General features: G+C 38.9%; 2 protein-coding genes, 1 long non-coding RNA gene and 1 other non-coding gene across 4 annotated transcripts; 3 read left to right on the top strand and 1 right to left on the bottom strand.

The window, feature by feature from the left end:
* The first annotated feature begins 17,260 nt into the window (after positions 1-17,260).
* On the top strand, positions 17,261-17,367 carry LOC118483528. Its single transcript, XR_004870818.1, has one exon. It is a non-coding gene; the product is annotated as a small nucleolar RNA R71 (small nucleolar RNA).
* Positions 17,368-32,061: 14,694 nt separating this feature from the next.
* Positions 32,062-34,651, top strand: LOC110881717. Its single transcript, XR_002559868.1, has 2 exons — positions 32,062-32,210; positions 34,207-34,651. It is a non-coding gene; the product is annotated as an uncharacterized LOC110881717 (long non-coding RNA).
* Positions 34,652-44,346: 9,695 nt separating this feature from the next.
* Positions 44,347-48,535, top strand: LOC110884987 (endoglucanase 25). The gene is made up of 6 exons (XM_022132666.2): positions 44,347-45,022; positions 46,128-46,441; positions 46,533-46,994; positions 47,066-47,201; positions 47,299-47,471; positions 47,726-48,535. The coding sequence occupies exons 1-6, from the start codon at positions 44,644-44,646 to the stop codon at positions 48,125-48,127; spliced, it is 1,866 nt and encodes a 621-aa protein (XP_021988358.1). The 5' UTR covers positions 44,347-44,643; the 3' UTR covers positions 48,128-48,535.
* Positions 48,536-49,974: 1,439 nt separating this feature from the next.
* On the bottom strand, positions 49,975-55,026 carry LOC110884986 (DEAD-box ATP-dependent RNA helicase 3, chloroplastic). The gene is made up of 10 exons (XM_022132665.2): positions 54,506-55,026; positions 53,835-53,971; positions 53,300-53,714; positions 53,122-53,220; positions 52,783-53,007; positions 52,283-52,660; positions 51,021-51,164; positions 50,835-50,930; positions 50,431-50,750; positions 49,975-50,340 (listed from the first exon to the last, which is right to left on the bottom strand). The coding sequence occupies exons 1-10, from the start codon at positions 54,932-54,934 to the stop codon at positions 50,262-50,264; spliced, it is 2,322 nt and encodes a 773-aa protein (XP_021988357.1). The 5' UTR covers positions 54,935-55,026; the 3' UTR covers positions 49,975-50,261.
* Between the last annotated feature and the right edge of the window lie 17,063 nt (positions 55,027-72,089).

Here is a 72,089-nt window from a genome sequence, read left to right as displayed (position 1 = left end):
GTGGGATCTGCAAATTGGGGGAACATACAACGTTGGACTGCGGGGACATGGGGAATGCAGTCTGCTTCGGCTGTAATGAGAAGGGCCACATCAAGACCACGTGCCCTAAATATGTCAAAGGAAATGCGGCTAAAGAAGAAAAGCCTAAGAATGAAAGCGCCTAAATACCTGAGCTAGTTCATAAATAATGGCCTCAGGTACTTTCCCTATCTTTTTATCAGAAATTTAAATGCTAAGAGTTTTATTTTGGATTGGATACCAATAAACCTTTCATAAACCATAAGCTTAGCAAACTTTTATATTATTTGCAAGGTATAACTTACCAAGGAAACCAAATTAACCGATTCTTCTAGTATCGGCAAGGAATCCTTCCGAAAAATCTGGGAGTACTCTTTCTTCGCATAGAGTACGACAACATATGTTATTTTAACTATTTTCTCATTGTTTTTCTATCGCCTGGGAATGCCAAACTGTGTTTGATAAACGTACCGTATGAGGATTGGCGTATCCTAGTATGTCCCATAGATTATTTCCATGCCTGATCAGTATGGAGGTTTAATACATGGAACCCCTGAGATATCCCAATGGTCATATTGTACTAATGTCGACTAGTAGTATTCAAAGAAGATATCCAGAAGGGAATTGTTCAAATAAAGGATCCCGATTAAGGAATTCGTGTACTTATAACATAAATGTGTCACTTAATCGACACGAGCAATGGTGGATGAACTAGAGCCTGAATTATGGAAAATCTCTGTAACTCCTTACATCTTGATTATTTCCACATAAATTTCCCTGCTTACCTCCTGGGAGGCAAGTGTAATTAAGATTTAGCATCCCGCTGTGGGCGGGAGTATTGTGAAAACTCCATATTGATTATGGAAAAATCGAAACCTTGATTAAGTAGGTTTTAAGACATAGGCTCATATAGCCTGACTCAATCTTCTGAAGGTTTTATATTATTAAATAAGAAAGACGGTTCATATTGCTTATATAGTAATTGCCGCAACCCTAATTAGGCAACGATTAAGAATTTGCCATCAGCTACCCAGGATCTAAAGGCGAATTATTGGTGGATAAGCTTGAAAAAGTCTATAGCCACCTATGTAGCTAAATGCTTGACATGTGCGTAAGTCAAAGCCGAGCATCAGAAACCGTCAGGTTTGCTACGACAGCCTGAACTTCCCGAATGGAAGTGGGAATGTGTAACTATGGATTTTATTACCAAGTTACCCAAGACGAGTAAAGGAAATGACACGATATGGGTTATAGCCGATAGACTGACTAAGTCAGCTCATTTCTTACCCATCAAGGAGACTTATAGCTCCGACATGTTAGCCTAGTTATACGTTGATAAGATTGTAGCCTTGCATGGTATACCTGTGTCTATTATCTCTGATCGGGATACTAGATACACGTCGCCTTTTCTGGAAGAGTTTTCCAGCAATCTTTGGGCACACGTTTGAAATTTAGTACGGATTACCATCCTCAGACAGGACGTCAGAGTAAGCGTACTATTCAAACGTTAGAAGACATGCTACGTGCATGTGCTATCGATTTGAGTGGTAGTTGGGATAAGAACCTACCACTAATCGAATTCTCCTACAACAATAGCTACCATACCAGCATTAAGGCTGCGCCTTTCGAGGCATTATACGGTAGAAAGTGTAGATCGCCTGTTTGTTGGGTGGAAGTTAGAAATGTCCAATTGTCTGGACCAGAGATAGTCTTCGAAACAACGGACAAGATTGTCCAGATTCGAGACCGTCTCAAAGCTGCCCGAGATTGGCAGAAGAGTTACGCGGATCCCAAGGCGTAAAGATTTTCACTTCGAAGTAAGTGAAAAAGTGTTACTTAAAGTGTCACCCTGGAAGGGGGTGATGCGTTTCGGTAAGAAAGGCAAACTAAGCCCGAGATACCTAGGACCTTTCGAGGTTATCGAACGGGTCAGGATCAGTTGCCTATAAGCTAAACTTACCGGAAGAGCTCAATGGAATTCACAATGTGTTCCACATCTGCAATCTAAAGAAGTGCTTCGCCGATGAATCATTGGTGATCCCACACACAGATGTGCATATAGATGAGAGCTTAAAATTTGTGGAGAAGCCTTTGTCGATTGAAGATCGACAGGTAAAGAAGCTTCGAAGGAAGCATGTACCTATAGTAAAGGTCAAGTGGGATGCCCGTAGAGGTCCCGAATTCACGTGGGAGGTTGAAGCCACGATGAAAGAAAATACCCTTATTTGTTTAAGAAAATCTCGGGTCGAGATTTATTTTAAGGGGGTGAGGATGTAACACCTCGAAATTTTGGTGTCCAATAATGTGTTAACACGTGTCACGGGCTTACACGTGGCATTAGATATTAAATAAAGGACTAAAGTTGGCAAACCATGAAAGTAAGTAAATTCGAGGGTTATAAATGTCAACAAAGGGTAAATATACTGTATAGTAACCCTAAGTGATGCTCGTACCTTCAAACGAATAAATCATGGATCGTACGGAAGCGAAACGCGGAAGAAAGTGAGAGATTACAAGCTGCAGGGGTTAAGTGTGTCAACATGTTTAATTATACCTCTGAGTGACCCTTTGACGAACCCGAGGTTTTGTAACAGTAAAATACGCTCACTAGAATGTACTATATAAATTTCGCGAAGTTCCGTTTTAAAACGAGAAAATTATGATCAAATTCGCACGAGAGGGGTTAAAAGCGTCAACAATGAGAGTTAAGGCTTTCCGGATAATTAACAAACTAACCGGGGACTTAACAATGCGGTAAAAGGCATGAGGCCCTTAATTGTAATTAACCGAGGGCCATATCGCAAAGTTACCCCTTCAAGCCCGAAAGGTCAGGTTATTAATTACCGAAGATTTCATTAATCATTACAAAAGATTTAGAAATCTTGAAAAATAGACCTAAGGCGGGCCGCGTAAACGTTTAGAGTAAGTTAGCGCGGGCCGCGAGCCTTCTACAAATATACGTTCTGACATGAAGATCCAGGCGGCCCGCGTACAAGCCTGCCTGATCTTTCATGCGGGCCGCGTGAAGGTCCCAGGTGTAGAAAAATGCTTAACTTGGCTGTTCAGCCTTCTAAACGCCATGAGATGCATTTAAATCCTTCCAATTGACCCCTAAACAACCCCTAAGCATTAGGAACACATGTTGGAAGGTTGTGGTCAGTTGGTAGACTTGTGTGTCAAGGAGTTGTGGTGAAATTTTCACTATAAAAGGCCATTCTTAGTTCACAAATGAAACACACTCAAAACCTGCATTCTAAACCATCTCAGGAGCTCTCAAGCACTTTTCTATCATTCTAAATTGTGCACCAAGCTTCTGTAAGTATGCCAACCCTTTTATGGCTTAGTTTTTGCTTAGTTTAGCCTAAAAGTCAATCCGTCGTAATTAACGATTGACTTTGCGATAAATCACGAATGGTCCAGTGGTTTGTCGAATCAAAGATAGTTATAGGATGGTAATCATGTGGGCATTAAACCCCTAAAAGGGCACCCTCTGATTCCCACTCTAACTAGATCAAATATCGAGTCAAACGTGCTTAGAAAAAGTTAACAGAAATGTCATTTTGCGATTTCTTGCGTAATCTGTAATGTAGATGATATGTAACCTGTTTGAACACTCATAAAACATGATAATAAGTATATAAACTAGTCTAAGCTTGTTTGATCCGACCATTTGTTGTTTCGACCCGGTTCGGAGCCGAAAGTCGCAAAAGTTTGACTTTTGCTTTGACTTCAGTTCTGACCCGTTAAAGTTTGATTTAGATATGTCTTAGGACTCTCTTAGGACCAGGTTACATGATGGTATAACCCTCTGTGACCGGTTCGTTGTTGGTCCGAGTCTTTTACACAATTCCGTTAAATGCTTAAAAGTTGACCGTAACGCCCTTTATAAATTAAAACGAGAATTTCGGACACATGAAAGGATCATGACCTTGGTTACTGATCTCTAAGCATGTCCCTAAAATTTCACGTCAATCCAGGGTCCAGAATATGAGTTATGCTAATTAGCGCGAATTGCGAAACTTTAAGTAATTAAATGGCGCAATTAGCATAACGCCTATCTAAACCCGGATTTCGACACCAAAACTTTTACTCACTGTTGTAAAATAATATTTTGAGATTTTTAAAGATTTTTAATTATTTTTAACCTGCTCATAACCTGCGGTTATGGCAACGGTTCGGTAATACCGAATATACCCTTTTCGGCCATAACTTGAGTTCTACAAGGTCTTTTGACCCGATTCCAGTTGCTACTGATTTTAAGTAATAAATAAAGTATTTTGGACTTTATAAACTGTTCGGGAAACTCAGATTTCCTGTAGAACTCAGAAACCCTTTTTATAATCTTTAAAAAGACCGAAATACCCCTACAGGGCATATTATTAACTTAAATTCGTTACGGGCATTATGGAAGGTATCCTACTGATACCACAACCTCTTTAAAGTATATTGACTTAGGAAAACAGTGTAGGACTCTAACGGATACCCGTTGCGTCTTTTGCACGCACGGTTCGGCTTATGTAACTAGTTTACATAATTTAGCCGAAACGGGTCAAACTATATTGTTTTAACCCCAAAATCCAGAGTATGATTGTTATACCCATATGAAACAAGTCTTCAAACTTGTTGGGTCAAAATCACACTCCATTCACGGTTTTCGCCTTTCACGCGTTTAAACCGTAACAATTCTTTAAGGGTAACCGGTCTAAGCTTAGGCTTAATTAAAGACCCGCTAGCATTCTAATTGGTTATTTATACCATCGTTCCAGACTAGAGCCTTCCGGTAAATTGTACCTATGCTTACTTAAGTGAATACGGCTGAGTTATTATTCTTGCTATTTAAGACAGGAGCTAGCTCAGGTAAATACTCTTAACTTATTTTCCCTATACGGGCTTGGGATACAGTATAATGATACCGCTTGGTCGGGTATTGAATATTTAATCGGATTGTGATTAAATTATTGAGGTAACCCGGTTTGATCTGTATTGTTTGAAATAAAAGCCTTTAGGGGTTAATGACCATGTCCCGGATATCCTCGACATCATTGTATTATAAAATGGTCACGTCTTATGCACGGGGTGTAGGCATACACCTGACAGTTGGATAAGGGAAACGGTATCTCACGCTCAGTGGGCCTATACTTGTGACGTGTCTGTTAATCTTGACTCGGTTTCTACATCGGACCCTGAACGTACAACGAACATGTAAATCTGTATACAAGATCATAATTATGATTGTCTCAAGTTATAAAAGATTAATTTTGCCTCTGTTCATTTTAATCAAAGTATCAAAATAATTTGTGCCTGGTGCATCTAAATCAATTTTCCTAAACTCTTTTCAAATGAGTCAGTTGAGTGTATTTACCAGTGAAAACTGACGTATTTTCAAAAGTCTAAGTGACAGGTACAAGTACGTAATAGGCTGGACGCTGCTCAGGACATTAATAAGGAATCTTGCAAGTTCTAGGCGTCTAAAGTCTGTAGAACAATGTTTATAGATCTGCCTGTGGATCCCTTACTTTCCGTTGTAATACTTGGATATTACTTTAATTCGGAATATAATATATTTATCTTTTGCTTCCGCTGTGCATTCATATATATTGTGTGGTTTGACTATATTGTTGCCAACTACGTCACGGTAATCCCCCACCGGGCCCACCGGTGAGACACGTGGAAATCGGGGTGTGACAACGACATTCTCTTTTGAAATGCCCTTTTTGTTTACACCTGAAGCACGTGACTTTTTATTTGTCAAAGCCAAGTTTTGTAAACGGCCCACCGATAGAATGTCTACCAGTAATCTCCATGAATCGTTGTGCTCGTCGGACTACACTAGCCATACACCACCTGATGTCGATCAACTCCATCTCTTCAGGATCGATCTGATCATAATCCTCCTTGGTGAGGTTAGTGTTTCCAATCTTGCCTGCCACAAGGCTCTCATATGACTCTAGCACAGAAGCCTTTGCGGATTCTTCACTGAAATTTTGAGCATTCTTTAAATCCACAGCAATGCTAAATTGAAACAAGTTCTTTGAAGCTGATTGGCTTGAAGTTGACGAAGAACCACTATGAAAACCACTGCTCAAACTCTCTTTACTTGATGTGTTAGAATTTTCAGCAGAGAAAGCTGTCTTCGGAGACACATTCTTGGGAATCATAATTTTTGGATAGTACAGCTCCACATTCTGCTGATATGAGGAATGATTTACTTTATTTGATTTCTTTATCTCTAGCTCATGAATTTCCAGTCTTTCAATCAACAGATCAACTGTCAGATTCTCCGACTTGATTGTATTCTTCAACATCAAAGCAAAGTATTGCCAATCCATCTCATCCGGCAACGAGTCAAACAATTTGTCAACTAATTCTTCTCGAGAATATACAACCCCGTGTCTTGCCAGCTCCAACTTCAAGTGTCCGAATCTCCCAATCATCTTAGAAACAGATTCATTTTTTAAACAACCAAATAAATCAAACTCTTTTCTTAACAGTTTCTTTTTGTTTTTTACTATCTCAGCACTACCCACACATTTCACTCTTAATTTTTTCCCAAAGATCTGAAGCATTTGTGTACTCAATCAAAGATATTATGTCGTCTCTGACAAACTGATGAAGCAATGCAATGCACTTTTGTTCAGCAACAAAATTTTCTATATCTTCAGTTTGTGTCAGATTTTCACCATCTTGTCCTCCATTATTGAATCCATTCATTAAACTTTTCCAGCTTGGATATGCAAACGCTTTCAACCACTCTTCAAATCTTTTGGCCCACCTCTTGTACTCTTCAATCGCCATCAACTTTGGAGGTTTATTGTATGTGCCGTATGCACTCTCCACACTTAAAGCATTGGACAAAGTTTTCTTTGCACTCGGAGTGTTCTCATTTGTGTTGTTTGAAGTATCATCTCCGGTGTTTCCCGCAAAGGCAAACATGTCACTGAAAGGATTCATAAACTCATCCATCTTTCAAATACCTGAAACAGTCAACAAACACTTAGAAAAACTTTTTGGAATTTTGAAAATCTCAGTTTCAAACGAAATCAGTTCAAACGGAATAGCTTCAAACGAAATTCCTACTCAAACGGAATTAAGCTTTTCAAACGAAATTACCAGTCAATATCTAATTCCGTGCGGAATTAGCCTAATCTCAAACGAAATTAAGCCAATAGAAGTGGAATTAGGTACTTTGAAGTGGAATTAGTAATTCTGTTTTAACTCTTCAAACGGAATTTGATTCCGTGTGAGATCAACAATACTCTTCAAGCGAAATTAAGAACAATATGGCTAATTTCGTACGGAATTAGGATCTGGTTCAAACGGAATTATGATGACGTCATTATATGCGATCAGTTTTTCAAGCGGAATTAAGAGTTTTATCAGTTTTAAGTCGAATTTTAGTCCAATTCTTTCAAGGATTAGATAAAACTATATTTCGCTTGATATATGTGAGTTTTAAGCCATTTCAACCGTTAAATCTTGTTCAAATCAGAAAAGAATGAGTAGAAATGAAAGAATCCGATGAAATCAAGCTGAATTGGTATGAATTCCTCCTCCTGAGCTCTGATACCACTTGTTGGATCGACGTGTGACCCTAACGAGTCAATATTAAGAGTTCAACATCAAAAACAAAGGCGGAATCAGTGAATTTGACGTAACATAGCTTGTTTTCCTTCTAATTATCTTCTATTATTGATTTCCAGAGCTTTACAATTCAGATAACAATCCGGCAGCACCTCGGCTCTGAAACACAACTTCTAATTCCATTTTGAATGACACATGCACATCAGTATTTATAGGCGACTTAATTCCGCTTGAAACTGTTCACGCGGAATTACGAGTTCAAACGGAATTAGTTAATTCCGTGCGGAATTACCTAATCTCGCTTGAAACCTTAATTCCGTTTGAAATGATATATTTCCATTTCAAGCAGAATTACCCATAAACATTGTTTTCTCGATTTCCGTGCCCTGAACTATCTAATACAATACAAGACTCAATAAAGACGAAGTTAACAGACATCAGTGCATCAACAGAGCATGGCCCCGTGTTCAGGTTCTATATCTGGGCGTTTTAATAAATGTGACTGGTTTTGTGCAGCACGAGGGCGTGTTCAGCAAACACGACCCCGTGTTCAGACTCTGTATATGGATGTTTTAAAAAAATGTAGCACGGCCCCGTGTTCTGTGAACACGGCCCCATATTCAGGCTATTGTAATGCAAAAACTAACTAAAAATGAAAAACATACGTGTCGTTTTAACAAGGTTTTTGAAAAACTGATTAGGCCAGCTTTCTTAAAATCCTTGTGTCCCCGTCAACAGTGCCAAAAACTTGATGTGCGTTAGGTGTGATATCTTTTTATGTATATTTTAAGCCCTTTTTAACACTTTAATCAAGTTTTAGATTTATAAAACACGATATTCTACTAACACTAAACACACATATGGGCAAGTGCACCCATCGTGAGCGTAGTATAGCGTTGGTCAGATACCAAGGTCGTCCAAGGACACAAGAGCTTTTAATATCGGTTTATCCTCAACGTCTAATCAAATCAAAAGTTTAGAAAAGGTTTCAAACATGAAAATTAAAAACTAAAAATGCTGGAAATAAAAATAAAAATACAACAAATAGACAAGATGAATCTCTTGGATCCGACTCGCCTTTAGTTTAACCTTTGATAATTTCCGCACTTAAGCACTTTTTAAGAGATTATCTTAGTTATAGTAGTAGGTCCCTCTTTTGAAGGTGACGTTACCCTCAACCCAGTGGTTTGAGTCAGCAAGGATACAATCCCAAAGGGTCGGAATATTGAAAGATAATTAATTAAGTTATTAAGGCGTAATGTGGTAGGCCCCTCTTTTGAAGGTGACGTTACCCTCGGCTAAGTGGTTTGAGTCAGGAGGGATACAATCCCAAGTAGCCGGGTTAATGTATTAATAGTAGTTCACATATGAGGGGATCAAGCCATTCGCACCCCCACCATCCAATACCAGTGGGTATTGAAGGAGGTCCTAGTAAGCTTGACCCAGGTCCTTGCAGGATTTATACACTGAACAAGGCAAGAACCTTACCAAACCATTCCCTTAACCCCCGACCAGGTAGCCAACATATCTCTATATAGACCGTAGAGATATGAATGGTGAAAATCTTTTATTTTATATAGACAGTAAAATAATGCCAAGACACCACGGACAAATGATAAAGAAGATTCACCAACAACATAAGAAACTAGTTATTAAAGTCAGTAATACAAAACTAAATAAAAAGTGCGAAAAGATTAAAAATCAAAAGTATTACACTAAATGCTTGTCTTCACCAAGTGATGTAAGAGACTTAGGCAAACATGGCCTTTGATTGTTAAGAACTCTTGTTATCCATCTTGGGTCCCGAGACTACTACACACACTCTAAGATGGATGATGGATGATGGTGGTGGATGTGGGTTGTAGTGGTGGTGGAGTGTGGTTGAAGTGAGAGAGAGGTGGTTTGCCAAGGGATGCCTTTGAAGTGAACCAAGCACCCCTATTTATAGCCTGCACAGAAGTTGGGCATGGCCCCGTGTCCATTGGGCACGGCCCCGTGTCCATTGGGCACGGCCCCGTGTCCATTGGGCACGGCCCCGTGTCCATCCTTATTCTCTTTCTTCATTAATTGGAATTTGTCTTTATTAGCTCCACACGCCCCCCGTGTTCACTGGGCGCAGCCCCGTGTGCAGAAGCGAATCTGTACTATAAAGATTTGCAAGATTTTGCGAATCTTAGAGTTTGCCACGGCCCGTGTTGAGCTGGGCACGCCCCCATGCTGGGAATAGAAGCTTCTATGATTTTGTCTTTTCTGCAGGTGCCTGGTCACGCCCCCGTGTCCGCTGGGCACGGGGTCGTGGTCAGCCTTCTGTTCCTTTGTTTTTGCTTAGGAAGATGCTGTCGAGCGGTCGGGCATGCCACGTTTATTTCTTTTCTTGTATTTATGTTAGATTTGGCTGCATATTTGTTCCTTTTGTTCAATTACACTCATTTAGTCCTGAAAATACAAAAGGAAGACAAAAGCACACTTTTTCCAACATTAATACTAAAAAGGGTTAGTTTTATGCCTCATTTGAGGTAATTTATATGTTGCATTTTACACACATCACTAATCGATATGGTGTTTTGGCAATCGGTGTCGTCCCTGGTATCAGGTGAATTCTAAATTCAACCTTGCAGGATCTATATACTGAACAAGGCAAGAACCTTACCAAACCATTCCCATAACCCCCGACCAGTTAGCCAACATATCTCTATATAGACCGTAGAGATTATAATGGTGAAAATCGTTTATTTTATATAGACAGTAAAATAACGCCTAGACACCACGGACAAATGATAAAGAAGTTTCACCAACAACATAAGAAACTAGTTATTAAAGTCATTAATACAAAACCAAATAAAAAGTGCGAAAATATTAAAAATCAAAAGTATTACACTAAATGCTTGTCTTCACCAAGTGATGTAAGAGACTTAGGCAAACATGGCCTTTGATTGTCAAGAACTCTTATTATCAATCTTAGATCCCGAGACTACTACACACACTCTAAGATGGATGATGGATGATGGTGGTGGATGTGGGTTGTAGTTGTGGTGGAGTTTGGGTGAAGTGAGAGAGAGGTGGTTTCCCAAGGGATGCCTTTGAAGTGAACCAAGCACCCCTATTTATAGCCTGCACAGAAGTCCGGACACGGCCCCGTGTCCATTGGGCACGGCCCCGTGTCCATCCTTATTCTCTTTCTTCATTAATTGCAATTTGTCTTTATTAGCTCCACACGCTCCCCGTGTGCAGAAGCGAATCTGTACTATCATGATTTGCAAGATTTTGCGAATATTAGAGTTTACCACGGCCCGTGTTGAGCTGGGCACGCCCCCTTCCTGGGAATAGAAGCTTCTATGATTTTGTCTTTTCTGCAGGTGCCTGGTCACGCCCCCGTGTCCGCTGGGCACAGGGTCGTGGTCAGCCTTCTGTTCCTTTGTTTTTGCTTGGGAAGATGCTGTCGAGCGGTCGGGCATGCCACGTTTATTCCTTTTCTTGTATTTATGTTAGATTTGGCTGCATATTTGTTCCTTTTGTTCAATTACGCTCATTTAGTCCTGAAAATACAAAAGGAAGACAAAAGCACACTTTTTCCAACATTAATACTAAAAAATGGTTAGTTTTATGCCTCATTTGAGGTAATTTATATGTTGCATTTTACACACATCGCTAATCGATATGGTGCTTTGGCAATCGGTGTCGTCCCTGGTATCAGGTGAATTCTAACTTCAACCTTTCAACCTTTCTATATGGTGCTTTGGCAACCGGTGTCATCCCTGGTGTCAACCGGTTAATGATTTTAATATTATAATAATATATAGTTTTTTTAATACTTTTATTATTTTAATATTATAATAATAGTTATTTTCTTTGCTTTTTAACTTTAATCCTTTTTTTAATATCAGGGGTTGGGATAAGCTTGGTGTCAACCGGTATCGAACCAGTACTTGTATCGAAAATAACGGGGCGGTCCTGTTCGGTATCAGTACATGAAGGTAAACCGGCACTAATATAGAAAACGCCAAAATTTGGTGCCGAATTGATATTGGAAATCTTTTGCTTCGGGAAATTCAGTGCTGCTACCCGGTACCATTTGCTCATCCCTGATCACGGTTACCGTACGAACAACGGTATTGTACAACTTTTTTTTGTTAATTTTCTTCAACTTTTATTTTTTTCTATTTTTAGTTTTAGGGGTAGGGATGAGCTCGGTGCCAACCGATACAGAATCGATACTGATACCGAAAATACTGGTTATGGTACCGGTATATGAAGGTAAAAAAGGTTGTGAACCGGTACCAGGAACGCCAAAAGTCGGTATCGAATTGGTACTTAAGATCTTTCGGTTCGGCAAATTTAGTACCAGTACCCAGAACAATTTGCTCATCTCTGACCACGGGTTTCATACGAACAACATCGTTACCATACAATTTTTTTGGTTGATTTTCTTTCGATTATCTTTTAGTGTTTTTTTTTTCTACATTTTCTTTTCATTCTTGTCAGCAGTTCTGTTCGCAACACGCTCGTAGTGATTTCAAAACACACGTAAACACAGACTAAATAACAAAAGAAATTCGCCGCAACGCGGCGAACTTCTTTAAACCTAGTTGTTATAAATAAACAATTTTATTTATAGATTCATAAACTTTAAATGTTATAAAATCAAAGATTTATTTATTTTAAGTTTTAATTAATAAACTATAATTTTTACTATAAAGTATAAACTATAACTTTTAAATTTAAAACTTAAGAGTAAACTGCCATTTTGGTCCCTGGGTTTTGGTCACTTTTGCCACTTTAGTCCAAAATTCAAACGTTTTGCATTTGGGTCCCTGTGGTTTCAGTTTATTGCCATTTTGGTCCAAAAGTGAAGTCAGGTCATATTTGTCTTATAAAATCCTACAATTTTGTCCTTTTCCTCAGGGGCAAAATGGTCATTTTGATCATTATTTTTTCTCCAACATCACTTTCAGGTCTATTTGGTCTCCTGCTTCCTCCCTCCTTCCTTCCCTACACCGCCGCCTCATCATCATCACCAGCCCCCACACCAAATCCTTCACTTTTCATAAACCGCTGATGCGTGTGTAGCGTGATATGTTTTTAGTTATATTTTAAGCCTTTTTTAACACTTTAGTCAAGTATTAAATTTATAAAACACGATATTTTAGTAACACTAAACACACATATGGGTAAGTGCACCCATCTTGAGCGTAGTATAGCGTTGGTAAGATACCGAGGTCGTCCAAGGACACAAGAGCTTTCAATACTGGTTTATCCTCAACGTCTAATCAAATAAAAAGTTTAGAAAAAGTTTTAAACAAGAAAATAAAAACTAAAAATGCTGAAAAATAAAATAAAAATAAAAACAGATAGACAAGATGAATCACTTGGATTCGACTCACCTTTAGTGTAACCTTTGATGATTTCCGCACTTTTGCACTTTTTAAGAGATTATCTTAGTTATAGTAGTAGGCCCCTCTTTTGAAGGTGACGTTACCCTTAACCCAGTAGTTTGAGTCAGCAAGGATACAATCCTAAAGGGTCGGAATATTGAAAGATAATTAATTAAGTTATTAATGCGTAATGTGGCAGGCCCCTCTTTTGAAGGTGACGTTACCCTCGGCTAAGTGGTTTGAGTCAGCAGGGATACAATCCCAAGTAGCCGGGTTAATGTATTAATAGTAGTTTACATATGAAGGGATCAAGCCATTCACACCCCCGCCACCAGTGGGTATTGAAGGAGGTCCTAGTAAGCTTGACCCAGGGCCTTGCAGGATCTATACACTGAAAATGGTAAGAACCTTACCAAACCATTCCCTTAACCCCCGACCAGGTATCCAACATATCTCTATATAGACTGTAGAAATATGAATGGTGTAAATCTTTTATTTTATATAGACAGTAAAATAACGCCAAGACACCACGGACAAATGATAAGGAAGTTTCACCTTCAACATAAGAAACTAGTTATTAAAGTCATTAATATAAAACCAAATAAAAAATGCGAAAAGATAAAAAAACAAAAGTATTATACTAAATGCTTGTCTTCACCAAGTGATGTAAGAGACTTAGGCGAACATGGCCTTTGATTGTCAAGAACTCTTACTATCAATCTTGGATCCCGAGACTGCTACACACACTCTATGATAGATGGTGATGGATGTGGGTTCTAGTGGTGGTGGAGTGTGGGTGAAGTGGGAGAGAGGTGGTTTGCCAAAGGATGCCATTGAAGTGAACCAAGCACCTCTATTTATAGCCTGCACAGAAGCCTGGACACGGCCACGTGTCCATTGGGCACGGCCCCGTGTCCATCCACTTTCTCTTTCTTTATTAATTGCAATTTGTCTGCATTATCTCCACACGCCCCCATGTCCGCTGGGCACGGCCCCGTGTGTAGAAGCGTATCTGTACTATCAAGATTTGCTTGGATACTGTGAATCTTAGCGTTGACCACGGTCGTGTTGAGTTGGGCACGCCCCCGTGTCGGGAAATAGAAGCTTCTATAGCTTTGTCCTTTTTGCAGACACCTGACCACGGCCCTGTGTCCGCTGGGCATGGGGCCGTGGTCAGCCTTCTGTTCACTTGTTTTTTCTTGGGAAGATGCTGTCGAGGGGTCGGGCATGCCACGTTTATTCCTTTTCTTGTAATAATGTTAGATTTTGCTGCATATTTGCTCCTTTTGTTCATTTACGCTCATTTAATCCTGAAAATACAAAAGGAAGACAAAAGCACACTTTTTCCAACATTAGTACTAAAAAGCGTTAGTTTTATGCCTTATTTGATGTAATTTATATGTTGCATTTTACACACATCAAATACTCCCACACTTGAATCTTTGCTTGTCCTCAAGCAAAACTCTTTATAATGTGGCTTACACTCCCAAATGGAATAGGTAGAAGAGAAGTTTTGGGCTTGTCTTGAGTGTCGGGAGTCCAAGATCCTTATTAGGCTTTATTTTATGTTATTTACAATACTATTCGTTATGATTTATTTAGAACATTTCATAAGAGAAATTACTTATTTGGGCATAACATGCCTTTTTAAAATTCCATTTATATACAAGTTCACATACCTCACGGGAGATCACTCAACACTTGGCCGAAGATGTATTTTTGTGAAACACTCGAGACCGGTATGGAACTTACTTCTACCATATGCTTGCCAAGCAATCAATCCTCCTCCTTTTTAACTATACACCTTTGTAAATATCAACAGGACTTGGGGAAGGGTTAGGCTTGGGTTAAAGGTAGGTGGTTTTGGGTTAGTGGTTAGCAAAAGGGTGAAAAGCGTAAAAAGCGTTGGTCGTCCTAAAACTTTTTGTTTTTATGACTTTTATTCAAACAAAGCATTTTCAAACAAAGTTTCTTTGAGGAACTTGTTTGTTTATTGCTAGATTTCTTTTTTTTTCAACATAAGGAATGTCACATGAAGACCGAGCTTTTTACTAAAATAAAGGGTTTAAAAATAAAAAGGTTTTGGTGAGTAAAGGGTGTTTGTTTTGTGGGTTTAGAAATGAAAAGGTTTAGGCTCAAAGGGGTTAACTAGAGGGATTTTGGGTAGGTGGTAAAAAAATTGAAAAAAAATGGTGTTGAAAAGAAAAATGGCTAGTCCTAATGCCTCCATCATTTACTTACTTGGGTTTAAGTTGGTAAGGACCGGGAATGTATCGTCATGGCAAGTTCTAGAGTCGTAAGAAACCAAGCGGCTATTCACACAAGAAACGAAAAGTGAGCATTTAATCTAAAGATGTGTATTTATGTGCTCAATAAAGGCTCAAAACTCACTTTTTGTGGGAATGAGTTTATAATGTGATCAAGTATATATAATCAAATTTTAACTAGATTTGTCATGTCGTTTCATAATTTTCTTATGTTGGTTCTTTTTATCATGACGCTATCGGTTGTAAATTTGTAAAAATATAACCTTTTTGGAATTTGTTATTCCCAAATTAAACCAAGACAAGTAAAAAAAATGAAAAGTTTTTTGAAAAAATTTGAGGTGATTAGCGGTTCCAATAGAGTTTTGTGTAAGGCTTGTTATTAGGACTTGCAAAATTCAAGGTTTTAGCATCCCCCCCCCCCCACTTAATTACACATTGTCCTCAATGTGTCCCAAAAATAAGTTTTTAGGTTGATTGAATGTGTAAAAATGTGTTAAAAGCAAAATTTTATGTTACTTGGCGTCTGGACACGGGCCCGTGTTGACCCGGGCACGACCCCGTGTTCAGATTGCCAGTATCATAGTTTACATAAGGCTGGACACGGGGGCGTGTTCAGTGAACACGGCCCCATGTCCAGTCACCTGAACTGGGCATTTTCTGCAGATCGTTGGGCACGGGGCGTGTTGGCTGAGCACGGCCCCGTGCTGAACTTCCTGTAATGAAGAAAAATTGTCGGCTGGCTCTGTTTTGTGCATGGGGTGTGGGTTCAAGTTTCCCTTAGTAACCTCTATCATCCTGAGTGTGTTTTATTCCTGAAAATTAAAACTAAACTAGAAAGCATAAAAGTTAATCTAAACTAAAACTAAGGATAGTTCCGCGGAATGCCTCCGTGGTGCGCCACGTTTATAAGGGTCCTTGGCTAGACCCAAAGTCAGTCATATGTTACCCAAGTGGGTTGTTTTGCATCCCATGTTGCACTGTTAGAGAGCATCATCCAAACTTCGACAAATGGAATATTAACATGCAATTGTTTTAGTAAATTTACGAATTTTGTGAATTGCTCATCGATCTTTAGCGAAGTAACCGACCGGGGTATGGTACTGGGGGATTCTTGGTAGGCTCCTGATTTGGTGGAGGAGTCGTCTCTTGTTAGGGCGTTGGTGAAGTTGCGGTTTGGTTAGACGGACTCTTTTCAGTTGGAGGTAGCAGAGCCTCCTCGAGACCTATGGTACGGTTTCTCAATGTGATGAGATGTACTTGCGCCTTTGGGTTGGTTTCGGTATTGCTGGGTAATGCGCCTTGTGGTCTCTAGGAAAAATTTTGAGCTAGTTGATTTAGTTGTTTTTCAATATTTTGAATACTAGCTTGTTGGTTTCTAAAGTTTGATTCCATTTGTTGAAATCGATCCGAGTTTTTCTTTTCGGTGTCGGAGATGAGGCGAGAGATAGTATTTTCAAGCCTCTCTCGTCCCCCTTGTTGTTGTTGAGAGAAATTTTGTGACTCGTTTGTTGGTTGTTGAAAGTTTGTTCGTTGGTTTTGATTTTGTTGGTTACTACTATTGTCGGGTTCTCTCCAACCAAGGTTAGGGTGGTTACGCCATCCTTGGTTGTAGGTACCCGTTGGCGGACCTGACGACCTAGGTCTATTATCAATGTAGTTTACCGTTTCCGTTTGATTATCCATTTCTTTCATACAACTCCAATTTTCATGTGGTCCACCACACCCTTCACAAGCCATAACCGAGGCCGTTTTTGCCATTTCTAACTTTTTGATTTTTTAAGAGATGGCCTCGATTTGGGCTTGCAAAGAGGTGCTTTCGTCAACCTTATGGTGCCCGGGGCAATAGATTTTGTGCCTCGGAGAGTGTGCCACTGAAAATTGGTTTGAGCAATTTCCTCAATTTGATTATAAATTTCATTTGGGCGACGATTACCTAAAAGTCCCCCGGAGCTAGAGTCAAGTGTTTGTCTTGTGTGTGGCAACAACCCATTATAGAAAGTGGATACTCGTTGCCATACCGCAAGACCATGATGAGGACACTTTCTTAGTAGCTCCATGAACTTTTCCCAAGTTTCATATAAGGATTCCCCGTCCTCTTGTAAGTATGTATTAATTTCAGTCATTAATTTAGCCGTTTTAGCAGGAGGGAAATACTTATACAAAAACTTTTGAGCTAGTTCATCCCAGGTGTTTACTGAACCAACTAGGAGGGCGTTAAGCCAAGCCTTAGCTCGGTCTTTTAGTGAAAGTGGAAACATTCGGAGGCGGATGGTGTCATTTGATGCTCCGTTGATCCGACAAGTATCACATATTTCCAAAAAGTTGGTAATATGTAAATGGAGATCTTCGTCCGCAAGCCCGTGGAAAGTTGCGGAGTTTTGGAGCATTTAGATCAAATGCGGCCGAAGTTCGAAGTTGTTGGCATCGACACTTGGCGCATTGATAGCGGCGCCACCTACAGTGGGTCGTAGGTGATCCATAAGGGTACGTTGATCCGCCATTGGAAGTGGATCCCACGAAACTTTCTCTTGGTTTTTAGCTTTAAGACTTTTTCTTAGAAAGCGTTCGGGTTCGTCTAGAGGTTCTTTTATGTCTTTACTGGAACTGGAGCTCATACATTGCGTAGAAAGTTCAGGCGCGGCGCCTGGGTTCCAAGCCCTATGATAAAAACAAAAAGAATGTCGGTCAGAAGTTTCACCACGGCCCCGTGGTCAGAGTTACAATGATTGTCTTCCGGATCCCTGTTACTGTAGAGTTCAACGCGGCCCCGTGCTGCACCGACACGGCCCGTGCTCAACTCTTTGTAACTCGGAAAATAAAAACTGCCAGTAACAATGCTGGGCACGGCCAGTGTCCGACCAGGCACGGCCCCATGCTGAGCTCTGCAGAAACTGAAAATTTAAGAAAAGTCCTAAAAAAACAGAAAAATAAGAAAAACGATTAGGCCACTGATTCCTAACTTTCTTAAAATCCTTGTGTCCCCAGCAACGGCGCCAAAAACTTGATGCGTGTGTAGCGTGATATGTTTTTAGTTATATTTTAAGCCCCTTTTAACACTTTAGTCAAGTTTTAAATTTATAAAACACAGTATTTTACTAACACTAAACACACATATGGGAAAGTTCACCCATCGTGAGCGTAGTATAGCGTTGGTAAGATACCGAGGTCGTCCAAGGACACAAGAGCTTTCAATACTGGTTTATCCTCAACGTCTAATCAAATCAAAAGTTTAGAAAAAGTTTTAAACATGAAAATAAAAACTAAAAATGCTGAAAAATAAAATAAAAATAAAAACAGATAGACAAGATGAATCACTTTGATCCGACTCGCCTTTAGTGTAACCTTTGATGATTTCCGCACTTTTGCATTTTTTAAGAGATTATCTTAGTTATAGTAGTAGGCCCCTCTTTTGAAGGTGACGTTACCCTGAACCCAGTAGTTTGAGTCAGCAAGGATACAATCCTAAAGGATCGGAATATTGAAAGATAATTAATTAAGTTATTAATGTGTAATGTGGCAGGCCCCTCTTTTGAAGGTGACGTTACCCTCGGGTAAGTGGTTTGAGTCAGCAGGGATACAATCCCAAGTAGCCGGTTTAATGTATTAATAGTAGTTTACATATGAAGGGATCAAGCCATTCGCACCCCCGCCACCAGTGGGTATTAAAGGAGGTCCTAGTAAGCTTGACCCAGGTCATTGTAGGATCTATACACTGAACAAGGCAAGAACCTTACCAAACTATTTCCTTAACCCCCGACCAGGTAGCCAACATATCTCTATATAGACCGTAGAGATATGAATTGTAACATCCCGAAAATATAAAACTTTATAATAATACATATAGTTTAAATAAATGAGGAATTACCCATCTAGAAGTGTAGTAACTTGGTTAGCTAACATGTCTAGCATTAGCCTACAATGAGGTTAAAACAACACAATTTGTTATGTTAAATAAATGGAGGCACCAATCTTGTAAAAATCAGAACTTGAATTACTAAAATAGTAAAAACCAACCAAACACCCCATTCAAGAGGTGTCTGGTCGATCAACAAGCAGGGGCGACAAGGGGTTTCTTCACCGAAACCCTAACTTGCAAGAAAAATCACAAATTGAAGCCTCAAATCAGTTAGAAATCGAAATCCAAGCACAGAATTGTGATCACCTTGTCAAAGGGATCCTAAGGTATGTTGAATTAGGTCATTTTCATTCGATCCAAAGTTCATGTATGTGATCAAAAATCGAATGTAGAGCTTGATTATGTGTAGTAAACATGAAATTGGAAGTAATGTAAGGTTTAGGACAAACCCTAGATAATTTCTTATCAAATTCTTGCATGATAATTGTATAGATCAAAATCACCATAGTGGGTGATTAGCATGTTAGTAAAACTTGATGAACACTAGGATTAAAACTCTTGTTCTAGTGTAAACTGAAATTATGAGGAAAACTCTAAATTGTTAATGTTAACATATAGACATGTAGTCAAATTGAAGTTAATTTTGGTGATAAACTCGAGTCATGAACTTGGTTTAGATCATATAAAAATCTGACCCGTTAGGTGTTTGATAAAATGCCTAAAAGAGGGTAAAATGCTAAAAGTCGGGCAAAACGCAGATTTGAATACATTAAGAAATAATGCGTTAAAGCTTACGAAAGGGGTTCTAATTTTTGTTATAAATTGAACTCTTTAGGCAAGGAATCCGGAACGTCAAGTGGACACGCCGGAAGTGATACCCGCGGAAAAGGTGTGCTTTAAAGGTACGTGAATTTAGTCTCGTCAAATTATGCTTAAATGCTTTAGTTTGATATGTAATTGATGTTGTAGTGTAAAGGATGCGTTTGATGTGTCGTTTAAGTGACGAAGTACACTCGACTATCAAACAGGTCAAAATAAGGACTTGGTATTTAGTTTGGTCAGTCAATGAAGTGATGGTTTTCACCAATTAGCAAAAACGGGTCAAAATGATGTTTTCAAAAGAATCACGAGAGCAGAGACTTGAAGGTCTTATACCTTGTTAAATGATAAATTGTACCATACTAACGATTTGGTGATATTAATCTAAGTATAAGAACCCGGGATATGGGTCAAACAATAATGTTAAAGGAAAAAGGGTTGTTTGAAACGGAATGCTTGAATTCCGAATAATCAAGTATTAGCCCTAGAGGAATTGCAAAGCCATGGAATTGGCGTGAAAACACCAAGTATGTGAGCCCGGGTAATTGGGTAAATATGTTTAAAAGGGCTTTAAGAATGAAAAGAGGTGCTATGCACTCACACTAATGGGTTGAATAATGGAAATAAGGAAATTGTGAACCAATTGTGGGTATCTCGGTTTCCGCAATGTAAAATTTACATGGTTAAATCCGAAGTCTTATTACGGACTCATAGGAAGAAGAATCGGTTAAATCGGATCAATGGGTAAAAAGTTATGATCTTCTAAAGTTGAAAAATAGTCAAAGGGCAAATGTGCAGAACCCACCGTAAATTACGGTCCCACCGTAATTTACGGTGGACATCAAAGGTGTTACGGTATGTCGCCCCTGTTTTACGGCAGAACCATAAACATTCCAGGTCCACCGTAACTTACGGTGATACCGTAATTTACGGTGGAACCCAAAACAAAAAAATTATATTTTGTTATTACCTTGTGTTGCTAGAACCTGTTTATACATAATGTATTAAGGTCAAAACTAATGGTTTAAGTGTTTGACTCTAGGTATGGATAAATTTCTCCCGGATGGTGATCAACCACTTTGTCAAGAACCGAACACGCATTTTGGAGCTTCCGCACTGAATATAATCTTGTCTAAACTTTAAACATGCCATAAATACTTTTGTTAATAGTGTTTTGAATCCTTTAAACTAGTTGTTAGTTGACTAGTAGGGGTTGACTTTAAATGAATTATGCATTATCTTGGATATGTTTGGTATTTTCACTAGTGTGTATGGTTTAAAAAAAACGAAATGCTTTTGAAATTCTGATTTTTATAAAGTTGTATGAAATATTTAGTTAAATTCTGTCAATATATTTAGGGTGTTACAAGTTGGTAATCAGAGCTTAAGGTTGTCAACAAAAAGTTCGGTTCAAGCTTGATCGATCGTCCGGTAAGAATTAACTTATTATGTTAACAAATCATGTCTTATATATGAATGAGAATGAAATTAAAGTGCATGGGAAGAGTGTGTTAACACACTTAAACCCGGGAAGTGCACCAAATTTAAACGGTTAAAGCAAGTTGAGAACTTGACTAAACCAAAACAAAAGAAGCAATGTTATAAACGAAATGTTTAACGTTTACATGTAAACATTTCAGTTTCAAAGATGACGGATAAGGGAAATGACGAAGCGGTGCCAAGAGTCACCGAACAAATGAGAGAAGTGATTGCTGAAGAGGTAGGAAAAGCAATCGAGAACAGCTTGTCGGGTTTCATCGATAAAATCCAAAACACGGTGTTAGCAGTGGTGGATGAAAGAATAAAGAAATTGGAGGATAATGCAAATTTAGCTAAGGAGAAGTTGGGAGAGCGTAAGGGTTGCTCGTACAAGGAATTTATGGCATGTAAACCACCACTCTATCACGGAGAAGTGGATCCGATAGTGTGCCAAAGATGGTTGAGTGATCTTGAAGGGGTGTTCGAGAGAACCCACTGTGATACAAGTGACTTCGTAGCCTATGGCACGGGTCAACTGAGGGGCCAAGCAAAAGACTGGTGGGATAATAAGAAAAAGGAAATGGGTAGCGAAGAAGCGAAGGCGATGACATGGGACGAGTTTAAGGTACCCTTCCTTAAACATCACAGTCCCAAAGCGGTCATCAATCGAATCAAAGAAGAATTTATCCAGCTTAGGCAGAAGGGCGAATCTATTGATAAGATCACGGGAACCTTTCTTGACAAATTAAGGTTTTGTGATGAATTGGTGACGACCGAAGAACAGAAGGTGTATTATTATTATAATATGCTAAGCGCAGAGTATCGGGAGTTTATGACTCCCTCAAAATACGAAACCCTCACCGAAATCATCAATGCCGCTCGGGAAAGAGAGATAGAGTTGAAGAAACAAATAGAGAGGGGTGAAAGAAGGACGCAAGTGGTTAATCCAAGTCCTACGAAAAAGGCACACGTAAATGACTCATCAAAGAAACAAGAAGGAAAAAGTAGCTCGCCAAGCTGTAAAGTGTGCGGAAAGGGACACAAGGGTGAGTGTCGATTTAAGGACAAGCCATGTCCTATTTGTGGGAAGACAGGGCACACGGCTGCATTGTGCCTGGGGAAGGTGTCGGTATGCTACAAATGTTATCAGCCGGGTCACAAGAAATCAGAGTGCCCGGAATTGTCCGGAAAGAGGGAAGACAAGAGTGCGCACACCGAAGCACCGAAAGCAAAAGCTAGATCTTTCCAGTTAACGGCAGTGGAGGCGAAAACGGAGCCCGATGTGGTCTCAGGTATATTTGCCATAAATTCAATCCCTGCACATGTGTTATTTGATACGGGTGCGAACAAGTCCTTTATTTCACATGGGCTTATTCGACATCCTTCCTTTGTACTAACAAAATTACCTATGCCATTAGAGGTAGAAATAGGTGACAACAAAAACTTCCTTGTATGTGATATATGTCGAGGTTGTAAGATAAGCATAGATGATGAGGAATACCCGATAGATTTAATTCCTATGTCCATGGGAGAGTTCCAAGTAGTGGTCGGAATGGATTGGCTATCCCGACATAATGCGAAAGTCATGTGTTTCCGCAAGGAGATAAAACTAACATCTCCAAGTGGGAAATCGATTATCATACGTGGCGAGAAGGAAGGAAAACCTGTTATGTGCTCAATGATAAAAGCTTACAAGCTCATGAAGCACGGATGTAGAGCATTCATGATATACGCAAATGAACCAAACAAAGGGTCACTAAAGATTGAAGACGTGCCGGTAGTACGCGAATACGCCGATGTGTTCCCGGAAGACCAACCGGGAATACCGCCGGAACGGGAGGTAGAGTTCGGGATCGAGTTGATTCCGGGCGCGAAACCCGTGGCCAAGGCGCCGTATCGGCTTGCACCCTCAGAATTGCAAGAGTTAATGTCTCAAATTCAAGATCTCCTCGACAAAGGCTTTATTCGCCCAAGTGTGTCACCGTGGGGCGCACCGGTGTTGTTTGTAAAGAAAAAGGATGGGAGTATGCGTATGTGCATCGATTACCGCGAGTTGAACAAACTCACGGTGAAAAATCGATATCCACTTCCAAGAATTGACGACTTATTCGATCAATTGCAAGGTGCTAAATGGTTCTCCAAGATCGACCTTAGATCGGGGTACCACCAGTTGAGAGTCAAGGAGGAAGATATACCGAAGACGGCTTTCCGTACGCGGTACGGACATTACGAATTCCTGGTGATGTCCTTTGGGTTAACAAATGCGCCCGCGGCCTTCATGGACCTCATGAACCGGGTCTGCAAGTCTATGTTAGATAAGTCGGTAATAGTGTTTTTTGACGACATTTTAATATACTCAAAGGACGAAGCGGAACACGCAAGACATTTGTACGAAGTCTTGGAGAAGCTCAGAAAGGAAAAGTTGTATGCAAAATTTTCAAAATGTGCCTTCTGGTTACGAGAGGTGCAATTTCTCGGGCACGTCATTAATGCAAACGGGGTGTTAGTAGACCCGTCAAAAATAGAAGCCGTGGCGAAATGGAATCCACCGAAGAATCCTTCGGAAATCAGAAGCTTTTTGGGCTTGCGGGTTATTATCGGAGGTTCATACAAGATTTCTCCAAAATTGCCATGCCACTGACCAAACTAACCCGCAAGGAGGAGAAGTTTATGTGGGGCGAGGACCAAGAAAAGGCGTTTCAAACGCTTAAGGAAAAATTTACACAAGCACCGGTATTGTCATTACCGGATGGGACGGATGATATGATAGTTTACTCGGATGCCTCGCATTCGGGGCTTGGTTGCGTTCTGATGCAACGAGGCAAGGTTATAGCCTATGCCTCAAGGCAGCTGAAAACTCATGAAAAGAGATATCCTACTCATGACCTCGAGCTAGCGGCGGTGGTGTTCGCCTTGAAAATATGGAGGCATTATCTGTACGGGGTAAAGTTCACTATTTTTACCGACCACAAAAGCTTAAAGTATTTCTTCGATCAGAAGGAATTAAATATGAGGCAAAGGCGGTGGTTGGAGACGGTCAAGGACTTTGATTGTGATATACATTACCATCCCGGGAAGGCTAATGTAGTAGCGGACGCGTTAAGCCGAAAGACAGATTATGCGCCTATTCGAGTCCGATCGATGCAACTAATAGTGACATCAGGATTGCTCGACCAAATTCGGAAATCTCAAAGTGAAGCAATAAAAGAAGAGAATGTGAAAAAGGAAAGAATAGTAGGGCAGTTAAAAGACTTGGAGGACGGCAACCAAGGATTAAAAACTCGATTTGGGAGAATTTGGGTTCCCAATACATGTGGAGCCAAAGCACTTTTACTTGACGAGGCCCATAAATCTCGTTATTCGATACATCCGGGGGCGACTAAGATGTATAATGATTTAAAACAAAATTATTGGTGGCCCGGAATGAAAAGAGATATCGTGAAGTACGTGGAGAAGTGTTTGACTTGTTTACAAGTCAAAGCAGAGCATCAAAACCATACGGTAAGCTGCAACCATTAGACATTCCAGTTTGGAAGTGGGAACAAATTACGGTGGACCTGCTGACCAAACTGCCAAAAACCAGCCGTGGTTTTGACGCCATATGGATAGTTGTGGATCGATTGACAAAAAGTGCACATTTCATTCCGATTCGTGAGACTTATACATCAGAGAAGATGTCAGAAGTGTATACCAATGAGATTGTGGCGCGTCACGGAGTACCGATATCCATAGTGTCCGACAGAGATACCCGGTTTACTTCGGATTTTTGGCGTGGTTTCCAAGAGCAAATGGGAACCAAGTTGTTCATTAGCACTGCTTACCATCCCTAAACGGATGGGCAAAGTGAGAGAACAATACAAACGTTGGAAGATATGTTGCGTGCTTGCATTATCGACTTTGGGGGCAGTTGGGATGTCCACTTACCCTTAGTCGAATTCTCATATAACAACAGCTATCACGCGAGTATTAAAATGGCTCCATACGAGATGTTATATGGTAGAAAGTGCCGAACCCCAGTTTGTTGGGGAGAAGTTGGTCCGCGGGGGTTAGCTCAGACTGATATAATCCGAGCTACAAATTGTAAGATCGACTTGATCCGCACTCACTTAAAAGCAGCTCAGGATCGACAAAAATCGTATGCGGATAAACGAATGAGGCCAATAGAATTTCAAGTGGGCGATAAGGTAATGTTGAAAGTATCGTCGTGGAAGGGGATAATTCGATTTAGAAAAAGAGAAAAGTTGAGCACAAGATTTATTGGGCCATTCGAAATCGTGGAACGGGTTGGAAAGGTAGCATACCGTCTCGAGCTACCTGAGGAGTTGAGTGGAGTACACAGCACATTCCACGTGTCACATCTCCGTAAATGTTTAGCGGACGAAACTGATCGTGTCCACTACAACGATATCGAGGTGGATGACAGCCTCAACTACGCGGTAAAGCCAATTGCAATTCTAGATCGTAAAGTGAAGAGTTTGAGAAACAAAAGGATCAACCAAGTGAAGGTTAAATGGGAACACCGGAAGGGTGCGGATACTACGTGGGAGTCCGAAGAAGAAATGCAACGGCTCTACCTACGTTATTCGGTACGTAATTCGGTTTCGGGGACGAAACCCTCTTTAAGGGGGGTGGACTTGTAACATCCCGAAAATATAAAACTTTATAATAATACATATAGTTTAAATAAATGAGGAATTACCCATCTAGAAGTGTAGTAACTTGGTTAGCTAACATGTCTAGCATTAGCCTACAATGAGGTTAAAACAACACAATTTGTTATGTTAAATAAATGGAGGGACCAATCTTGTAAAAATCAGAACTTGAATTACTAAAATAGTAAAAACCAACCAAACACCCCATTCAAGAGGTGTCTGGTCGATCAACAAGCAGGGGCGACAAGGGGTTTCTTCACCCAAACCCTAACTTGCAAGAAAAATCACAAATTGAAGCCTCAAATCAGTTAGAAATCGAAATCCAAGCACAGAATTATGATCACCTTGTCAAAGGGATCCTAAGGTATGTTGAATTAGGTCATTTTCATTCGATTCAAAGTTCATGTATGTGATCAAAAATCAAATGTAGAGCTTGATTATGTGTAGTAAACATGAAATTGGAAGTAATGTAAGGTTTAGGGACAAACCCTAGATAATTTCTTGTCAAATTCTTGCATGATAATTGTATAGATCAAAATCACCATAGTGGGTGATTAGCATGTTAGTAAAACTTGATGAACACTAGGATTAAAACTCTTGTTCTAGTGTAAACTGAAATTATGAGGAAAACTCTAAATTGTTAATGTTAACATATAGACATGTAGTCAAATTGAAGTTAATTTTGGTGATAAACTCGAGTCATGAACTTGGTTTAGATCATATAAAAATCTGACCCGTTAGGTGTTTGATAAAATGCCTAAAAGAGGGTAAAATGCTAAAAGTCGGGCAAAACGCAGATTTGAATACATTAAGAAATAATGCGTTAAAGCTTACAAAAGGGGTTCTAATTTTTGTTATAAATTGAACTCTTTAGGCAAGGAATCCGGAACGTCAAGTGGACACGCCGGAAGTGATACCCGCGGAAAAGGTGTGCTTTAAAGGTACGTGAATTTAGTCTCGTCAAATTATGCTTAAATGCTTTAGTTTGATATGTAATTGATGTTGTAGTGTAAAGGATGCGTTTGATGTGTCATTTAAGTGACGAAGTACACTCGACTATCAAACAGGTCAAAATAAGGACTTGGTATTTAGTTTGGTCAGTCAATGAAGTGATGGTTTTCACCAATTAGCAAAAACGGGTCAAAATGATGTTTTCAAAAGAATCACGAGAGCAGAGACTTGAAGGTCTTATACCTTGTTAAATGATAAATTGTACCATAGTAACGATTTGGTGATATTAATCTAAGTATAAGAACCCGGGATATGGGTCAAACAATAATGTTAAAGGAAAAAGGGTTGTTTGAAACGGAATGCTTGAATTCCGAATAATCAAGTATTAGCCCTAGAGGAATTGCAAAGCCATGGAATTGGCGTGAAAACACCAAGTATGTGAGCCCGGGTAATTGGGTAAATATGTTTAAAAGGGCTTTAAGAATGAAAAGAGGTGCTATGCACTCACACTAATGGGTTGAATAATGGAAATAAGGAAATTGTGAACCAATTGTGGGTATCTCGGTTTCCGCAATGTAAAATTTACATGGTTAAATCCGAAGTCTTATTACGGACTCATAGGAAGAAGAATCGGTTAAATCGGATCAATGGGTAAAAAGTTATGATCTTCTAAAGTTGAAAAATAGTCAAAGGGCAAATGTGCAGAACCCACCGTAAATTACGGTCCCACCGTAATTTACGGTGGACATCAAAGGTGTTACGGTATGTCGCCCCTGTTTTACGGCAGAACCATAAACATTCCAGGTCCACCGTAACTTACGGTGATACCGTAATTTACGGTGGAACCCAAAACAAAAAAAATTATATTTTTTTATTACCTTGTGTTGCTAGAACCTATTTATACATAATGTATTAAGGTCAAAACTAATGGTTTTAGTGTTTGACTCTAGGTATGGATAAATTTCTCCCGGATGGTGATCAAGCACTTTGTCAAGAACCGAACACGCATTTTGGAGCTTCCGCACTGAATATAATCTTGTCTAAACTTTAAACATGCCGTAAATACTTTTGTTAATAGTGTTTTGAATCCTTTAAACTAGTTGTTAGTTGACTAGTAGGGGTTGACTTTAAATGAATTATGCATTATCTTGGATATGTTTGGTATTTTCACTAGTGTGTATGGTTTAAAAAAAACGAAATGCTTTTGAAATTCTGATGTTTATATAGTTGTATGAAATATTTAGTTAAATTCTGTCAAGATATTTAGGGTGTTACATGAATGGTGTAAATCTTTTATTTTATATAGACAATAAAATAATGCCAAGACACCACGGACAAATGATAAAGAAGTTTCACATTCAACGTAAGAAACTAGTTATTAAAGTCATTAATACAAAATCAAATAAAAAGTGCGAAAAGATAAAAAAACAAAAGTATTACACTAAATGCTTGTCTTCACCAAGTGATGTACGAGACTTAGGCAAACATGGCCTTTGATTGTCAAGAACTCTTACGATCAATCTTGGATCCCGAGACTACTACACACACTCTATAATGGATGGTGGATGATGGTGGTGGATGTGGGTTGTAGTGGTGGTGGAGTGTGGGTGATGTGGGAGAGAGGTGGTTTGCCAAGGGATGCCTTTGAAGTGAACCAAGCACCTCTATTTATAGCCTGCACAGAAGCCCGAACACGGCCCCGTGTCCATTGGGCACGGCCCCGTGTCCATCCACTTTCTCTTTCTTCATTAATTGCAATTTGTCTGCATTAGCTACACACGCCCCCGTGTCCGCTGGGCACGGCCCTGTGTGCAGAAGCGTATCTTTACTATCAAGATTTGCTTGGATTCTGTGAATCTTAGCGTTGACCATGGTCGTGTTGAGTTGGGCACGCCCCCGTGTCGGGAAATAGAAGCTTCTATAGCTTTGTCCTTTCTGCAGACACCTGACCACGCCCCCATGTCCGCTGGGCATGGGGCCGTGGTCAGCCTTCTATTCACATGTTTTTGCTTGGGAAAATGCTGTCGAGGGGTCGGGCATGCCACGTTTATTCCTTTTCTTGTAATTATGTTAGATTTTGCTGCATATTTGCTCCTTTTGTTCATTTACGCTCATTTAATCCTGAAAATACAAAAGGAAGACAAAAGCACATTTTTTCCAACATTAGTACTAAAAAAAGAGTTAGTTTTATGCCTTTTTTGATGTAATTTATGTGTTGCATTTTACACACATCAACCGTGTTTCCCCTTAATCTCCACAACTACAAAAACAAATCTCAATTTAACCATATCATCACACACACACATCTTCCGCGTTTCATGCCCTAAATATCTCCAAACCACCACTTCACAATCATGTCTGAAAACCCGTAAGAAAAGCTCATCGCCGTCGCCCGTCACATCGCCAAAACCCTAGGTCACACCGATAACACCATCACCGACATCATCTAAATCTTCTCCAATTTCGACAACAGATTCAGAGAAAAACTCACCGAAACTATTTCCGTCACCGAAACACTTGACCAGACACTAAAAACCAAAAACCGTTGAATTTGAATATTCTGATGATGTCGCCGGAGGAGACAGCGGCGGTTGTGTAGATTCAGATTCCGATGAAGATAACAGACCTCTTTAGTGCTCTTAGCAGCCACCGTCGCACCACTATCAGCCACTACCGCTAACAAACTGAAATGAACCCTAATCTGACGTCGTCGCACCGGATTGTAGCTCTGTTAATGATTCTGTTACGAAATTGATGTTGAAATCGAGTGAGTGTGACGTTGATGTTAGGTTTAGGGTTTCGGATTTGATTGCTAAAATGGCGACGGTGTCTATATACATAGGATAGAACATCGAGATCGAGGTGGTTGATGGTGGTTGCGATTTAGAAAGAGTGAGGCAGAGGTGTTACAGGTGGTGTGGGAGAGATGGTTGTGGTGGTGGGTGGTGGCAGACTAGCAGATTTATAGAGAGAGAGATGGATGGTTGAGAGGTCTGGTATTTATTTATAAAAAATGACCATTTTGCCCCTGAGGAGAAGGACAAAATAACAGGATTTTATAAGACAAATATGACCTAATTTCATTGTTGGACCAAAATGGCAAAAAAAAAGGAAACCACAGAAACCCAGATGCAAAAGATTTGAGATTTGGACTAAAGTGGCAAAACTGCCCAAACCTTAAGGACCAAAATAACAGTAATAACAGTTTACTCAAAATTTAAACTTTGAAAATGCCAATTTTCAACGTCTTAAATTTTAAATTTTGAAATTCACTTGAATTTATTTTCAAAATTCATATTTTCACCTGAATATATTTTCAAAATTTATATTAAAACCGTAAGTTTTTAGGACCTGTGAGTTACGGTGGGACTATTAAACCAATCAAAAGGACCTGTGCGTTACGACGGGACTATTAAACCAATTAAAAAAATGTTAAATCATGCACGTACGTCGTGGCGTGTTAAGTCACCAAGTTTAACCCAAAACATAAAACATTGTCATATAAAAAACCGAAATGGTACGTCAAACAACATGAAGCGCATGAGCGTTGATATTATCCAAAAGTTTATATAAAAAAACAAAATTTTATTAAAGTTTAAGGGCTGTATGATAACTTTATTAAAAAAAACTACCTTTATTAAATCCTTGATTAAAGTGTTGGAGGTACAAATGAAAACTTATGAAGTTTTGTGGCTAAAACCAACCTAAGTAAAGAAATTTTTTTTCTTCAAAAATACCACTCAACTTTCATCGTTTAAATCTTAATTAAATCAAGTGAACATATATGAATTTTAGTTACTAAATGATTATTTTTTTCTAGTTCGAGGACACTTTGTTATTATTTAGTAAAAGAATTTTGTCACTATTACCTCCTTTTCAAGTTCATTTAAAAATCATTAAATAACATCCAAAATTCATATCTGTTTTATTTAGGTCACGTGATCTCAATTATTGATATTAAAATAAAAATTAAACAAGATTATAATATGTGAGAAAGTTGAGGGAGTGTAAGAAACAACTCAACAAGCAAAGGCTTTGAAAAACTTTAGTGTAACACTCAGAAATTTGGTTGTTAGTGACGGAAGATTTCCTTAAAAAATAAATGTAAAAGATAGTGATAATGTCACAATATTTTGAGTTTCGTTATTGTTTGGTTTTTCATGTTTGGAATAATAGATGGGAGATAATGTATCTTTCTCATCCTTCCCATCCCTAAGCTCCCCTTTTTCCATATCTTCTCATCCTTCCCATTCTTAAGCTCCCCTTTTTCGACGTCAATGATACATGAAAACTCAGGGGCCGTTTGTTTTTGCTTAACATGTCTTCAAGGAGCTTATGTCTGCAGGCGGGCAGACATAAGGGCTTAAAGACCGTTTGTTTTTTTTTAAAAAGAAGATTCGAAAGGAGCTTTTATTAGCTTAAAAAAAGCAAATATCTAACCTCTTCACAAATCATCAGATCTTCTTCACATATACGCTCCCAGACACGCTCCCCAGACACGCTCCCCAGACGACTCCACTTCTCCTCCCGCCGCCACAGATCGCCGCCTCCCACCATCTTCTTCCACAAGTTCGTCTTATCATCTATCTAATCGTTTATTGTTCCGATTGTTTGCGGTTTTCTAGGGTTAGGGTTTCGGTTTGAATCGTTTTCTAGGGTTAGGGTTTCGGTTTGAATCGTTTTTGTACAGTACATACTTGTTTCCCTTATTTCTACATGTTCCGATTGGTGCTGTATGTTCACCATTCAAACTTCCTTTTCCTTGTACATGTATAAGATTATAAATAGTATCATTTGAAGAAAATGGAGTATCAAACAATACATGCTTGAATCAGACTTCCTTTTCCTTGTGCAACCATAATTATAAATAGTATCATTACATCCAGCTTATGATAGAACCAGGTTATTATAGAACCAAATAAAAGGCATAGCATAGCTCTTTTGTGTTGACTTGCTTGACTGAATTACGGCTGCGTTTTTTGTTAGTTATGGCTGCGTTTTTTTTTTTTTTGTAATTATGGCTGTGTTTTTTTTGTAATTTATGGCTGCGTTTATGGCTGCGTTTTTTATGGCTGCGATTATAAGTTGTTTGTGATTGAATTTTAGATGGAAACTAATGATGGTCGACAACAATGGACGCATGAGGCTATCAAATGCATGTTAGAAACATGTCTTGAAGAAATAGGGAGAGTAGGTAGAAATGGACAAAGCTTACGTAGAGAGTCTTGGGGTAGGGTAGGAGCGAAACTTAAGGAAGAGTTTGGATTTGATTTGAATCAAAAGTAAATTAGAAATGCTTTTGATACCATGAAATCAAAATATGTAGGATGGTGCTATTTGAGAAACAAGACTGGAAATCTCTACAACCCACAAACAAATATGTTCGCTTTAACGCCTCAAGAATGGGATGACTTTAAGAAGGTGTGATTTTTAAAAATTCAATATCTTGTTTTATATTAATATTAATAAGAATAATGAGAATAGAAAAGTATTTATTATAGTCCTTATTAATTTAGCGCCAGGGTCACCCAGGGGCAATGTCATTGAGAACACGACCATTGTCTCATCCTGACCTTTTCATAGCTGTGTTTGAAGGCCTTAGTGCAACTGGTGGCAATCAATGGACATCCACCCAAACATCTGGGGTTTCATCATCCCCACAAGTCCAAACACTTCAGATAGAAGGGTGATGAAGATCCTATCAATAATGAGGGATCTAGTGTTCGACCCAATGATGATTCAGAAGTTAGGCCCAAGAAAAAGGCTAAAACATCTAAAATCCATTACCCTAGATGACTTGGCTAGTGATATGCGTGATGCACTTAAGCATATGGTGAAAAACATGGAAGGACCATCCATTGATGAATGTTATGAGAAGTTGAAATCAGTTGGGTTAGAGCCTATAGATCCCTTGTTTTTAGGAGCATTTAACATCTTTGGTCAGTCAACATACATGAGACAAGCATGGATGACATTGCCATCAGACCCTGAGGTGTTGAAAGGGTGGATTAAGATGACTGGGACGACACTGGGGATGTTCAAGTAGGGAGGGATATGGGTATTTGTTTTTGGTTGTTTTGATATGACATTATGTGTGTTTGGTGTAATTTGAACCATTATGTGTTTTGTTTTTGGTTGTTTTGGAATGACATTGTAATTTGAACCATTATGTGTTAAGTAAAATGGTAGTTTTTGAGTTTTTTTTGCTTGTTTTTTGACAGGTTTCTCATGGATTATAATCAAAGGTTATTGCTCCTCATTGTGATGTTCTTTTAGATACTTTTGGCCGAGACATCTTAAAAGAAAAATAGATAATAATTCGGTTATGTCTGGGCACCATTTTACTTTAGAGTTGTTGCAAGGGAATGATACGCAATGCATTGAACTCCTACGTATGTCACGTGATTCTTTTGTTCGACTTTGCACACATTTTAGACTAAAAGGTTGGCTAAAAGATAGTAAATATGTATCCCTTGAAGAAAAAATAGCTATGTTTTTTATGATGCTTGGTCACAATCAACGTTTTTCGGTTGTTAAGCGTAGATTTCAACACTCGAAACAAACAATTCATAAGTATTTTCATGAAGTATTGTCAAGAATGATGGAGTTTGCTAAAGAGATTATTATACCAACATCTTTTAATCCTAATCCAAATATTCCGGGGCATCATAAGAGATTACGAAAAGTTTTTAAGGTACGTTATACAAATACTTTTGTGATTTCCTTCCACGTATATTAGTAACTATTAAATTCTACATAGGGAGCGATTGGCGCACTTGATGGTACTTTGATACATGCTATTGTCCCTGTTGAGAAACAACATTTATATAGGGGAAGAGGAAAAGGCGATTGCTATCAAAATGTTTTGGCCATATGTGACTTCAACATGATGTTTACGTTTCTCGTGGCCGGATGGGAAGGAGTGGCACATGATTCTAGGATATTGTCTGAATCTTTAACAAATGCAAATGCACCATTTCCATTTCCTCCTCCGGGTATATATCTATGATTCCAACTTTATTTTTTATATTATATAGTTTGAAGATTGAATTGTTTTTTTCAGATAAATATTATCTATGTGATGCTGCTTATGCACACACTCGAGGCTTTATAGCACCATAAAGAAATGTGAGGTATTGGCTTGGAGATTTCCGTCGAAATCGTGCATTAAACGACAAGGAAAAATTCAACCATGCACATGCAAAGCTTAGAAATGTTATTGAACGTGCGTATGGTGTATTAAAAGCACGTTTTCCAATATTAAAGAAAATGGCTCCCTTTTCGTTGGTTACGCAACGAAATATTACCGTTGCATGTTTTGTGCTTCATAATTTTATACGGAAAGGGGGTTTAAGCGATGACCTTTTTGATGAATATGATCACCCAAATGTACACCTTCAAGATGGAGATGAACATGTACAAGATGGTGGTGAAAATAGAGAAGAAGAAGTACCACGACATGGAAGTTCAGCGGACCGTGAATTTATGAGTCAACTTCGAGATCAAATAGCACAAGAATTAATGCAAAACAATGTACTTTGAGTTTATTTTACTATTTTTTAGGTTATTGATACTTGGTGCTATTATGGTTTTTTTTTATGTAACTTGAATGTTAAATGACTTTTATCAACTATGATAAGTATGATAGTTAAATAATTTTCAGCTTATACAGACAATATCCAGGTTATAAAACAAACAGTATTATATTTTCAGCTTGCAGACCATATCTTCAGTTGCAGACATAAAATCAGCTGAAATCATATTGCAGACAGTTTTTGTCTGCAAAAACAAACAGCTCCTTATTGTATCCATTTTCTTATCATTTCCATTCAAGTACAAGTCAAGAAGAGAGTATAATGTACAAATCAAAAGAGAACAAAACCAGTGGAATGGTTTCAGGAGGTAGTCACCGCTTGGTATGAGTTTTGGGCAGTACCGCGACACTTGGGGTGGTGTTTTCGCCGATACCTGTTACAATCCCACAACATATTGTAACCATTTCTTATGACCTTGTTGTGCATAATCTGACATCTTTTGTAACTCTTTAATCACAAGTTTTCCTTAGTCCCAAAACACAATTCCACATGTTCCCCTAATATTTTCGATTTTCCTCGCATGCCTAATTATATAGCCTAGCTAGTTCTATACCCGTCTGGTAGACGGGCATATTAATGGTATAATGACATAAATATTTTGTTATTTGTATTTTAAACAAAAACATTATATGTTAAGAAGTTACCTATGCCTCGGCTTTCTGACGATAAATCCTGTTATTCTGAATATCGAACTTCAAACCAATTAAAAAGTGTGACATTATATGTTCTCTCACTCCTTTCGCTTCATCAGTATCGAAATTACTCAAATGACCAGAATCAATTGGCACTTGTTTCACCAAATTCAAATTAGTGCTTGAATTCGGGATAATTGAGTTCTGTCTTCTGGGAAGCAACAATTGGATTTAAATATAAGGGATGTACATGGAACGCATTGAACCTGGTTGATGATGGTGCGGTCACCGCCCCCTTTAATTGACAAATATTGATGATAATCTGTTTGAAGCTTCAATTGACCTTAGCCTCTCGATTACACCTTAAATTCTCATATAAGTATGATGGATTCTATGGATGAGTAGACCACGATAAGATGAATTGATGATTTTTTTCTTTTGGAACGCAAGATGAATTGCAGATGGGAAGTGTTTCTATTAAAGGGGGCTCTAGTGGTTGAAGAACGTAGGTGGAATTAGAATTGAGGAGAAAACATAAACCGTGGGCAACTGCATCCTATAACCTCTCTCAACTGCTCCTTCTAGAAGAAAGATATGAATTTAAATGGTCAAGATTAAAAGTTAGGGAGTTTGAATGGTCAAGATTAACGCAAAAAAACAGTTGAAATTAATGAGAACATAAGAAGATATAATTGCGTACTTCACTCACAAACACTTCTCTCTACCACTCATGTTCTCTCTCAAAACAGGTTGTGTCACAACATGCTCCGCATAGTTCTCGGTCACAACCATTACTCATTTTTTGTCACCTTCTGGAGCAAAAGCTATGCTCGTTATATCTGATAATATTAACCTCCTTTTCTTTCTGGTTAGAAGGTTAATCTTATTCTCTTTCCAGTTGAACAAAAGGCAAGAAGAATTACAATTCAAGATTAAGGGGTGAATGAAGGTTAATCTTGAATATTAGTAAAGTTAAAAGGGTTTATTTTGATATATTTTTTTAAAGTTTGGTTTATTTTAGGTAATTGGTATTGTAATAGATTTAGGAAAGATTAATGTCTTGGAAAGGAAGTTTAGTGGAGTTATAAATAGGGGTCTAGATTAATGTTTTTATTTGTCCCTTTTCTTTGTAAGTTCGTTTTATTGAATAGAAAGAGTCGTGAGTTTGTCTCTCCAAATATCTCGTGTTCGTGTCCGATCTAATTGTTTGCATCGTCTAGGCCAACATGGCTTGCTATCAAGCATTTCTATCCTTTTAAGGCTTTCCCAAGTTAGGAAGGCCTGACATTTAAAGCTTTATACTTAAGGAGAATCTCAAACTTTTTTAGAGGATTTCATGCATAACCATGATCTATTATGTCTATATAACATGTTACATTTTAACGTATACAAAATTTTGGTAAGATATAAGCTAAAGTGTGTGACATCAAAGATCTATTACTCTTTATTGAACTTATCATATGAAGAAAATCCTAAAAATTGGCATGACCTTTGTCAAGAAGATGGAGGTTTTCTTTTCAATAGTCCGATTTCATATTATGGTTATGTGGCCTTGAGTCTCTTGAGTCTCCTTAGTCTGTCTAATTTATTTAAAATTTGGTGCTTAGTCAAATAATAAGATAATTGAGAAATACAAAGTAAAAAAATTAATGCGTAATTTGTATATACACACTTACTGTAATTATGAATAATTCTGCTTTTACCCTAGAAAGCAAAGTATCTCTTTTGAAGGATTACAAAGAAAAATTACCCTAGAAAGCAAAGTATCTCCTTTGAAGGATTATAAAGAAAAAGGAGGCTGGTTGGATACATAATGTTGGCAAAGGATAATGGCATGGGAATCCTTTAAGCAAAAGTTACCCACCTCACCACATAAAATATTCACATGTATTCCTTGATTTATTAATTTTTTCTGATGACCCCTTATGCATAGCATAAATATGTAATTTAGAAAGATCAAGTTATTAAGGGAGGAGGTGTAGAGAAAAATACTTTGCGGAGGCGTTTATGCTTGATAATTAGAAAACACATTGATAAATTAAACAAAAGATGTAAATATTATAAGTTTAAATACAATTCTTAAGGCTGGAGGGTGTGGTATAAAGCCCCTAGGGCTTTATAATGTCACGTCAGATCCACCTAGGCGTCACGTCATATGAGAGCTTTAAAGTCACTTCCTTTAACTTGTATGATGTGGTATAAAGCCCCATTTTAAAGAAAATTAAAAAAAAATATTAGTTGAAAAGAGGGGCCCCACCTGCACACCCTTTTTGGCACGTTATCACCGTGGCAGACAAGGGGTAGCGCCCCCTTTTAACAAGCAGAGGATGATTGATGGCGCCCCGGGACGCTATAGATATTGATTGGCGGGGTAGCGCTAAGCCACACCCCGTTTTTTAATAACAAAACAATGAATTAATGCATATTTTGGTTCTACGTTTTGGGAAAACAAATAGATAATATGTTCATTTAACTTTTTGATAAATGTTTTAGTTTGTCTTACATTTTTTTCAGTTGTTTTTTCGCTTCATTTTAATGCTAGTTTTCGTTGTATGTTATTGATAAAAACATATGTAGAATATTTTATAAGTAGATACCCAGTTAACTAAGGTCATGTTTCACATTATTTAATATTAAAGGATTTTTCATTTCATTAGTAAACATAAACTTGATACGTATTAGGGGACCCGGGGTGGTTCACTAGTGATGGGTTCTAGTGATGGGAGCACCCAATCAAATCATGCCATGTCAGCACCCAATATTCTAGTGATAGTGATAGAAATGTAGTGGGGGTGGTATCACTAGTGATGGGGATTCCAATATACAAGTATTAATGCACAATGTACAAGTCATACCCTATCAAACCTCAAACTTCAACGCGTTGTGTGGTTAACGCGTTAGAAAGATAACGCGTTTTGAAGTCAGCGGCGGCGGTGTGCTTTTCGACCCATCACGCGTGCTCAAGCCCATCACGGGACCGCCCCGTCTCCTCTTATATGGCTTCGGATGCGCGATAATAAAGTGGATAGTCGCATGACTATTGACGAGGTATGACCCGAATCGGATAATCCGATCCGGTCAATACCTACTATTTTATTATAAACAAATAATCATAAATGGTTATTCTAGAATATTCCACCTTTGTGTGGAAGGTCGCACAACCAAATCTCCAACTTTTCGGGAATATCATGCAAATCCCTAACTTATCGGAGCCCATCCCAAGTTAGGGGAAACCCTAATAGGAAACTATAAATAGAGGTAAACATCTAAGGTATGATTAATCTAATCTCTCACCATCTCTCTCTATACATACTTTCCTTTACTCCCAAAATCGAGACTTATTCTCACGCCGGAGGGTGGTTACAGGAATAACCCCATTCCTGTAACGAGTCCTAACGGTGTTTTGTTTTGCAGTTAAGCCGTTCAGATCGTTTAGTGTTGAAGTTCCTGTTGGATACTACCAAGAAGGTCAGTGTTTCTTCATTGGCGCCATCCGTGGGACCTATTTAGTAGCAACAACAAGACCGAACCACAATGGCCAGCGATCAGAACATTGCAGCAACACCAAGTCAGGCGATGTTAACCGGTAATCCATTGGGAGAAACGAATCCCGCCGTCTCCATGCCGTTGTAACCAGGGCACTCGACCTGGAATTCGAGGCAGAGGGACCCCCACCAGGGTTCGCCGATACAACCGCTGTCCCTGTGGGAACAAGAGCAGCGGATTTATTTTCGTACATTCCCCTGCAGTTCCAGTCAGAGGGACCAGTCATGACGGGCACGAACGTCTTTGCCTCATACATAACCTCCAATGCACAGACCATACGTCACAGCATCATGCCAGTTATTACATCCGCTAGTCCCAACTCTGTTATATCACAAGGCGGTGCATCTTCCCACTATCAGCCCGCAGTTACTTACTCCATGCCACCCCTGTATTCGGCAGCGCTCACAGCGGCATTGTCTACGCCGCCCCATCAGCCGGTGGTCATGCCCGCGGGAGTTATGAACGCCCCGGTGACTCCGGAAAACCAGGCTTACTTCCCCGGATATTACTTCGCCCCCCCCCCCATACGGGTACTTGCCTACATATAACACGTCATTGTATGCTCCCCAGGGAACTCCTCAAGGATATTCTCAACAGTCGCCATATGCAGCGCCTATGCAACCTTGGTGGGCTCTTCGTAAAAGCGGGCAAATTGGCACACTTAGTGAGAGACATCAAGCAGGGTCCACCCGCCGTTAAGGAAGAGAATGATAAAGCGGCGGGAAAAAGACCGTGAGAACTTAACATGGTACACACCGACAGGGTAAAAGGGGCAAAGAGGAGTTTCTCCACACTCGAACCCTGGATGTTGGCAACCATGACTATCGAACCTCGTATGGAAGATCTACACCTCACTACGGACGCGCTAATCATATACGCCGCAGTCGGAGACTACCGCATGAGAAGAATCCCTGGTGGACACCGGAAGTTCAGAAGATATCATTTATGAGCATTGTTTCAATAGAATGCAGCCTGAAGACAGGAAGATGCTCGAGTCGGTACACGCCCCTATCAAGGGTTTTACACGGGAAAAGGTGGACCCAATTGGTCAGATTACCTTCCCAGATACATTCGGGCAAGAACCCAGAGAAAGAACCATACTCCTGACTTTCCTTGTGGTGCGCGCTGAGTCATACCACAACGTAATCATCGGAAGGTTCACTCTGGGAAAATTGGACGCAATAGTCTCTACGGCACGAGGATTCATAAAGTTCCCTACCCCGCGGGGTATTGCAACAGTATTCCGTGACAAGATTGGAGACGATCAATACATACATAGCGGCAAGGCATAGGCAGCCTGCACAGCCTGAAACGCGCTCAAAGTAGGAGCAACAAATGTTTTCCGCTTTTTCGATGCATGAACAGGACTCGTTATAACGGCGGTAGTAGGAGCATCTCCTCCAGGAAGCGCTGTCCCACCAATGGAAGAAGCGGCCACACCGGCCGCCATGTACTTCCTCCCAGTAAGCTTTATCCGGGTGGGCCTCCTTTCCAAAGCGGGAACACCGGCACTCGGGACAGAGGACATGGGAGAAATATATGCAGAAGGGTCCGCTGGTACAGCGGGTAACACAAATTGCTCCAGGTGCATCCCCAACACGCCCAACTCCCCTTCATCAAGAACGCGGTCCGCGGCCCTCAATGCAAGGTGCCGCGGAGGGTCAACAAAATCAAACATGCTCCATTCCCCTGTGAAGTATACATATATCATTTCTAAATCGGCAACGTAAATGACCAAAGATAAATAAGTATACCTGCATCATCCCTCTGAAAGGAAGGGTACTGCCTGATGTCACGCCATAATAAACTCATACCTGCCATCACCAGGGCCCCTTTCGGGATTACTGTGCACTCGAAAAGGCGGCCACACAACTTGGTATATAGAGCGTTCGAAATATATGCATCCTCAGAGGGACCATCGTCTTTAACTTTGTCTTTTGGCCCCTTTTCTCTCCAGTGCATCTCGCCGGGGATCACGGAGGCGTCGATGTAGAAAAAATTCTTTTTCCAATCCTTGTCTTTAGAACTGGTAGGAATATCCCTCAGACAAGAGACGTCGGTATCCCTCCGGTCAAAGGTGAAAAAAGGAGATTTCCACACAAGTATAAAGAAAGCCCTAAACACAATAAGTTCCGGAATGTGACCTAGGGCTACACAAGCAAACTCGAACTGACGAAGTTTCACTAATCCCAGCGGATGTAATTGAGAAATGTGAATACGGTAGTAATCGAGTACCGTTTTCATAAACTTGGCAATGGGTAGTCGAAAGTTGCAAAATCTGAAGAAATCACTAAACAATGTGATTTTACCCTCTTTCAGTGGAAATGTTGTATCCGTTTTGGACGGTAACACGGGATTCCACTCAGCCCTAATGCCATAATCTTGCACAAGATTATGATAAGACACGGCGCCCCATTTACAGAACAAGGCATCAGTATTGGCAGGGACGGAGGAAGAAGGTTCACTAGTTTTAGAGGACATTTCTGGGGGAATACGAAGGTGTTAGATCGAGATATGGGGAGATAGACTTTGGATCTCGCAAGTAAAGGCACTATTTATAAAGGCAGATTTTAAAATTCAAAAAGACGAACGGACGGGTATACGTGTCAGAGCAGGGTATATACAGCTGTCACTCCAATGATGATTTAACTGTCACCTCCTGTCTTATCGTCACCATTTTCTCACCACATATCTTTTTTTAGTCCGATCTCATGAACTTCATTTCATAACTTCGGACTGGGGGGACATGACGACGTATGACCCGAATCGGATAATCCGACCCGGTCAATACCTACTATTTTATTATAAACAAATAATCATAAATGGTTATTCTAGAATATTCCACCTTTGCGTGGAAGGTGGCACAACCAAATCTCCAACTTTTCGGGAAGATCATGCAAATCCCTAACTTATTGGAGCCCATCCCAAGTTAGGGGAAACCCTAATAGGAAACTATAAATAGAGGTAAACATCAAAGTATGATTCATCTAATCTCTCACCATCTCTCTCTATACATACTTTCCTTTACTCCCAAAACCGAGAATTATTCTCACGCCGGAGGGTGGTTACAGGAATAACCCCATTCCTGTAACGAGTCCTAACGGTGTTTTGTTTTACAGTTAAGCCGTTCAAATCGTTTAGTGTTGAAGTTCCTGTTGGATACTACCAAGAAGGTCAGTGTTTCTTCAACTATATTAACAAACATTATTCTAAAATTGTTATAGACGTATAAAACGACCATAGTTCATATTCATAATTTTTCTCTTGTTATAATCATTTTATTATCGTCAACTATTCAACACCCAAGTAATTATTAATTACGAATGTGAGACTAGCTCACTTGCTAAAGTCTTGTGTCTCTTAGTGGAAGGTCTTTGATTTAGTCCAAAGCAAAGAGTATATGTCAATTAAGATTTATTTGATGTAATTTAGAAGTATCTAAGCATTATTCCATATATAAGTTTACAACTTTTTTGTGCATTGTCATTTGTACATTATGCTTTGTGTGTTTTTCAAAAAAAAAAAGTTGATTTTTTATTTTTAATCCAAATGTTTTTACTTTTTACAATATGAACCCTACATAATTTGTTTTTTAACTTTAACCCAAAACTTTTCATTATTTGCATTTTAACTTCACAACTTTTGTCACTTATACTTTTCATATTTCGCAAATTTTCGTTTTACGTACAGTTCTAAATTTTTCGAGTTAATACGACGCAACGTGCATGTGTGGTTCAACGTTTTTACCTCTAATTGACAAGTTCGTCGCAACACGCATATCCTAGGTCGAGTCAGTGTTGGTGGTCGATGACAGTTGTGTGACATTAGTATTATTTGACACCGTTTTACGCCCCGCCGCAACGCGGGGTGTGTTTTGCGGGGTTTTCAAAGAAAAAATGGTTATAAATATGGTTGTCGTAACGTTGGCTTTAGAGGTTTTAAAAAAAATGATTTTTTCTCACTTATCACCCAAAAGTATTTCATAAATTACTTTTAACTCAAAACTATTTGTTTTTTTTTTACTTTTAACCCAAAACTTTTTATCTTTTGCTATCTATTCTCATAACTTTTTTACTTTCAACTTTGGTCCTTTATAGTTTTCATTTTCCGCAAATTTTTCGCTTTATGCTTGGTTCTATGACCTAACACATCGCAACGTGCGTCTTTGGTTTAACGTTTTTATGTTTCGTTCTAAATTTTGCGAGTTAACACGACGCAACGTGCGTGTGTGGGTGAACGTTTTTACATCGTCTATTTTTCCCCGTTTGATAGGTTTAACATAACGTGCGGGTCCTAGATTGACTTAGTTATAACTAAAGAACCCCGCCGCATTGCGGCGGGTCGCAATCCTAGTTGTTATTAAAAAAGTAATTATTAATTAATTAACCATTAAACTTGCAAGAATTTTAGTCTAACTAGTGTTCTTTATTAAACTTTTACAAGAATTTTAGTCTAAGTGTTCTTTATTAAACTTGCAATTAATGGTTTTCAGTTTTCTTAAAAATAGTTTCGTTTATTAGACGTTTACTAATTACTAATTTTTTTTTTTTTTGAACGGCAAATTTGGATCACTGACGGACCACTGGAGTATCATCGTGCCACCAGTAGAACCACCTGATCATATCCATCTCCACTATGCAATAATGCCTATACACCAATTCAGGAGAAAACCCAATAAATCTGGGAAAAACCCCTTTGTGGGAATCGAACCCATGACCTAATGGTCATAAGCCTTATCCCACCACCAAGATACCACTAGGCTATAATGCCATGGGTTTACTAATTACTAATTGAAAGGAAATTCTCATGTTAAAGATAACTTAATCACATTAAATGCATAAATAACCGTAAAGAAAACACTTATTATTAAACACATAAAAGAGAAACAAGTCATTAAAATCACTACTGGTGACCATGGGTATTTAAGTTGCACTTATGGTGGATCCGAGTGAGTTTTCCTCTCCAGGTCTCAAGTTCGAGTCTGGGTGATAGGGGTTTCTCATTGAGGGGTTTAAATTGGGGATCTATTGTGCGAGTGAGCTTTCTAGCGCGGACCCAATTAAGACAACGTATGCTAAACCTCTCGACATTCACAAATAATTCACACATTTCAAAAAAAGAAGAGTGGAAAGCTTAATTTTAATAATCCAAACCATTATCCGTTAGTTGATTATATAATCCATAGTGATAATCCCATTCTAACAAAAAAAAATCTTATCTTTCATTTACGTGGTTTCAAATCAATCTATCATATTTAGATTGAAATAAAATAAGTCAAGTTTCATTACAAGACACGTTACCTAGGTTACTTTTTAGCAATGGTGGATCTAGAGGGTTTCCTATGTTCTCAGAAACTCTCTAAAAATGAAAAAATTTAGTGTAAACCTTATATAATTTAGAAAAAAATAGTACAAATTATTAAGAATCTACAAAAGAAACTCCCTGAAACAAAAAAATCTTGTATCCGCTAGCTACCACTGCTTCTTTAATTTATTAAAGTGAAATTCACTTTGACAATAAAACGAAAACGAAGGTAGAGCTGTCAGTATAAATTATTGTCCGCTACCAGCTTCAGTTTGGAACGTTAAAAACTTAAAATCTTAACTCCAAAAAAAGAAGAAAAAGATGCAAGTATCAAGTTTGGCAATCTATGATTAATTAAATAAAATAAAATATTAGGGAAAAACACTATAAAATATCAGGAATAAAGGAATAAAACAGCAAATCCAGCAACGGCACATTACATACATTATTTCCACTGTCCAAACTGTCTTCAGTCTTCACTTTACTTTACTAAACTAACCCCACCCACTCACCGTCTTCCACCTGCTTCATATCTCAACACAAACCCCAACTCTGAACAACTACTCAAACCATGAGTATGTACGGTAGGGATCCATGGGGCGGCCCATTAGAAATGAACACAGCAGACTCCGCCACCGACGACGACCGGAGCCGCAACCTGAACGACTTCGACCGCGCCTCATTGTCACGGCGGTTGGATGAGACGCAGCAAAGTTGGTTGTTGGGTCCTGGAGAACAGAAGAAGAAGAAGTATGTGGATCTTGGGTGTGTTGTTGTCAGCCGTAAGATCTTTGTTTGGACGGTTGGATTGTTGCTTGCTGCTGGGTTTATTGCTGGGTTTGTTGTGTTGCTTGTTAAGACTGTTCCTAGGCATCATAAGCATCCACCTCCTAAGGATAATTATACGCTTGCGTTGCAAAAGGCTCTTATGTTTTTTAATGCCCAAAAGTGTGAGTTTGGTTTGTTAGATGTTTGTTTCTATCAATGCTCATGATATATATATATATGTATAGATTTAGTCATTTTATTGTATACATATAGACACTATTCAGACACCACTTAACGTTTCATGTTACCATACGGCTAGTATGATGGGGCAAAAATGGTCATATGGGTCTTATGAAGATCAAATCATACGGCTTGTAATATGGTTGACTGACAATGATTTGATTGATGTGACCATTAATGAAGTTGTACATCTCGTGCGACAATTTTTGCCCAATTATACGATGTATAATGTGACACTGTGGTGTGCAGACTTGATTTGACATCATAAAGCCCATAGAATGTGATGGGCGTGATAGGAATGTGATGGGCATGATGGGTTCTGGTGGTGCAGACTTGATTTGATATTATAAGGCCCGTAAGATGTGACGAATGCGTCTGTGTACACTATTGAGGGTGGTGTTTTTATAGCATCACCGTAGTTGTCAATTGCGAGTGTAGCGATCGCTATAGCGCGCTACGTAGCGTATAGATCTAGGTTCGCTATTAGGGTTGTAGCGATAATAGGGACAGTTTATTTATTTTTTTGTTTTTTTTTAAATATAAATAACAATTAAATTTAGCTATAAAATAGCTGGATTTTAGATTTTTGTTAAATATACATGTAAAATAGCATATATATATATACCAGGGTATTTTGATATAATATACAAATAAAATTTTGTAAATTTTTTTTCTAATGTATCGCTATTTATAAAATAGGCGTTTGCTATTTATCGCTATTCGCTATGTAGCATATAGGTACCTTATCGCTATTTGTTGCTTTTCGCCATTAACAACTTTGAGCATCACACATTTGAGATTTGCATAGATGTTTATAAAATGATTAGTTTTTTTGGATGAAACAAATCACTTTCTTGTGGAAATCTGCAAAAATGATCAGTTTTCTTGCACATGTGTTACCTTAATTTACCCAAAATCGTTCGTTCTTTCAGATCATTTGTTGTTTTTCTTGTTATTTTGGCAAGAACAGCAGATCCCAACTGCTGTTAGATTAAAGTTTGAAGCGGATAACAATGAATATCTACTAACATAGTTGGATTTGTGCAGCTGGAAAACTCCCGAGGCATAATAACGTTTCATGGAGGGGCAACTCCTGTATGAATGATGGCAAGTCGGATAAATCAGGAGCCGTGTTGAAAGATCTAGTGGGCGGGTATTACGATGCCGGAGACACAATAAAGTTTCACTTTCCTAAGGCTTTTGCCATGACCATGTTGAGTTGGAGCGTGATCGAATACTGTGCTAAATATGAAGCTGCGGGTGAGCTCAATCATGTTAAAGAGATTATCAAATGGGGCACTGATTACTTTCTCAAGACCTTCAATTCTACTGCCGATTCAATTAGCCAACTCGTAGCTCAGGTAGATTATTAAATTTGATCAAGTCTTATTTGAATATTGAAGCACTGAAAATTACGATTCTAACCCTCTGGATTTTGGTTTTGATTCGCAGGTTGGAAAAGGTGACACGTCAGGCGGGACGAGTGATCCCAATGATCATACTTGTTGGATGAGACCCGAGGATATCGACTACCCTCGCCCCGTGACTGAATGCTCAAGTTGTTCTGATCTTGCTGCAGAAATGGCTGCTGCGTTAGCTTCTGCATCGATTGTTTTCAAGGACAATAAAGCGTACTCAAAGAAACTTGTGCACGGTGCCGCAACCCTTTGGAAGTTCGCTAGGGATCAACGCGGTAGTTATAGTGCTGGTGGTTCAGATGCTGCTACATTTTACAATTCTAGTATGTATTGGGATGAGTTCGTTTGGGGTGGAGCTTGGATGTACTACGCGACAGGTAATCAGTCTTATCTTTACCTTGCTAGTCACCCGAAACTTGCTAAGCATGCTGGTGCTTTCTGGGGTGGACCGGATTATGGTGTTCTTAGCTGGGATAATAAGCTTACTGGAGCTCAAGTAAGTATGTCGGTTTTTCGGTTACATCATACCGTGTGTGTTATCGTTAATCTTGTTAATTGCCTTTTTAGGTACTACTTACTAGATTGAGATTGTTTTTGAGCCCTGGTTATCCGTATGAAGAAACATTGAAGACATTTCACAACCAAACAAGCATAATCATGTGTTCATACCTTCCATACTTCAATAGTTTTAACCGAACAAGAGGTAAACGAGATCTTGAATTTAGTCAATTTACAAAAAAAAAACATATAAAAATGAAACTTGTTTTCGGGTGATAAATATGAATCGTCTTCCATTGCAGGAGGGTTGATCCAGTTAAATCACGGTAGACCCCAGCCTCTTCAGTATGTGGTGAATGCAGCCTTCTTGGCTACACTGTATAGCGACTATCTTGATGCTGCCGATACTCCGGGGTGGTATTGTGGGCCCAATTTCTACTCAACCAACGAGCTACGTAAATTTGCAGAGAGCCAGGTATGACAATACGATAAGTGGCAATTTCGGCCCGTTTACTTTAAACGGGTCTGTTTGGTTGGTGTTATGTCTCAAACAGGTCAATAAGAAATTCGATATTGAGGTTGAAAGTCATTTAAAATCTATTTTTACTGCATTTTCTTCCAATATTATAAAAAAAAAAGTGTTAAAATTTGTTTGTGGGTCAACCCACGCCCCAGCCCGTTACCTAACCCGCCCTTATTACTTGGTTTTAATGTTTGTTTAACATGCAGATTGACTACATTCTTGGCAAGAACCCAAGAAAAATGAGTTATGTCGTGGGTTACGGGAACCACTACCCGAAGCACGTGCACCATAGAGGCGCATCTATCCCCAAAAACAAAGTCAAATACAACTGTAAAGGAGGGTATAAATGGAGAGACTCTAAAAAACCAAACCCACACACCATCATCGGCGCAATGGTTGCAGGGCCAGACAAACACGACGGTTTCCATGACGTGCGTACAAACTACAACTACACCGAGCCAACTCTTGCTGGAAACGCCGGTCTAGTTGCAGCCCTGGTCGCCCTGTCAGGTGACAGAACAACCAAGATTGATAAAAACACTATTTTTTCAGCGGTGCCGCCAATGTTTCCGACTGCGCCACCACCACCAGCACCCTGGAAACCTTGAGATGCTGCATGGGTTTATTTATTTAAAGGGTAAAAAGGTAAAGATAGACAAATATTGACAATGAAGAATCTGGACCACAAAGTTGTAGGAGTGGAGGCAGTTGGAATGGAAGCAGTTGAATATACGTTTTATGAGTGAACTCTTTTGTTTTTTTGTTAATTTTAATTGGATTATGGATTAGATCACCTCACAAACCAAATCGACAAGAGACCCTCTATATGGCTGAAAACATCACCATCATGTACCCACCAAACGAGCCAATCCAACTACTACTCAAGGATTCCTCACCACAGTTGGGATTTAGTAAGTTGAAATTTGAGACCTAGAGTCTTTTTGGATTTCTTACATCTATTTTATGTTAACTAAACATGTGTAAACATTTGCTTCTGTTGTGTTTTTTGTTATCTACACGTGCATGTCACTCAAAAATGTGTTGCCCAAAAGTGAATATGCGTGGGTTGGAATAAATATGTTTACGTTATTGATGATGCATATATGCAAGGGCGCACCTTAAAAGGGGCACGGGGTGCCCTGGTCCTCTGCCGATGTATCGGTTAACAGTGTTAATTTTCTGATTTTTCATTCTAAATTTTTACGAGTATAGAGGTTGGCCCCCATCGATTATTTTGCCCAAAAATTCATAGCCTCTACCAATTTCTTTGTCAAAAAAATTTTATACGTATTGTTGTATTGAGTTTAAAAAAAGCGTGAAGAATGGGGCTATTAGTAGAACTTTATACTTGTTTTTAAACTTGAAGTGGGTTTTTAATCAAATTTGAAACTAGATATTTGAAGTTATTATTGATTGACCCGACCCGAACATATAAACTAAAACATAGCGATAGGAAAAAAAAATTCGGTCTCATGACTTTCGGCCCCCACGGAACTTTTGGTCAAGCTCTGCTACTGCACGTTTCTAGGTACGTAAAAACCCTAAAACACACTAATATGTGTAGGTTGAAAAAATATTGTCATTAATGATGCACAGTAAGTCATAAAATCTTACTGTGCATGAGGCCGGTAAATGTATTGATAAAATCTTATAGAGTAAATTACTATTTGAGTCCCTGTGTTTTAGTGGTTTTAACCATTTAAGTTCAAAATCTAAAAGTGTAATACTCTAGGGTCCCTAACCGTTCATTTTATAACGTTTTGAGACTCAGTGTTTTAGTGGTTTTAACCACTTGAATCCAAAATCAAAATTACAAGTGTTAAAAACTGGACTCAAAACGTTATAAAATGAACGGTTAAGGACTCAAGACGTTAAACTTTAGGATTTTAGATTCAAGTGGTTAAAACCACTAAAACACAGGACTCAAAAAATAATTTACTAGAAATGGAAGATGAGAGAGGAAAGAAAACTAATTAATTAATCTACTTAGTTGAAGGTATTTATTAATTAATCTACTTAGTTGAAGGTATTTTTAACTTCTAATTTCATACAGATTTCAAGTCAAATATCACATGTTAATCAACTTAGGGTGTCCGGGGCGTACTCGGTAAGGGGTTTCGGTGAGGCCTTTCCCCGATCGGGAACACCGCCGCCATCCCCGCGGGGTCCCGAATCGGGGTGGGTTTTGGGTGTGGGTTCACCGCTGAAGATGGCACAACTTTCGAGGGAGACCATCTTTCGAAACCATCTTTCGAAGATGGCACAACTGTCCAAACCATCTTTCGGAGATGGCACAACTTTCAAAACCAACTCCCCTAATAGGGGAGTGCCGCCATCAAAAAGGGGTATTAGGGAAGTGTTAGAGGGGAGTTGACGTGGCTTATTCTGGTTGGTTACGTGTAAGAGGGGGGACTCACCTATTAGGTGAGCACCCCTTACACCCTTACAATCAATATATAACATATAGTTCCATGACAAACTACAAGAAATAGAAATCCACATAATAAGTTATAACTGACTTCAACAGAACATGACCTTATAAATACTGCCAAAATATTTGGAAAACAGGTGATGCTGCTACCTAAAGCTATCTAAAGACCTTACCTTCACTTTCCCTGTCACATCCAACGCGTATGCCAATTGTCATTTCTTTTAAAAAAAATACCCAAGTCCAGCACACAGCAGCTGAGGGCTTAAACGGATCTATGAACGTGTGGGCTCTAAACAAGAACGAGGGGCAAACTAGTAATCTTGCTTCTTGGGACATTCCGATGCCCTGTGCCCAGACCGTCCACAGTGGAAGCATGCACCATCAAAGTTCCTATCATTTCACATAATTATTCAATATGTCATATTTAACATATTAATTCGTTGTTCAGTAAATTTTAAAAATGGACAAAAAATTTAGTACCGGTCCCTAGTCCGAGATGAAGAGCCCGATCCCCTGGTCCCAAAAGATGGAGTGCGTGAAGACCGTCTTTCACCAATTAACCAATCACTTCCACCACCACCACCACCACTTCTAGAGCCGCCTCTGGACCAACTACTGCCGCCACTCCTACCACCTCGCCTGAAACTATCCCCTTCATCATCTGACGAGAACCGACTGCCGCCACCCCAACCACCACGTGCACCACCCCTTCTTGAGCCTGCTCCCCGTGAACTTCTCTCCCTGTTTGAAAACCTACCGTAAAAGTCACTTGCTGGACCATCGTCTTGCAATGCAGGCAACTGCAAATACCATCGAATCATAATCAATAATCCAATAAATCACAACACATGAACCATCGTATCGAATGAAAGAACCGAGATTACCTTTGTAATTTTGGTAATAGTATTGCCAGGTGGCAAGTCCTTGTTTAATAGGTTTTTAGCTATCTCTTCTGGAAGATCAAAAACCGCCCCTTGAACCTGATAAAACCGATAAATGTCACAAAATATTGCAACACTAAAGAAGATACATTATTAATTAGCTCACATGAATGAATAGTGAATACACACCGTTTCATCTGCAATAATATGTATTTTTCCCAGTTCATCGGCAGCAGTTGTATAAACATCAGCCAAGAATCCCGTAACGGTTCTAGCTGACATGAATCCTCTTGATAGAGCAGGGTCCCTAGTCAATTGCAATGTGGTCCATCCCTGCAATGCAATCATAAGGAAATAAATAAAATCTAAATACAGATAAAGATTACCAATAAGGGTGTGAATTTCTGACGACACGAAAACATGACACGAACCTAACACAAAATTTGTGGGTTTGGGTTTAGTCTAAATGGATTCGGGTCAGTTTCAGGTTGAACCCGCGAACCCGTTTAGCTAAACGGGTCGGGTTCGTGTCAACCCGGTCGAGTTGGCGGGTTGACCCGTTTAATCCATTTATATTGTATTTGATTTTTTTACAATATGTTATAGGTCATGAATTAAATTCGGTGGGTATTTTATGCCATAATTATAACTTAAAAAGAGAAATTGACATATAATTTTATAATTAAAATGTCATCATCATCATACTCGGTAAATCCCACCAATAGCAAAGCAAAGGTAGGGTCTGAGGAGGGTAAGATGTAGACAGCCTTACCTCTACCCCGTAGGAATAGAGAGGCTGCTTCCAGTGAGACCCCCCGACTCAATTGTATTTTAGCATCAAGCCTTAGACATAAGGCACATAACACTCGGCAATTGAGACAAATGCCGATTAGTGCATGTACCCCCTTGTCTTTCGGCTATCAACGCCACCACATGATGCATGATTAACCATCTGCCTCTTTTAACGTTATTTTCACAAAATTAGTAAAATAACGTTAGAATTAGTGCACTTTCACTTTTGCCCCCCAAGCGCCCACACATATACATTTGTGTTGTTTTAGTAACATTTTAATTTTAATATATTAATTTACAAAAAATAAAAATAAAAATAAAAATAAAAATATTTGGGTTGAACGGGTCGTTTCGGGTCAACCCGTGAATATTCGGGTCGTTTTCAGGTTCATATGTATGACATGATTTTTGGGTTCGGGTCGTGTTCAGGTCAACCCGCGAATATTCGTGTCGTGTTCATGTTCATATGTATGACAGGATTTTCGGGTTCGGGTCGTGTTCAGGTTCATATGTATGACACGATTTTCGGATTCAGGTAATGTTTGATTTCATCTAAAATTTTCGGGTTTGGGTTGGGTTAAACCCCAGAACACGACCCATTTAGCACCCCTAATTACATATATCAAACAAACACAAGCAAAATTATTAAAATAAACCACCTGCTCGTGTGTGATAAGAGAACGCGATGATGGGGGCTTTGAGAAACCGCTCAACTGTGCAAGAGCAGCAGCAAGAGCGCCTGCACCCTGTTCTTCAATTAGTTTTTGTGCGGTTGGAGTGAAGAACTCGATAGATTCCTGATGAACGCCGGCAAGTGTAGCGACAACTTGCTGAGCGGAAGATTCCAGTACATCTTCGACAGCTGGAGGACTTATGAAGTCAAATTTGCACCCAACGTCACGCTCAAGTGATCTAATTGTTCTCCTTTGACTATTTGTAAACATCAATATGGCTGTGCCTTCCTTCCCTGCACGCCCCGTTCTACCCGATCGGTGTACAAAAGTTTCTGGATCGTTCGGAAGTTCATAGTGGATAACCTAAAAAAGGAAAGCAATTCATGTCACAATCGCGTCCAAAACGTTCACTAAGGGTTGTTAAAGATAGTGTTTGAATGTGCTTTTGTTGGTCACACGCTACAAGAAACATTGGTCAAACTTACTAAGTCAACATTGGGTATATCAAGGCCACGAGAAGCAACATCAGTAGCAACAAGCACGGTGAACTTTCCTTGTCGGAATCCGTTCAGTGTTCTTTCTCTTTGATGTTGAGATATGTCACCGTGTAATGCTTCCGAAGTAATACTATTAGTCAATGCTATTGACACCTCATCGGCATCCCTTTTTGTCTGAGTAAAAACAATCGTCTTCCCACCCTTTGCATATACCTATACATATATAACCATCACAACAGTATAAGTTTACATCTGTAAGTGCCCCGTCCACTAAATATACAAGATTTAACCTTTATATTATAAAGATCGAATAAATAAGGTCCATACCGTGACAAGATCACCAAGTATCGTCCGCTTTGAAGTTGAGGTTGTTGGTATAGCATATAGCTTGATACCCTCTGCTAGCTTTTCATCTTGATCACCAACCTTTTAGGTTCAACAAAACAATTTTTTTTTGTTAGTTTAGAAAAGAAATAATAAAATTCCAATATCATAATAAACTTACCAAATCAATAGTCAACGGATTATTCAAATACTTTCTTGATAATTTCTTGACCCAACCAGGCATAGTTGCGGAGAAAAGCATGCTCTGTCTCTCTGACGGAAGCTGTTCCAAAATATGTTCAACGTCTTCCTCAAACCCGACAGCAAGCATTTGATCAGCTTCATCGAGAACCAAGAACTGAACCTCTCCTAACTTTAAGCTATTACTTCCGATAAGATCAATAAGTCTTCCAGGTGTGCCAACCACTACATCGACCCCACGAGACAAAGCGTTTTGTTGTGAAGAGTATGAAACGCCGCCATACACACAAACCGTGCTCAAATACGGCGCGGACTCTTTGATCTCTGTTTCTACTTGCCTTGCTAATTCTCTAGTGGGTGCAAGTACTAAAACTCTCGGAAGTCGTTGACCACGCCTTTATGATACAAAATATATACAAGAAAGCCATTAGATCCAACATATCATTTGAGTTATCATTATCATGTATCAAATGTTATAAAATAAAGTTGAAAGAAAAAAATCTATTTATGGGTACCTTGGAGAAATTCTTTCTTCATCGTCTTCGGTGAGTCTTTTGATTATAGGAATCCCGAAAGCTAGTGTCTTTCCTGTTCCGGTTTTGGCACGCGCAATAATATCTCTACCTTCTAGTGCAGGGACCAAGACGGCTCTCTACATGGTTAAAAGGAAAGCAAGTCAACACATATTTGACTTGAAAATAATAAAGGTAAAAACTTAATATGCAGTAAACAACTTTTCGTTAAAACGTTTATAATGAGTTAAAAAGGCGATAAGAATATTATGTCTATGCAACATTATTCATACTCGATATGCCACCCTGTGACTTCAGGTTTTCAATTGTTTATCATTTGACTCTTGAGGCTCGGTTTGCCTCTTGTACGGGTAGGTTGATGTTGTACATATAGTTTTTCATGTTGTACATATATGTTATTATATATCAAATCATATATATAGCTAAACCGTGTCTCGCGTACGAAAAGTTGTGAGCTTTGATGCCTCACGGTCCTATCGCCTGGGTAAGCCTATCCCCTTTTTAAACCAATTTTAACATTCACAGATAAGGTTACATATCCAAAGTAACATCCAGGTCAAATTCAAGATAAAAAGCACTAACAACATTCATAATATTCATAACAACAAATTATAAATACATATACAAAAAGAGCAAAATCAAGAAGAAATTACTTGAATTGGGAACAGCCTGGTAATCTCTCTTTTCTCAAGAGACTGAACAAGCCTTTGAGGCAAACCCAATTTACTAATCAACAATTCATCACCATCACCACCACCATCAACTGAAAATTCAGTTTCAGACTCATCACCATCACTACCATCAACCGAAGAATCGTCTTCATCAAACACACCCAACCCCTTGAAAGCCTTCTCACTCAATATAGAATTGGGTGTGGCAGTGGCCGACGTCACAAAGCCAGAACCACCGGCGCCAGTTTGGTTGGGTCTAGACGAAGCTGCTGCTTTTATGGATGTGAAATGGGTTTTATGGTGAAGAGGGGTGACGGGTGTACCGAGCTTTCTGGAGAGGTGTTCGAGTGATGGGTTTTTGTGGAATATGGAGGAGATGTTGATGATTGTAGAAGAAGAAGACGACGCCATGGTTTGGGGAGAAGAAGAAGAAGATTGGGGGATAAGGAGGTGAGAGGTTTATGGAGATATGTTGTATGGTGCTTGAGAACACCTTGTTGGCTATAACTAAAACCTCAACTACTATATATTTAGGTCTATTTAGGTATACCTCAAGTTTTTTTTTTTTTTTTAGAAAATTTATGGAAGCAAGTGTAAATCAATTACTAGGATTTTTCATCTATGCGTTGCGGCGGGTAATTTACGTATAAACCAAGCAATAAAGACCAATTTCTTTAAGCTATTATAATTACAGTATATTGTAATATATATATTAGAGGGTATGCATATTTACACATGCCTGATGTGTTAAAAGTAGTTTAACAATTAGGGTATGTTTGGCTAAGCTTTTCAAAACAACTTATTGGCTTATTGACTTACCAAAAAGCCAATAAGTTGTTTTTGTGTTTGGCTAAGCCAAAAGTCCTTTTAGAAATGACTTTTTGCAAAGAAGAAAAAGGAGGTTTCAAGCAGTCACAATATTGTAACTTTTTGGCCAGCTTTTAACTTTTCAAACTAAAAATTACCAATATACCCCTTCTTTACCCCTTTATATCTAAAAGAATGCCCATTTTAGTCATTTTACATCAATAAGCTAATCCAAACACTTTTTTTAAAAACACATTTTCAAAAAGTCCTTTTCCCAAAAGTCCTTTTCCAAAAGTCCTTTTTAACTATAATAAGCTTAGCCAAACATGCCCTTAATAACTAAAGTGACTATAAACTAGACACTAAGTTAAACTCCAAACACTCTAAAACTAAACTACTAACCGGCAAGTGTACCGATCAACTCTAGAATAGCTAAGTAAGTCCGGATATCAAACCAACGAGACTCTATTAATTACGTTAACTAGACTCAGTTGACTTATCCACACGACTGATTTGATTGTTTTTATGTTTTGAGGAGGGGTTTTTCAATAACCTAATTGAAATTAATTAAGACTAATTAAAATTGAACTAAGACGCAAACAAGGATTTTGGATTGATTCATATGATGATAAAGACACTACCTATGTCAGAATCCTACACGTATCCGGCTGGCTTTCTATCGGTGATAAAACTATTGTGAAATTAGGATTTTAAAATACTAAACTTATCGGTTAACCTAAAGGACCCTCGACCTTTCTCGAGAAGAAACCTTTGGAACCCTAATAAGTTGTTAAATTACCGGTTTTAGTGGATTCGCTCACGGGCTTTCCAACTATATTAATGAAGTACCCTTATTGACAATCTACCTCATAACGCGAAAGTCAAGGGTAACTATGGAAACCTGATTCGACTCGATAAGCAAGTATTGGAAGCGAAACTAAGGCGGTATTCTCACAAAGTTACCTAACCTAGCAATCTAACAACCCAGACAGACTGATAATCTCGCACCTCACGGATATTAAGACTAGTTAAATACCTAGACCTGTTTAATTAATGGTTATAACTTCTATTTGTCACACCCCAACCGATGGCGGAAATATCGGGGTGCGAGCACTAGGCGTTCAGATTGCTCATGAAGTTCCATAACACTAGATATGTCAATAGAATTTAAATTGATTTCATGCATAGTAGTCTAAAACGAATATCCAACATATCAAGTACCAAATTACATCAAAACCAAATATTGTTCATAGTCTTATTAACTACGTGACGTTTCAAGGCATCGTCCTAACTTGATTTCCATGAGTTCCCTCATCAACCTATCACCCTCCAACATGTATTAAAATATCAATACAAAAGTATTGGCGAGTATACAAGTTTGATAATAGAATAATAGATTAAAAACAACTCATATCCATGATGTAAGTAGAATAAAATAGTTTCAGCCGTGCTAGTGTCGCAGTCCACGCAGTGATAGCCCAAGTATCCCGATGCTTTAGTGTTTACCCAAGACTCAAGGTAAACTAGAATCCTCATAACAATACCCCCTAAGAATAATGGGAGAGGTGCACCCCCTATAGCGCTACTATTGTTAAGGCGGAACTACACACTCTGGATTAAACGTCACATAGCACAAAATAGAATACTAGAATGCACAAGTTTTCACATACACGTAGGATAGAGTTTAGCTTGCAAAATCACAAGTTTCGTAGTTTATATAGAATACATGTTACACCCCAAAGCCTTAAAGTAAAAAGGGGGTCGAGTATATTTACCGTGATTGCTTAACAGTATAAACTGTTATTGGATCAAAGGGAGCTCTTTAAGAATTAGCCTGATTAGATTACAACAGATAAGAGTCGGGCAGAATAACGAGATTGCGTAAAGTGCCGGAACAGTCACTCGATCGGATGGTTGTCTGATCAGATGGCTATCCGATCGGATTGCCAGTCGATCAGGTGACTTTGTGTAGGTGGGAACGAGTGGTTGTCCGATCGGATGGCTGTCCGATCGGGTGGTCACTCGATCCATGTGCTAGATTTCAAGTTTTGCTTTTATGGTTACCTCGATCGGATGGTTGTCCGATCGGGATTCCCCAAGTCTCAAGTTTCTGAAAAAGTTTCTAAGTCTTGAAAGGTTATGAGGCTAGTGTCACCCGATCGGGTGGCTGTTCGATTGGACGGTTATTCGATCGGGTTGCCGCTCGATCGAGTGATCCTCGTCTCGTTCCTAACTTGTAAAATTTCTAAGTTTAAAGATTAACGATGACGGCGCGGTACGTATTGAGACAATAGTAAACTCATCGGCACACAGCCGTTCTGATCGGGTGGGAACCACCCCATTCCGATCAGTTAACTGCCCGCGATAGTGTTTATGTCAAAATCCATACTCCGACCATCATTCTCCGGTAGAAATCCATCTCTAAGCCGGCTCCAGACTAACAATCAAGTCTACAGCCCGTTCAGAGTCGGATTCACCCGTATAAAGTAAAAGTTTGAAGAAAAGATGAAAATATATAAGTTTTATTATGAAAACTCCTAGATCTAGCTTAGATTTAGTGTAAAAACGTATGAAATTCCTTAGATCCGAGCTAGATCTTGCCAGGTATGACATCATATGGCAGTTTGTACAAACCACCATGATGATATCACCCTCCAGAACTCAGATCTGAGAGATTTCAAGGTGAAAAGTGTGATTTCAAAGGTTAATCACGTAGAGAATGAAGTGTAGATCAAGAAAGTACAAGGATCTAGCTCAAAACGTACCGAAATCGACGGGAAAATGAAGAAATGTAGTGTGCGTGCGTTTGGTCGAGCAGAGCTGTCGCATCAGGGAATAAAGTGATGTGACAGGCCTATTTATAGTGTCAGAGTGTGTGAAGAGGGGCGGTGTGCACGGATCGGATGGTGGTCCGATCAAGTGACCATCCGATCGGGTGGTCATTCGATCGGGTGGTCATCCGATCGAATTGTCACTCGGTCAATCCATCTTTTCCGCATTCCGTCCTTGATTCGTTTTGCGAGTTAGATTTAAGCGTTGTGTATTATGTGGTAATAGAATAACTAGATTACATCATAGACACCAAAAGTTTTCAAGATTAATAGATTCCGCTAGTGACAAGGCTCTAGTCTCTCGTTTAACCAAGAATCAAGTTTCACGAGTCTCAAGAGTAAAGCACCAAATAGATTTAGACCCTCCAACATAGATTTAGGCATTCCAACTAGATTTAGACATTCCAACATATAGATTTAGACATTCCAAATACATAGAATTAGGCATTCCAAATATATATCATAGTTTAGGGACCAAAACGGCAATAGTTAAACTTCAGGGACTATTATTGACAAAAGTCTAAAGTTTAGGGACGCTGGGCATTACAGTATCCCCTCCTTTAGGAGATTTCGTCCCCGAAATCTTAGAAGAAGACTACTCGAAGAGCTGCGGATACTTGGCCTTCATATCACTTTTCAGTTCTCAAGTGAATTCGGCGCCACGCTTTCCTTCCTATCGAACCTTGACTATGGGAATTTTGTTGCGCCGTAGCTGCTTGACAGCTTGATCCATGATTTCGACCGGTTTCTCCAAAATTGAACAGCTTCATTTATTTGCAAGTCTTCAAGGGGAACCCGCAGTTCCTCGTCGGCTAGGCATTTACGTAGATTAGACACGTGGAACACCGGATGCACATTGTTTAGTTCTTGTGGCAAGTCGAGTCTGTACGCTACCTTGCCAATCCTTTCGAGTATCACGAAAGGACCTACATAGCGAGGAGTGAGCTTTCCCTTCTTACCAAAACGAACCACTCCCTTCCAGGGAGATACCTTGAGTAGAACTCAGTCACCAACAGCAAATTCCAGAGGCTTGCGCCTTTTATCAGCATAGCTCTTTTGTCTACTCCTAGCCTTTATCAAGTTATCATGGATCTGGAGAATCTTTTCCGTTGTCTCTTGAATAATCTCGGGGCCAGTGAACTGCTTTTCTCCAACCTCATGCCAGCTGAGAGGAGATCGGCATTTTCGTCCGTACAAAGCTTCGAAAGGAGCCATCTGAATACTGGAATGATAGTTATTGTTGTACGAGAATTCTATCAATGGTAAATGTACATCCCAGTTACCCCCAAATTCGATGACACAAGAACGGAGCATGTCCTCTAGTGTTTGAATAGTACGCTCGGTCTGTCCATCCGTCTGAGGATGAAAGGCCGTGCTTAGATTCAAGTGCGAACCCATAGCGGACTGAAACGTTTGCTAAAGACGCGAAGTAAAACGACCATCACGGTCAGAGATTATGTCAAGAGGGGTGCCATGACGGCATATAATCTCATCGGTATAGATCCTAGCAAGTTTCTCCACTTTATAATTTTCGCGAATAGGAAGAAAGTGGGCTGATTTCGTTAAATGGTCAATAATCACCCAAATACTATCATGACCGGCAGGTGTACGGGGTAACTTAGTAATAAAGTCCATAGCAAGACTATCCCACTTCCACACGGGGATTTTAGTTTGTTCCAAAAGTCCAGAAGGACGCTGATGTTCGGCCTTAACCTTCAAACAAGTAAGGCACTTAGAAACGTACACAGCAATGTCCCTCTTCATGCCAGGCCACCAATAAGTCATACACAGATTCTGGTACATCTTATCGGCACCTGGATGGATAGAGTAACGAGATTTGTGAGCCTCATTCATAATGAGCTCACGAAGGTTATCGCGATCTGGTACCCAGACACGATTGAGATAATACTGAAGACCATCAGATTTAGTTTCGAGATGATTGACGTTAGCACCAAGAACTTCAACAGATAGACTTCCTTCATTAGCTGACGAATACTAGGCTTCACGAATACAAGCATGGAGGTCACTAGAGATACGAATAGCATTCACATGAGTTTTACGACTAAGAACGTCGGCCACTACGTTCGCTTTGCCAGGATGATAGCGAATTTCGCACTCGTGGTCGTTTATTAATTCCACCCAACGCCTATGTCGCATGTTCAGTTCCTTTTGGTCAAAGATATGTTGAAGACTCCTGTGGTCAGTGAAAACCACGCACTTTGTACCATACAGGTAGTGTCGCTAAATCTTTAACGCAAAAATCACCGCACCAAGCTCCAGATCGTGAGTAGTATAGTTCTTCTCATGTACCTTAAGCTGGCGAGAGGCATAAGCAATAACCTTGTCCCGCTGCATGAGTACGTAGCCTAATCCACGGTTCGAGGCATCACAATATACCACAAAGTCGTCATTGCCATCAGGAAGAGTCAAAACAGGAGCATTGCATAACAAGCCCTTAAGAGTCTGAAAGGATTCCTCTTGTTCGGGACCCCAAACAAAAGGTTTCTCCTTTTGGGTTAGAGTAGTAAGAGGAATAGCGATTTTAGAGAAATCCGCGATGAACCGGCGGTAATAACCTGCCAATCCTGGAAAAGAACGAATCTCAGACACGGATTTAGGCGTACACCAATTCTTCACTGCCTCAATCTTAGAAGGGTCCACATGAATACCCTGACTACTAACTACATGACCAAGAAACTGCACTTCATCGATCCAAAACTCACACTTAGAGAATTTAGCATACAGACGTTCACCACGTAGGAGTTCAAGCATAAGACGTAGATGGCGAGCATGATCGGCTTTTGACTTAGAATAAATAAGAATATCATCAATAAAGACTATAACAAAACGATCCAAATAGGGTTTACAAACACGGTTCATAAGGTCCATGAACACTGCAGGCGCGTTGGTCAAACCAAAAGGCATGACTACGAACTCGTAGTGCCCATATCGAGTACGGAATGCCATTTTAGGTATATCATCTTCGAGAACACGTAGCTGATGATATACAGAACGTAGGTCAATCTTTGAGAAACACGACGCACCTTGTAGTTGGTCAAATAGATCATCGATGCGAGGTAGAGGGTATTGATTCTTCACGGTAAGCTTATTAAGTTCACGGTAGTCGATACACATGTGGAATGAACCATCTTTCTTCTTGACAAATAAAACGGGAGCACCCCACGGAGAGGTACTTGGAAGAATAAAACCCTTATCGAGTAATTCTTGTAGCTGGCTGGATAGCTCTTGCATCTCGGAAGGTGCAAGACGGTAAGGAGCCTTGGCGACAGGAGTCGCACCAGGTACGAGGTCAATACGAAAATCGACGGATCTAGGAGGAGGAAGACCAGGTAAATACTCAGGAAAGACATCAAGGAAATCACACACAACTGGAACATCGTTTATGTTCTTCCCCTTGCCCTTTTGTTCCACCACGTGGGCCAAGAAGGCAGGGTTCTGTTTACGTAAGCTTCTGTTCGCTTATGTGCATGACATCAGCCTTAGTCCTCTCGAAGGTCGGTCTCCATAAACATGCAAAAGATCAGCAGATGGAAGAGGAAGACAAACAAGCTTCTCGTGACAAACAATCTCGGCATGGTTCGCGCGTAACCAATCAATACCGATAATAACATCAAAACTACCCAATCGCATGGGTATGAGATCGACAGAGAAAATGTGATCGTTAAGAATCAAGGAACAATCATGCACGATAGAATTAACAAGAATCGACTTACCGTTGGCGACCTCAGCAGAGAACGAATCAGGTAACTTAGAGCGTGTACAGTTTATCAAAGACTCAAATTCCACGGACACAAAGCTTTTATCGGCACCAGTATCAAATAGGATCGAAGCATAAAGGTTATTAACGAGAAACATACCATTCACCACATCATTGTTGTTGCGAGCCCGATTAGCATTGAGATTGAATGCTCGTCCACGAACGGCTGCTTGTCGATCCTAGTTCAGCAGGGGGCAACAATTACGAAGATGCGTAGTATCTCCACACTAGAAACATGCACGAACAGCATTGACCGGCTTGGAATCCTGAAGAGGAGCTGGAAGAGAGCTGCTTGAATTGCCTGAGTTAGGGCTTGCTGAGCTGGCTGAGCAGAGTTAGCTTGACGGCAGTAGGGAGTCGTGTGACCATAGCGGTTACAGTTGGTGCACAAACGACATGCAGAAGTAGTAGGGTGATGAAAGTTGCAAGTTACGCACTTGGGGTAAGACCCAGTGTACTGCTTCTTAGCTTCTGGAACAGCAGGGTTAGTAGCAGCAGTAGCAGGAACAGGTTTAGCTGCAGGGTTTGCAGCAGGAGTAATAACATTACATCCTGAACCCTGAGATTTCCTTTTCTTGTTCTTGCTGCCACTTGGCTGCTGGGTGACTTGATTTGCAGACTTCGAAGTAGCAGGAGTAGCAAACTGCTTATCACGTATGCGGTTGTTGTTGAGACTAGCTGCGAGACGGTAGACTTCCTCAATAGTGTCGAGTTGGGCTGCTTCAATAGAATCACGCATGGCAGGAGGTAGACCATTAATGTACTTGGTTATCATCCGCTTGGGAGTAGAAACCAAGTGAGGAACGATCAGACTAAGCTGCTTAAAGCAAGTAGTGTAAGCCAGATTATCATCACTAATCTGCTTCAAGTGCCAAAACTCTTCTTCAAGCTTCAACTGCTCATGGGGAGGGCAGAACTCAAGCATCATTAGCCCTCGCACCTCAGCCCATAGAAGAGCATAGGCTTCTTCATTAGATCGGATGTTTCTCTCATTCGACCACCACTCCAACGCTCTGCCTTGGAACATTCCAGTCGCACTCCTACTCTTTAGATGATCTGGGCACTCGCTATTAATGAAGGTAACTTCGATGCTGTCGAACTACTCGAGCATACCAGTCACCCCATCATTGCCCGTGAAAGGCTTAGGGTTGCAAGAGATGAAATGTTTGTAGCTGAACTTAGTAGGCTTCTGCTTCTCGGCCTTTGAGTCCATAGAGGATGGAAGAGTGTTTAATCCTTGAAGTTTAGAGACGATCTTCGGCACGACTCGAGCGATCTGGTCGGCCATGAAGGACATCATCTTCTTCTGAGACTTCTCTCTGGATCTCTTGAGAGTGTCGGATATCTTTCGAGAAGACATCCTAAAGATCCAACAAGAGGATCGTATAAGTCTAGATCAACATAGGTTAACACAGATTTACACACGATAGACTAAGACTCAAGATTCACAAAGATTCACCTAGATATCGCAAACCCACGACCTTCGTATGGCGCGTTGTACGGAGCGTGGCAACGGGTCAGAAATGCTTATATATAGGAAGTACCAGCGGCGTATCCACCACGTTTCGGGCACATCGCTTTTACCCCGTACTCGGCGTCATGTTACGAGTCGCGAATGCCAAACAACACGCTCAACATTTCCACAATACACACGTAGACTGATCCGATAGATTTCAATAGATTTAACACCACGACCCACGACCTTCACATGGCATGTTGTACGAAGCTTGGCAGCATGTCGGAAGCGCTTATATATAGGAAGTACCAACGGTGTATCCACCACGCCTCGGACACAATACTTCTACCTCGTGCTCGATGTCATGTTATGTTGTCGCAATACACACTCATCTTCATTATCATAGATTTCCATAGGTTTCACTAGGTTACGATAGATTTCAAATAGTCTTTGATAAATTCGATAGACTTCAATAGATTGCCATAGATTTCAATAGATTTCCATAGACTTCAGTAGATTTCACATAGATTAGTCTTAAGGTCCACAAACCACAAAATCTCGCATGACACGTGCTACGAAAGTTCGGTGACATGACAGAAGCACTTATATATAGGAAGTACCAGCGGCGTATCCACCATGCTTCGATCACGCCACGTCCCCCTCGTCATCGGTGTCATACTTCGCCAACCACAACATTAGACTAGTCAATTAGATAGCACAGATTGACCCAACTGATCCACATAGATTGACCAAATAGAGTTACTACATGGATTTACCCAAATAGACTTCACAACTTCAACCCGAGTCTACAAAACTACGAACTTCACTTAGCGTGTGGTACGAAGGTTCGGTAACATGCCAGAAACACTTATATATAGGAAGCACCAGCAGTGTATCCACCATGTTTCGGACATGCCACTTTCCTCCTCGTCTTCGGCGCTAGGCTACATTTCATATTTTGTTTCTCGATTCACACATACGTAGTTTACACATAGATTTCACGATGGATCTCACGTAGGTTTCACATAGAATACACAAATAGACCTTTCATAGCTTTAGGATTCAATCAACATCATTATCGATCCACAACCACTAAGTTTCGCATGGCACTTAGTACGAAAGTTGGTAACATGCCAGAAACACTTATATATAGAAAGTACCAGCGGTGTATCCACCATGTTTCGGACACATCACTTTTCCCTCGTATTCCATGCCATGTTACATCTAGTGCCTTACAATCACAACATCACATAGATTGATCAGATAGATAAACTCCTTAAATTTAGTTTGATTCTGAAGAATTAGAATTAACGTTTTAGATTACGGACATACGTGCGATTCGTGTAAAAGTATATCAAAATGATCGAAGAATCGAGTTTAAAACCACATACATAAAATTGAGATAACATAATAGATAGGCTTATAAAACATAGGATTGTTCCGGGTAGAGGAACGGTGACTAACCAAAGTGATTCGAACTCCTTTCGAATTGAGGTAACGTGTCTTAACTTACTTAGACAAATACGTCATTGATGTTAGGCCTACAATATCCGTCTTTTTAGTCATTTCATGTTCCTAATTGAATGGAAACTCGAGACTTTGGCGAGACATGAAAATCAAGGAGTGGGACTAGTTATCAAGGTCTGAGTTTCACCTCTATCTTGATAACATCGTACTCTAAATAGCGTTGGTACTTACCCGCAGATAAGACCTACTAGAATAATAAGGAGATTTTCCATCAAGGTTTGGATGTCATTCCTGACTTGAGGGCAATCTCGTGCAAAATACAAACGCTGAGTAACAATGTTATCAAGCATTAAGTGTATATTGTGTTGGCCTTAGGAAAGGCTTGTAAGTTTAACAGGAATATGTGCTGCTAGGAAGCAGATACGGTAGAATGCATAAGTCTTAAACAACAAACAAGAGTCAAAGTTCCTAGAACTATAGACTAGGGCAAGTATTCCTACTTATCCTAATTCCCTATAGTTATGGCTCTAATACCAATCTGTCACACCCCAACCGATGGCGGAAACATCGGGGTGCGAGCACTAGGCGTTCAGATTGCTCATGAAGTTCCATAACACTAGATATTTCAATAGAATTTAAATTGATTTCATGCATAGTAGTCTAAAACGAATATCCAACATATCAAGTACCAAATTACATCAAAACCAAATATTGTTCAAAGTCTTATAAACTACGTGACATTTCTAGGCATCGTCCTAGCTTGATTTCCATGAGTTCCCTCAGCAACCTATCAGTCTGCAACATGTATTAAAATATCAATACAAAAGTATTGTCGAGTATACAAGTTTGATAATAGAATAATAGATTAAAAACAACTCATATCCATGATGTAAGTAGAATAAAATAGTTTCAGCCATGCTAGTGTCGCAGTCCACGCAGTGATAGCCCAAGTATCCCGATGCTTTAGTGTTTACCCAAGACTCAAGGTAAACTAGAATCCTCCTAACAATACCCCCTGAGAATAATGGGAGAGGTGCACCCCCTATGGCGCTACTATTGTTAAGGCGGAACTACACACTCTGGATTAAACGTCACATAGCACAAAATAGAATACTAGAATGCACAAGTTTTCACATACACGTAGGATAGAGTTTAGCTTGCAAAATCACAAGTTTTGTAGTTTATATAGAACACATGTTACACCCCAAAGCTTTAAAGTAAAAAGGGGATCGAGTATAGTCACCGTGATTGCTTAACAGTATAAACTGTTATTGGATCAAAGGGAGCTCTTTAAGGATTAGCCTGATTAGATTACAATAGATAAGATTCGGGCAGAATAACGAGATTGCGTAAAGTGCCGGAACAGTCACTGGATCGAATGGCTGTCCGATCGGATTGCCAGTCGATCGGGTGACTTAGTGTCACGGCCCCAGACCCACCCTGGACGGAATCGGGAGTCGCGAGCAGCCAAGCGGTACCGGTGGTTATTTTTGAAAACATTGCAGCGGAAATTTCATCAGGACCGTGAGTTAGGAAAAATATCAGAGTTTAGAAAACACTGGATTTTATTTAAATAGATGGAATAATTCCATGTTTTACAAAGGTAGCTTTTAATAAGGGATAAACCCAAAAACAATATTTCTTAAGTTGATTTAATTAATAAAATAAGCCACTTCTTGAAGTCTTTTAGTGCCGGATCCAATCCTTACTCCAATCTACTATAATTACCTGAAACGCGTTTTAAAAAGGTTTTGTCAGCGGGGAAATACTGAGTGAATCATTCAGTTTACTAAAAATGACACACTGGTTATAAATTACAGTATTAAGAGCGATTACAATGTTTCTGATATCAAACCAACTACCCACGGTACTTTACCACTCGACCCATTGGCCCACCTGTCCAATGGTGTCTGTGATTATGGTCATATCACCCATTGGCTGCCCCAATGGTGAAGATTATCAAGTAATGTATACAAAACCCCACATACCGGCTGTAATTTGGTGATTACAAAGACTTAATCCCTGTAATTATAACTTTAAAAATAATTTGGAGTTTTGTAAAACAGTTGATAAAAAGAGAATGACTCACTTTATAAGCATGCAGGATTGAGTTAACAAGCTTCTTGATTCTACTTCTTCCGATAAATTTAAGCATGCACTTTATTATTCTGGATCTTCTGATGATTTAATAGTTTGTTTAATTGTAAGTGTGTAGTTGGGAGTATTCTTGGTAGTTAAACATATAGTTTAACAGAATGGAATTCGTATTTGTGTAAAACCCAAATCAAACCTTAACGGTAGTCACGAGATTCGAACCTTAACGAATTTCACAAAGTGTAGCACTTTGGATTCCGTTTACCGAAATCACAAAGTATAGTACTTTGGCATCCGTTTAACGAACTCTCAAAGTATAGTACTTTGGCATCCGTTTAACGAACTCTTAAAGTATAGCACTTTGGCATCCGTTAGTTAGTTCCTGAATCGATCGGACAGAACATCGCATCGGTGATTATTGGTTAGAACACCAACGTATAGAGAGAAGAATAGAAGAAATGAACAAAGGAAAATGAATCCTAAGCTTCCTATTTATAGGTAGATTTACTCCTTAGCTAGGAAGTTTCCTTAACCATTAAGTTTCCTTAACTATTAAGTTTCCTTAACTATTAAGTTTCCTTAACTATTAAGTTTCCTTATCTATTTAACTAAATAACTTACTTAGCTTAATTAATCTTGCTTAGCTTAATTAATCTTGATTAATTAATCATACTTAACTTTAATTAATAGATTAATTAATCTACTCAGCTAACTTAGCTGCTAAGTTTGTTTAATTATTAAGTTTACTTAGCTATTAAGTACTCTAGCAGCTCCTTGCTTACGAGTTCTAATTTCTAGATACAATGGAACTCGTATTAGTGTATTAACTCAATTTAACTTTAACGATAATCACGAGATAAAACCCTCACAATGAATGACAAAGTGTAATCACTTAAACATCCATCGGATTCACAACGAATGACAGAGTATTCCTCGAGTTCGGGTGATACTTAAACATCTTGTTGGAATCACGACTAATGACAAAGGATAGCACTTACACATCCTGTCGGATAGTTTCAATCGATCGGATAGAGTATCGTACCAGTGATTAGAGTTATTACCCTAATAACGGGCAGAGTTTAGGGATTCAGAGGGTAAAATCCCGAGCTATTATTTACAAAAATAAAAGCTGACGGAAAGAAAAGAATTGAACAGCGACCGAGTTAATACCCGGCATCGTAGCAGCACCCCGCTATACTAATTAGTGATTTAGAGACTATTTCGGCTATAACTCGACGTATACAATGAGAATTTACGTCGTTCTAACTTCCGATTTCAAGTCCCAAGGCCTGCTATTTATACACCAAAATTGACATGCTTACGGACCGTAAGACTATTCCCTTACGGTCCGTAAGGGACACCTAAGGGTCATAGGGTTGCCACGCGTGGGACTAGGCCTGCTGAGTTGATGAATTCAAAAATTTTAATTTTGACAACGAGTTAAGAGGATAATCGTCAAGTAGGGAATACCCCCCCCCCTGAGTTTTAGGGCCCTGATCCTGATTCCGATTGTTCTGAAAATTTTAGGGTTTATGCAGAATCACTTGGGTGTCTCACTTAAGGTTTCCTTATTGGATAATTATCATACTAAGTATTAATTTTAGTGAGAGTTGTTACATCCTCCCCACCTTAATAAAAATCTCGTCCTCGAGATTTGGACTATGATATTTTCTTGGGATTATGTTTCTTCTTTTAATTAAGAGAAATAATGTATCGTGGAATGGAATCAAAAGATATTTTGAGGGGTATGAATTTAAAAATAAAAATGGTTTATAGAAACAATTGGATTCAATATCCGAAATGAACTTACTTTGATCAATTGGGGGAGATTCTGAATTGATAAATATCTATTTGTGAATGGAAGTATGGAAAGTGATTTGTTAATGATTATCCGAAAATCAATATCGTTTACTTAAATGGTACTGGACAATAGAGTTTAGTGTATCGTAATTTGAGTACATAATTGTACCAAGAATATGACAAATCAAACGAATGACGTATGAATAGGGTTTAGCACAGGCTACAAATCTATTTGGACGCTACAAAGTGTTTGTAATGATTGAAAGGATTCAATAATTATGAGAACCGAATAAATTTACCGTTTTTGAAATTGAGAGTTTCAAGGAAGCGAATTTGGATATTTCAAAAGATGAGACATTCCTAATGAAATGATATAGTTTCTAAGGTGATTATGTTCAAGCCAAAAGATATATGATCAATAGATTTTTTTTTAAAATGAATGTGAAGAACTTTTTGGAATTAATAAAATTCTTGGTCAGAAGAAAACTTACCTTGATTGGTACCTAAGGAAGACTCAAGATTGACAGGTTCAAAATGAAATGAAAACATGAAAATGATTCGTCAAATATTGAATTATGATATGAGAAAATCAATGTGCTGAGATGGGTGATTTGTAAGAATACATGAAAAGACAATAAAGTTAGTGTATTTTTGTCTTAATACATAATTGTATTCAGATGATTTTAATCAAAATGTTTGATTAAAGATAGGTGATATTTTGATTTATTAAATTCCTTTTCCTTTTATGTTATCATAAAGTAGAATAATAAATAAATATAGATAGGTTTAAAATATCAAAACCCGTGGTAATTTTGACAATATAATGATATATGTTTTATAAATAGGTTTACCCAATATTCTAGAACTTACGATTATCATTTTTAAAATCAAGTATGTTTAACTGTAAGATTTTATAATAGGGTATTTGAAATCATAAAAGTAAAATAATAAATGTTTATTTTAATATCAAGCATACTTAAATATTGGCTTGCGTAAATAATATTTGATGTTTTAATATATATATAAAAGAATATTTCTATAAGTATTTAATGGTTGTGAAATATTAATCAAGATGAACATTTATTTATAATATGTCTTGTTCATGAATGCTTAGACAATTATTTAGATAATTTTATTCGTCCCTTTAATTGTTTTATGAAAATATATCTTCTCTTTACAGTACAAAGTATATATATTTCTATATATATATATATAATATAAAAATATATTTATATATAATTAAAATTTACTAAATAAGTATGATGACTTTTATATACATTAAATAGTTATTATCATGGTTGGATATTAGTTAGTGCTGCCTTGTTTAAGCATAGGTGGCCAGTCCATGCCTAACTAAGGCTAGGCTACCCAATACCTGTCCTTGATAATAATCTTAAAAATAATATTAACACCATTATTATTAATATTTTATTACAAATATTAATTAAAAAAAATAATAATAATAACTAGTCATAAATGTAAACGAGATTAGCGCAATCTTCAAATTTTGTGAAAATGTCACCACAAGGTGATCGTGATTTAAAGAAAATGATTCAATGAAGTTGAGGACCAACAACCATGTTATAGTTCAAGAGACTGATGGCTTCAATTCATCATATGGGACCTTGAATGGAATCTGTATTGCGAGCAAGTTAACTGGTTTTGAATAAAATAAGTTTTGAATAAGAAAGTTCGAACATGATCACAACAAAAACCATGTATACCTTTCAAAAGAAAATCGAGTTTTTCAAGAAATTCATTGCTTCGATATTAAAGAGTCATCGCTTTGTAAAAACGCGGTTTACAATACAAAGATCAAGTATAGTGAAATGATATTTGAACTTTTGATAAAACAACAAATTGGAATGATGCCCTCCTATGGTTTTCATAACTCAAATGAACCACATGCGCAACAAACAGTGCATGTGTAACGTATGGATTTACCAAGAAATGAAATGGATCAATATTTGTTACTATGAAAGAAATCCTCATGATATGATGATCATTAGGGGAAGTAGAAACACGAATGTCAACTTATTATAGGCAGAAGTCAGAATTGCAATGAAAGGAATATAGGAACTTTATCTGGAATTTTTGTGTGATAACGTGTTATTAAGTGACATTACCAAGGAATGTCGAATGAAATGAAAATGAAATAAGGGATTCGCTAAGATATATGACTTCTTTTGTAGTGCTAATAATTATGATTCTGATTAGACTGTGCACCGATGTTTGTGAAATATTGTTCCAACGTACCTCAGCGAGATTTAGATCGTTTGTAGGATCGCGTGGCTAAGTGCTTCTTTTTTATTAGTAATTCTTTTACTGATGGAATTAGTATTGATGTCATCATGCCCAATTTATATTTTCCAAAGGTCTTGCCTTTGAAGTCGTGTGTGATATACTCTGACATCTGTGTATAATTTAAGTTTCTTGTGTTTTCTTGTGCACTAGCACAACTTTTACATGCTTCTTTACTTGCGTTAATAGTTTATGGTAACGTATTGGAAATTCTTATATTTTTGATGGTGTTCCAACTTATAGAGTTTCCACTGTTTATGTTGACGCTCGAGTTACGAGGTAGATGATCAAACGAAATAATGTTTGATATCGGAATTAAAGATATATGCAAGAGATTTCTGATAAAGAAATCTAAAATTTATTATTGACACAGATGTTTGTGCGTTGTTCTTAAGTGACTTTTGGAATTTCTTATAGATATACATATCTATATAATTATATATTTCATATGTTGTAATATACATACCCTCTATAAGGCCAATGTATTTAACAGATTTATATTTCCAAAAACAAGTCAGATATCAGGTCATGATACTATTTAGGGAAATCTTGTCACTGATTTGACATATCATTTACCCCGTCTTATCCGGTTCGCGCCGGAGAGGTAACCTTAGTATATCCGGACAAGCTGGAGAGTCTGCTACACCATACCCAGTCTTGTCGGGGAAAAATTTTCTATTTCCCATAAATAGTATCTTTTCAAGATTTTAAAAGTGCCTCTTTTATTAGGGCTTTTATCCAGAATTAAGGAAATTCGTATTCCCATAACATATCTTATTCTAGACCAAATAATATCAATAAATTAAGTGCTATTGCCTGCTAATCGTCATTCTTATGGAATACCAATATCCATTACGTTATACTTATATAAGTAATTTATCTTAAAGTTTATTTTAAGGAAAAATTCTTAAGTTCAAGTCTAAATATCATCCAGAGTGCTATCAGATAATATTAAGTTTCTAATTCTCCGTTTAAACTTAGGTATTATTATAACACTGATGTGTGTAAAATGCAACATATAAAACACATCAA

Source organism: Helianthus annuus, chromosome 10 (genome assembly GCF_002127325.2).
Source record: "Helianthus annuus cultivar XRQ/B chromosome 10, HanXRQr2.0-SUNRISE, whole genome shotgun sequence".
NCBI classification, from domain to species: domain Eukaryota; kingdom Viridiplantae; phylum Streptophyta; class Magnoliopsida; order Asterales; family Asteraceae; genus Helianthus; species Helianthus annuus.
The sequence above is the reverse complement of the archived record's forward strand: the minus strand, read 5'-3'. Positions and strand labels throughout refer to the sequence as shown.

Coding starts and splice junctions, on each gene's coding strand:
- LOC110884987 (XM_022132666.2), top strand. CDS start 44,644: ATGAGTATGTACGGTAGGGATCCATGGGGCGGCCCATTAGAAATGAAC. Junction 46,442..46,532: donor TTAGCCAACTCGTAGCTCAG/GTAGATTATTAA, acceptor TTTGATTCGCAG/GTTGGAAAAGGTGACACGTC. Junction 47,472..47,725: donor GTAAATTTGCAGAGAGCCAG/GTATGACAATAC, acceptor TTTAACATGCAG/ATTGACTACATTCTTGGCAA.
- LOC110884986 (XM_022132665.2), bottom strand. CDS start 54,934: ATGGCGTCGTCTTCTTCTTCTACAATCATCAACATCTCCTCCATATTC. Junction 53,715..53,834: donor GAAGAAAGAATTTCTCCAAG/GTACCCATAAAT, acceptor TGTATCATAAAG/GCGTGGTCAACGACTTCCGA. Junction 53,221..53,299: donor ATCCGTTGACTATTGATTTG/GTAAGTTTATTA, acceptor TGAACCTAAAAG/GTTGGTGATCAAGATGAAAA.